Source organism: Cricetulus griseus, chromosome 9, assembly GCF_003668045.3.
Source record: "Cricetulus griseus strain 17A/GY chromosome 9, alternate assembly CriGri-PICRH-1.0, whole genome shotgun sequence".
Classification (NCBI taxonomy): Eukaryota; Metazoa; Chordata; class Mammalia; order Rodentia; family Cricetidae; genus Cricetulus; species Cricetulus griseus.
The window spans coordinates 5,321,353-5,389,094 of NC_048602.1; the positions used below are offsets into that span (position 1 = coordinate 5,321,353).

General features: G+C 51.6%; 4 protein-coding genes across 6 annotated transcripts in view; 2 read left to right on the top strand and 2 right to left on the bottom strand.

Moving 5' to 3' along the window:
* Positions 1–2,077: 2,077 nt before the first annotated feature.
* On the bottom strand, positions 2,078–13,563 carry Prodh2 (proline dehydrogenase 2). Its single transcript, XM_027431264.2, has 10 exons — positions 13,390–13,563; positions 13,119–13,315; positions 12,888–13,026; positions 12,712–12,798; positions 7,884–7,964; positions 7,652–7,807; positions 7,407–7,573; positions 4,923–5,033; positions 3,581–3,666; positions 2,078–2,250 (listed from the first exon to the last, which is right to left on the bottom strand). The coding sequence occupies exons 1-10, from the start codon at positions 13,561–13,563 to the stop codon at positions 2,078–2,080; spliced, it is 1,371 nt and encodes a 456-aa protein (XP_027287065.1).
* A 9,123-nt stretch (positions 13,564–22,686) lies between these two features.
* Nphs1 (NPHS1 adhesion molecule, nephrin) lies at positions 22,687–48,929 on the bottom strand. 2 transcript variants are annotated; one of them, XM_035449534.1, is made up of 29 exons: positions 48,830–48,929; positions 48,533–48,748; positions 48,333–48,455; positions 48,018–48,146; positions 47,548–47,629; positions 47,108–47,211; positions 46,255–46,382; positions 46,003–46,174; positions 45,682–45,839; positions 45,334–45,478; positions 45,106–45,230; positions 43,849–44,035; positions 43,618–43,747; positions 43,299–43,471; positions 42,225–42,365; positions 42,005–42,145; positions 41,327–41,448; positions 38,072–38,243; positions 37,832–37,988; positions 37,588–37,739; positions 36,684–36,795; positions 36,423–36,604; positions 32,125–32,181; positions 28,921–29,040; positions 28,757–28,781; positions 28,604–28,679; positions 26,909–27,002; positions 26,381–26,487; positions 22,687–22,818 (listed from the first exon to the last, which is right to left on the bottom strand). In XM_035449534.1, exons 1-29 carry the CDS (start codon positions 48,927–48,929, stop codon positions 22,687–22,689), a joined length of 3,762 nt encoding a protein of 1,253 aa, XP_035305425.1. The 2 variants fall into 2 exon arrangements, with proteins under 2 accessions (XP_035305425.1, XP_035305424.1); XM_035449533.1 differs by having other exon boundaries at positions 26,381–26,496.
* Positions 48,930–52,582: 3,653 nt separating this feature from the next.
* On the top strand, positions 52,583–60,573 carry Kirrel2 (kirre like nephrin family adhesion molecule 2). Its single transcript, XM_035449575.1, has 15 exons — positions 52,583–52,697; positions 53,515–53,664; positions 53,845–54,005; positions 54,480–54,630; positions 54,728–54,833; positions 54,916–55,064; positions 55,255–55,382; positions 55,475–55,607; positions 55,857–55,957; positions 56,103–56,322; positions 57,541–57,643; positions 57,897–58,005; positions 58,671–58,736; positions 60,224–60,262; positions 60,532–60,573. Exons 1-15 carry the CDS (start codon positions 52,583–52,585, stop codon positions 60,571–60,573), a joined length of 1,773 nt encoding a protein of 590 aa, XP_035305466.1.
* A 2,429-nt stretch (positions 60,574–63,002) lies between these two features.
* Aplp1 (amyloid beta precursor like protein 1) overlaps positions 63,003–67,742 on the top strand; it is a 12,184-nt gene continuing 7,444 nt past the window's right edge. For both annotated transcript variants that reach the window (XM_027431269.2, XM_027431270.2), the window contains exons 1-8: positions 63,003–63,271; positions 64,167–64,310; positions 65,368–65,500; positions 65,670–65,782; positions 65,966–66,099; positions 66,210–66,400; positions 66,731–66,861; positions 67,482–67,556. In XM_027431269.2, the coding sequence (XP_027287070.1) occupies positions 63,119–63,271; positions 64,167–64,310; positions 65,368–65,500; positions 65,670–65,782; positions 65,966–66,099; positions 66,210–66,400; positions 66,731–66,861; positions 67,482–67,556 (1,074 nt within the window). In that variant the 5' untranslated portion in view covers positions 63,003–63,118. The remainder of the gene's footprint in view (positions 63,272–64,166; positions 64,311–65,367; positions 65,501–65,669; positions 65,783–65,965; positions 66,100–66,209; positions 66,401–66,730; positions 66,862–67,481; positions 67,557–67,742) is intronic.

The following is a 67,742-nucleotide window of genomic DNA, read 5'->3' on the forward strand; positions in this document are numbered from 1 at the left end:
ACAGCTTCACAGAGTTAAACGCAACATAAAAGAATGCAACACATATCTTTACATCATTAAACAAATGTTCCACAGCATAAACAAACCACTACTGCCTAGCTCTTTTCTATCTTTGTAACTTTTATTATTATTTACAGTGCTGGAGATGGAATTCAAGTTTTTGTTAAGCATGTACTCTACCATTGAGTCATGCCCCAGTGCCTCAGTGGGAGATTCTTGACAAGTGCTCTACCAATGATCTATGTCCTCAGCTCTTGTTTTTGTTTTTGCGATAGAGTATCTCTGATGGGAGAGGTCCTTCTGTGTATGTTTATCTTATTGGTTGTTGAATAAAGCACTGTTCGGACAATGAGGCAGAAAGATAGGTGGGGCTAGGAGTTGAGGAGGGTTCTGGGAAATGTAGTAAAGAAGTCTTGTGATCCAGGCAGGAAGTGACATAGCAGGCAGACTCAGAATATAAGCAGGGACAAGCAGGAAATCATCCTCTTCCTCGTGCTATCTTCTCTGGAGCCGCCATGTGAGCCCAACAAGAGAGGATGCACGCTGCTGGCATCCTCGATTAGATAAGTCTTTATAAATACATAGATTATGGCTATGGTTGATACTTAAGACAGAGCGAGCATATAAGAAATGCTAATTGCGGGGCATTGGTGGCGCACGCCTTTAATCCCAGTACTCGGGAGGCAGAGACAAGCGGATCTCTGTGAGTTCGAGGCCAGCCTGGTCTCCAGAGTGAGTGCCAGAATAGACTCCAAAGCTACACAGAGAAACCCTGTCTCGAAAAACCAAAAAAAAAAAAAAAGAAAGAAAGAAAGAAATCCTAATCATTGGCCAGCAACATTGTAAAATATTAAGTCTCTGTGTGTTATTTTGGGGGTCCTATCATTGCGGCAGAACTCAGGCGGATGGCGTAAAGACTTATGGTTACGAAATGGAAAAGACTTATGGTTACATATCTCTATGTAATCCATTCTAGCTTTAAACCTGTCATACTGCTGCCTGTGCTTCTGTGGTAGTTTGAATGTCATTGGTCCCCGTAATCTCATAGGGAGTGGCACTAACAGGAACTGTGCCTTTATTGGAGTGGGTGTGGCCTTGTTGGAGGAAGTGTGTCACTGTAGGGGCGGGCTTTGAGGTTTCCTATGCTCAGGATACCACCCAGTGTCTCAGTCGACTTCCTGTTTCCTGGAAGATGCAGGACTCTCAGCCCCAGCACTGTACCTGCCTGCATGCCGCCATGTCCCCATCGTGATGACAATGAACGGAACCTCCGAAACTGTAAGTGAGCCTCCGCAATTAAACGTTTTATTTATGAGAATTGCTGTGGTCATGGTGTCTCTTCACAGCAATGGAAAACCCAAACTAAGACAGCTTCCTAGTGCCACTCTTATTTTGAGACAGCATCCCTCACTGGGACCTGTGACTCACTAATCGGGCCAGGCTGGCCAACCAGTATCTGCTTGCCTTAGCCTGTGCCACTGCACTATGATTTGGAGTTTTATATGGGTGCTGGAGAGTCAACTCAGGTCACCATGTTTTTGTGCATCAGACATTTTACTGGCAGAGACTTTTCTCCAGCCTGCTCATCGATGTTTATTAACTGAAGGGCTGGTCCACCCGTCCTGGGCACATGGCCTTGGCTCAGGCTTTAGTCTAGTCATCAGTGCGTGCTCTTCAGCTGTGTTATTTATTGAACATCCTCTGAGATGGAAAGAATTCTTGAATAGATCCCTGACCAATGATGGACAGATGACCTCAAGTCATTATTACCCTGGGTCGTCGAAAGACACAACATTCTCTCTCCTCCTCCTCCTTCTCCTCCTCTCACTGGCTTGGAACTCATGATCCTACTGATCCTACTGCCCCACCTTCCCAAATGCGGGGATGACAGGAATGTGCCACCGCATGGGACTAAAGATGTCTTGAGTTTCAAACATGTCCCACCTACCCAAGCTCTGTTGACCAAGGCCAAGATCAGCCCTTCCCCAAGTAGGCAGCTTCAGGGAGGTAGAGGCAGAGGCAGAGTCTTGGGACCTTTATTGAGCACGTGGCTCCTAACGGCGCTGGTGGACAGTCCTTAGACCTTCCTTCCCAGCAGCCTCCGCCACAATTCTTGGCTGAGCAGCGCTTGTTCTCTGCGGGCACCCTGCAGCACGCTCCGGTTCTCCTGGGCTCTCCGAATCAGGTAGGGGATCACCTCCTCCAGGCAGCCATAGGGGATAGACTTATATACCACATATCCAGCCTGTCCTGTTGGGAAAAGTTTTGACAGAGTGTGGACTCAGAGAGAGAGAGAGAGAGAGAGAGAGAGAGAGAGAGAGAGAGATGCTCCCAGGCATCAGCTAAGGCAAATGCTACTTCCCTTGCTCAGAACATGGCAGACTGGGAGAGTCTGCCATGCCATAATTCATTACTAAAAACACTTAAACATTTAGAAGAAACATTTTTTTCTCTTCTCCCTCTGTCCATCCCTCCCCTCTTTCTTTCTTTCTGATTGGTTGTCATGAGATTGGCTTTTATTGTGTAGCCCAGGCTCAATTCCAACTCCAAATCCTTCTGCGTCAGCCTCCTGAATGCTGGCTGGAATTACAGGCTTGCACCACTACACATGGCGACAAACAAACAAACAAACAAACAACCCCCCCAAAAAACCCTCACCTCAGTTTATTAAGATATTGCTAAGAGAGCAAGAACTTTACTGATTCAAGAATTAAGCAAGTAAAGGTTAGAGAAACTGGGATTCAGGGAGCCACTCCTCCTCTGAAGGAGAAATCCAATAAATGTTGGATAACGTAGCATGTTATGTGATTACGTAGGAGCCTGACTGGGCTGAGTGTTATAAGGACACCACCCCATATTAAGCTAGAACTCAGAAAAACTGTACCTTCTGAGGGAGATCCTGTCTCAAAAACAAAAACAGGTAAAAACAAAACAAACAAACAAACAAAACAACAGGAAACACTGGAAGTGTGGCTCGAGAACAAAGTCTCTGGGTTGTAGCGTGTGTGTTTGTGTGTCTGTGCGTGTGTATGGCCAGAGGACAACCTGTGGGGATTGCTCCTCTCTGTTTTACCTTTCTCGAGAAGGGACTCTTTACACTGCATAAAACCAGACTAGCCAGCCACAAACTTCTGGGGAGCTTCCTGCCTCTATCTACCTCCCATTCCCAGAGACATTCTAGGATGACAGACATTTGCACTACTGTCTGGCTTTGGCATGGGTTCTGGGGATTCGAACTCAGGTCTTCAGGCTTGTGCGCTAGGTGCTCTACCCACTGAGCCATCTTCCCAGTGGTAAAGTGCCTTTGTCACCCTCAATACTCCACGGAAGGAAAGGAGCAGCCAGGACCCCGAACAACAGGAAATATGGAACCATAAACAAGAACCAGCACAGGCCAGAAAAGGAGACACAGAGCACAGCCCACGAGGGCACCAAAGATGTCCAGAAGGAACCAGACGATGAACCAGCTGCAGCTTCCATGTGTGAGGGGCCAGATAATGGTTGCAAACAGCAGAAAGGATCTGGGTGAGAGAGAACGAGGGGGTGGGGGTGGGGATGCAGGGATGGGCCGTTCACATACCTAGTGCCAGGGAGACGTGGTCACACATGCCCAGAAGTTGTCCAAAACAGACTGGCCCGTCTGGAGGAATGCCCAGCTCCCACATGCTGCAGAAGGGGGGGTCACACTGTCAATCCAGACAGGCAGTGGCTAGATCTAGAGAGTGAGTCAGCCACCCCAGAGTTCAAACATGGGGGAAGAGCGGTTGGCCAGCTGGATCTACTGTTCCACACCCACAGATTGAGCCAGGGATCAAATACGAGGGTAAATCAGGCCGCTCTGTGCTAAACACCTGCACAGGTGTCCCCCTTAGACTGTGCTTGACAGTGCAGTTATCCATGTGCTTTTACATACATTAGTCTAGGTGTTATAAATAAGATCGACTTCAAGCGTAAAGGAAGGTGTTCACAGTCGTATGCGAATGTTCAAATAGTACGTCATCCCATAGGAGGGCTTTGAGCATCTGGAGATTTTGGTTTCCATGGAGATTGGTCCCAGAACACGTTTTCCACAGATTCTGAGGAACGACTCTATCCCCAAACTCAATGGTAAATAACCACTGCAGGGCTGGAGAGATGGTCCAGTTGTTCAAAGCACTGACTGCTCTCCCAGAGGACCTGAGTTGGACTCACAGCACCTATGTGGCAACTAAAAAAATACTGTATCTCCAGTTCCAGGGGCTCTAATGCCCTCTTCTGGCCTCTGCAGGCACGAGGCATACACATGGTGCACACATTATACATGCAGGCAAAATGGCCAAATGCTAACATTTTAAAAATAAAATAAAATTTAATAAAGAGCTCTTGTTTTTGCAGAGAACCCCAGTTCAGTTCCCAGTACCCAAATCAGGCTGCTCACAAATGCCTGCAACTCCAGTTCCAGGGAGTCTGATGCCCTCTTCTGGCCTCCTCTGGTACTTGCTTGCATTCATGGGTGCACACATACACACACATACGAAAATGAAATCGAAACAATCAATAAATAACAATTCTCATGAGCTCTCTTGAGACTTCCAACCATCGGACCTCAGATGCTCCCGGGAGTCCTCAGTCCTCCCTTGGTGTCAGTAAATACGGGACAATGCCCTGTCACATCTGAGCCGATGGGACATACATAAGCATAGAGGGGGTTGATTTTTTTAAGATTCTTATTATGCAACCCAGGGTGGCATCAGTTCTGATCCTCCTGCCTCAGTCTCCTGAGGACAACAGGTGTCTATCATCATGCCAGGTTGGAATTCAGTTTTTCTAATGTCCACTCGTCTCTGTCCCCACTCACCACCCCGCTCCCATCACTGTCCTGTAGGCACAGGAAGGGATGGGCTGCCTAGGGGACGCCGGTTCCCCGCCCCTCAACCTTATACCGCTTAGTTGCCTGGAGAACGGATTCTTCATTGTGGGAAGCCACCATGAGGTGGCACAGGGGACCATGACGGGACACTCGGCGCAGCATCAGCTCCAGGCAGCGGCTGTAACTGAAGGGAGAGGCTCTGCTCAGCCTCTCTGAGCAGAGGCCCAAGTCCACCGGACGGGACTCCGGGCCTCCTTTGTTCTTTGGGCATGAGCTCCTTGCAAGCTCCTTACAAGAGAAGCCGTTTCCTTCTCTTGTAACAGGTGAGTTCCCTTAACAGCAGTCAGGATGCAGGTGGGGTCAAAGCAGGGTTTTGATTCGTTCTGACACGGGGTCCTATAATTCATGGCCCTCCTGCCTCAGCCTCTCATGGACAAGGATGGCGAGCATGTGCATCTAAAAGCTTCTGACCCGATGATTTTCTCACAGCAAAACCATGTCCGGGATCAAGACGGCATTTATCCAGGATCCAGGATTAGTCACCGCAGCATGGATGCGGTTTTTAAAAATTACGTTTTATTCAGTGTGTGTGTGTGAGTGTGTGTGTGAGTGCATGTGTGTGAGTGAGTGTGAGTGAGTGTGTGAGTGTGTGAGTGAGTGTGTGTGTATGTGTGTGAGTGTGTGTGTGAGGTGTGTGTGAGTGTGTGTGTATGTGTGTGAGTGTGTGTGTGAGGTGTGTGTGAGTGTGTGTGTGTGAGAGGTGTGTGAGTGTGTGTGTGTGTGTGAGAGAGTATGTGTGTGAGAGTGTGTGTGTGAGTATGTGTGAGTGTGTGTGTGTGTGTGAGAGAGTATGTGTGTGAGAGTGTGTGTGTGAGTATGTGTGAGTGTGTGTGTGTGTGTGTGTGAGAGAGTATGTGTGTGAGAGTGTGTGTGTGAGTATGTGTGAGTGTGTGTGTGTGTGTGTGAGAGAGTATGTGTGTGAGAGTGTGTGTGTGAGTATGTGTGAGTGTGTGTGAGAGAGTATGTGTGTGAGAGTGTGTGTGTGAGTATGTGTGAGTGTGTGTGTGAGTGTGTGAGAGAGTATGTGTATGAGTGTGTGAGAGAGTATGTGTGTGAGTATGTGTGAGTGTGTAAGAGTGTGTGTGTGAGTGTGTGTGTGAGTGTGTGATAGTATGTGTGTGAGTGTGTGAGTGTGTTTGTGTGAGTGTGTCTCTGTGTGTGTGTCTGTGTGTCTGTGTGTGTGTGTGTCTGTGTGTCTGTGTGTCTGTGTGTGTGTCTGTGTGTTTGTGTCTCTGTGTGTGTCTGTGTGTGTGTGTGTGTCTGTGTGTGTGTGTGTGTCTGTGTGTGTGTGTCTGTGTGTTTGTGTCTGTGTGTCTGTGTGTGTGTCTGTGTTTCTGTGTGTGTGTGTGTCTCTGTGTGTGTGTATGTGTGTGTGTGTGTCTGTGTGTTTATGTGCACATGTGTCCATGTGTGGATTGTGGCCCAGGGTTGACACTGGGTGTCTTTCTCGATAGATCTCAACTTTATTCACTAAGACAGGGCCTCTCAACTGAACCCAAACTCACCGATTCTGGCTAGTCTGGCTCGCAGCCTGTCGTCCTCCCCACCCCCACGCCCTGTCTCTGCCTCTCAAGCCAAGGATGACAGGCAGCCACCACACCTGCTCAGTGTTTTATAAGGGTTCTGGGGATCTGACTTGCAGCCATTGTGTCTGTGAGAGAAGCTCTTTATCCCCCCCCAGCCCCCCAACCTTGTGTTTTGAGACAGGGTTTCTCACTGGGACCTGGGCTTGCTGATTAGGTTGGGCTTGTTGGCCAGTGAGCCCCAGAGGTGCTCCTGTCTGTCTTTCCAGCACTGGGGCTGCAGTAACACGCCACCACTTGCAGCTTCGTGTGTGTGTGTGTGTGTGTGTGTGTGTGTGTGTGTGTGTGTGTGTGTGTGCGCGCGAGTGTATTCCCTCACATACACGTGAGCTCCCTATGCGCACACAGGCAGAAGGCCGAGGTCCATGTTGGGTATCTTCCTCCAGCTCTGCACCTTACTGTTTGGAGTCAGGGTCTCTCACTGAACCTAGAGTCAATGCTTCGGCTGCATTGACCCACAGTGAGCCTGTCGGATCTGCTAGTCTCCATAACAGAGCGCTGGAGTCATAGGTGTGTCCCGTGACGCTCGGTCCCTGGGCAGCAAGCGCATTACCCATTGTGGTGGTTTAAAGGAACAATGGCCCCCAAAGGGAGTGGCACTAACGGGAGCTGCGGTCTTGTTGGAGGAAGCGTGTCACTGTGGGGGCGGGCTTTGAAGTCTCATATGCTCAAGCCAAGCCCAGTGAGCCATTCTACTTCCTGTTGGTGTATAGCAACACGGAGCAGCTACCTCTCTAGAATCCTGTCTTGCACGCCACCACGTCCTGCCATGGTGACAACAGTTGCTGTGGCTATGGTGTCTCTTCACAGCAATAGCAGCCCTAACTACCCCACTCACTCAGCTGCCCTCCCACCCTGGCAACGTATTGATATTATTTATTATTTCTCCTCTAGCCTCTCAGCCCTGTCCCTACCTTCGGCTAGTGGCCTCATAGTCAGGCTGGGTGCAATCTTCCTTCCCTTGGAGCTGTGTCATGGCTCTCTCCTTGTCCAGATAGGCGCCCCGTACCAGCTTCACCCCAAACGCCAGGCCAGCCTTGTGTGCGGCCTCAGCATCCCGCTCCAGTCGTTTGTGGGTTTCCTGCGGGGCGCACAGGCAGACTCAGGAGGATCAGGGTGCTGGGTCCCCACCCACCGCCCCTTAGAGCACACCACCCACCTTCAGATAGGCCTGGTAAGTGTTCCACACCCAGGGCCCGCCTTCCTCGGGTCTGTTCCAGCGCAGGGCCAGGGCAGCCACGAGCAGGGAGAGGGCAGGGTTGATGAACGTGTACTCAGCGTCCACCAAGAGCCTCACATGCTGGGCCCGGGCGTGCTGGGTTGCGGGGGAGAGAACCATGTCAGGGCCAGCAGGGTCCAGGGGGTGGGGAGTCAGGCCACCCACCTGTTACCTGGGCCACGCGGTGCAAGCGGCTGAGAGAGGCCTGCAGGTGCTGATTCTGATCGGCGCTGAGGCAGGAGAGCCGGAGGTTCTAAGGGGCACCAGGAATGGGAGACTGCTCAGGACTGCTGGCTCCTCCAGGAGCCGAGTCCTCTCTCCCACCAGTGAGGGGTGTGTGTGTGTGTGTGTGTGTGTGTGTGTGTGTGTGTGTCTGTGTCTGTGTGTCTGTGTGTGTGTGTGTGTGTGTGTAGTTTGTGGGAAATCAGAAAAGTGGCTCCCAGAATACACATGCCTGAATTCTTGCAATTTGGGAGGCTGAGGCAGCCTGGGTTAGTCTATCCAGTGAGAAAGGAAGGGGGCCAGTGAGACCCTTCGGTGGCTGAAGACGCCTGCTGCTAAGCCCGGTGACCCAAATTCAAGTCTCGGGACCCATGTGGTGGAAGCTGACAACTGACTCCTGGAAGTTGACTTCTGACCTCCACCCCATGCTTTGTCATTGGTACACACACACACAATAAACAAACAAACAAATGTAGTGGGATTTTAAAAGGTAGCAAAAAAAGAGAGAAGGAATATAGAGAGAAAGCCAGGGTGAGACCCAGTCTCAAAACAGAAATAAAACCACCTCAATAAAACAGGCGTGGCAGCGCACCTCAGGAGATGGAGGCAAGAAGATTGGGAACTAAAGGCTATCCTAGGCTACAAAGTGAGCAAGAGGCCAGCCTGGGCTGTATGAGACCCAACCTAAAAACAACAACAACAAAACATAACAACAACAAAAAAACCCAAATAAGTAAAAAACGAAAAGATCAAACAAAACAAAACTCACCCTCAGACTGATGGGAAATTCTGCAGTGGTGGGAAGTCTCCATGGATGGAAGGGGATTTGTGTGGTCCTACTGTGTGTATTTGTGTGGTCCTACTGTGTGTGTGTATTTGCTGAAGTTCATCAAGGGGTATCTTTAGTTCCCCACCCCCCACCCCAGGATCTCATGTATCCCAGGCTCACCCAGAGTTTCCTGTGTAGCCAAGAATGACCTCTAACTTCTGCTCCCTCTCCCTCTGCTTCCCAAGTGCTGGGTTTATAGGTGTTTGTAACCAAGCCTGCTTTGATTTGTAGTTTTCATTCACCATAAATTTATTAACTCAAAAGGCAAAACTAGTGCAAATAATTAAGAAGCTCTAACCTGAGCACTTCACAGCCCGAAGCCCTGATGCCAGCCCTGGAAACGCATCATAAAGTAAGATGGATTCATGGGTGGGTAGGTCGGATTGTCAGCCCTCCCTAACTATAGGCTCTGTTTCCATGGGTTCCGCCCATGGCAGGTCAAACATATTCATAAAAGCATTGCAGAGCTGGAGAGACCCTGTCCTGCTTTACCGGAATTCAATTCCCAGCACGCAGGCCAGGAGGCTAGCAAGGACAAGTAACTTTAGCTTCTGGAGATCTACTGCCCTCTTAGGGCCTCCGAGGGCACTGCACGAGTGTGGTGCACACACACACACACACACACACACACACGCACACACACACACACACACAGACACACACAGACACACACACACAGACACACAGACACACACAGACAGACACACAGACACACACACACACACACACACACAGACACACACACACACACACACACACACACACACACACACACACACACACACACACACACACCTAAAAATAAAACAATTTAAAAAGAAAAACCCTGTATCTGCATTGAGCATAGACAGCCATTGCTGTCATTATTGCCAGAGACGTTTAGCACCATCAACTTGACAGAATCTAGAGTCCTCTGGGAGACCAGGGCTCTGGGCATTCTGTGGAGGACTGTCTTGTGTTGGGGGGGGATCCACCCTCCAAAGCGGCACACTTTCCTTGGTGGGGATGATCCTGGTTGTACAGTGGAGACAAGGAGCCGAGCACCAGGAAGCTAGCTAGCGCTGTGGATCTCTGCTTTGGGATCCTAGATGCCACGTGACCAACTGCTTCAACCTTCTGCTGCCCTGTGGCCCTGATTTCCTCTGATGATGGACCGTACCCCATGTTATGAAGCCCAAATAAGCTCTCCCTTAGGCTGCTTTTGTCAGAGCATCTTATCACTGCACCAGGAAAAGACACTTAGACACATCCTTGCCAATGCTACAGAGAGACTGTTCATGCTGAATTCAGTACTACACCTAGAGGATTAAAGTTCACAGGGGAATGTGCATAGCTTATAGGCAAATACCAGAGCATTTTGAGTGTTGGACTTGAGGACCCTTGAATTTTGGTATTTGATTCACATTGGCAGGTATGTGGGTGATCACTGCACAATGAACTTTTTACTTTTTAAATGTTTTCCCTGCAGTGCTGAGGATAAACTCAGAACCTTGTATATACTAGGCAAGTTCTATATCACTCGACCACACCCCAGCCCCTCACTGGGGGATTCTAGACAGGGGCTCTGCCACTGAGCCACACCCCCAGCCCCTCACTGGGGGATTCTAGGCAGGGGCTCTACCATTGAGTCACATGCCAGCCTCTTGCTCATATATTCTAGGGAAATTCTACCCCCAAGCTCCATCTGTAGCTCTTAGTCTTCCTTATTTATTTATTTATTTATTTATTTATTTATTTATTTATTTATTGAGACAGGAGATCACTATGCAGCCCAGGCTGGCTTTACACTTGAGATCTTCTTAGATGTGCACAGCTATGCCTTGCTCCTTAACATTTTGTTATGGAAAAATTTCAAACACATAGAACAATAAAAAAGAAGCCCAGTACCTATAATCCCAGCATTGGAAAAGCTGAGGTGTCCCAAAGCTGGCTGAGCTACATAGTGAGATCCTATCTCAAGGAATAAGTTTGGAAAATATACCCCCCCAAAACAGTATGCACTTGTCATGCCAAAAATCTCAACAGGCCTCCTATCAGTGGGAGTGAGGGGTGTCTGACTCTCTTGCTTGCTCTTGGGACCCTTTTCCTCCTACTGTGTTTCCTTGTCCAGCCTTGATAGGAGAGTTTGTGCCTCGTCTTATTGTGACTTGTTATGTTGTGGTTGGCTGAGATTCCTGGGAGGCCTGCTGTTTTCTGAAGGGAAACGGAGGAGTAGATGTCGGGGAGAGGGTGTGTGTGTGTGTGGCAACTGGGAGGAGTGGCAGAGGGGACACTGTATGAGTGTCTCATTCACTGTCATGAATGAGAGAAGAACAAATACAAATCATTCAGGGCCATAGCTGCTTTACAAAGCTAAAAGAAAAACCTCAGCAGGAGCCAGGGAGATGGCTCAGTGCGTAAAGTTCTTCCTGGGTAGGAGTGAGGCTCTGAGTTCCGGTTCCCAGCACCCACATCAAAACTGTGGTGAAACAGCACATCTGTAACCCTAGGGCGGTTTCAGGGATGGAGGTACAGGGATCCTGGGTGGCTCCTGCCAGCCAATGTAGCCATCACAGTGAGCTCCAGGTTCAGTGAGAGACTGCCTGTTAAAAAAATAAAATGGGAGCCGGGCGTTGGTGGCGCATGCCTTTAATCCCAGCACTCGGGAGGCAGAGGCAGGTCGATCTCTGTGAGTTCAAGACCATCCTGGTCTACAAGAGCTAGTTCCAGGACGGCCTCCAAAACAATACAGAGAAACCCAGTCTCTAAACCGCCTCCCCCATAAATAAGTAAATATAAAATAAAATGGGAAAGCCAGGTGTGGTGGCGCACGCCTTTCATCCCAGTAATCGGAAGGCAGAGGCAGGCGGATCTCTGTGAGTTCAAGACTAGCCTGGTCTACAGAGTGACTTCTAGGACAGCCAGGACTATGTAGAGAGGCTCTGTCTCATCTCAAAACAAACCCAAAAGATTGAGAGTGATAGAGGAAAATACCTGTTTCTAGCCTCTGAACACACACACACACACACACACACACACACACACACACACACACGGAGAAATCAGATATTGGAATAATGCAAAGGAATGAATGAATGAAGAGTGAATAAAGCAAGAACCTCATCAGGGTCAGGCATGATGACAAACATCCATCCCAGGGCTGGAGAGGCTGAGAAGGAGGGTTCCAAGTTCTAGGCCATTCTGGGCTACATGCTGAGATCTTGCTTCGAAAAAACAAAACAAGACAAAAGGAAAATCTCACTGGTCTCCTCAGAGATCACATGCAGCAAGCACACACCAGTGTAGCTGCTGATTGACTAAAAAAAAAAATAAAGTTTTTAAACCAGACACAATGGCATACACCTGTATCTCTAGCAACTTGGGAAGTGGAGGCAGGAAGATCAGGAGTTCAAAGTCATCCTTGGCTACACAGAGAGTTCAAGACCAGCCTGGGATACATAAGACCCTGTCTTAAAGACAAAACCACCACCGCCAAACATAAACGTATAGTTCTTTTTAAGTTATGTGCATGGATGTTTTGCCTGCATGCTTGTATGTACATTACAGATATGCCTGGTGCCCACTGCAGTCAGGAGAGGGGGTTACATTCTCTGGAACTGGAGTTATGTATGACTGTGAGATCCACCCTGCAGGCTGGAAACCTTGGTCCTCTGCAAGAGCAACAAGCGTCCTTAACTGCTGAGCCATCTCTCCACCCTGCGTTCGCGAGACAAGTCTCACTGAAACTGACTTGATTCTCCTGCCTCAGCTTCCCAAGTGTCGGGATTACAGCATGCACCGCCATGCTCAGCAACCGACCAAATACTCATGTCCTGTCCTCCGTGGAGAAAGTGCTGCTGCCGCCCTGATCCCTCCTCTGGAACGCTCCTCACCCGAGCCCTGGGACCCCATGTGATCTGTCTCTATCCATGTCACCATATCCTCAGTGACAACCACCTCTGTTCCTTACCTGGCCTGAGTCCATGGCGTCTGCCAGCCTCTCGGGGCTCAGCTCCGAGGAGCCTGCTGGCCTTTGGATCCAAGCTGACAGCTCCTTCTGAAATGGGGTGGTGGCTGACGTGGCGAGGGTAGCCTGGTGGGCAGCCACACCCGTGTCCCCCCTCCCCAGTGTCACTTATCACTTACACAAAGCTGGGTGCTGGTTAGTGCTGTCATCTTCAGCTGCATGAGGCTGTTTCTGGCTGGGCCGCGGGTGTCCACGAGAGCTCGCGACAAGTCCACACAGCGCAGCATGGCGCTGAGGTTCCCCTCATACCAGGCCTCACTGCCCGGCCAGTGGAGGTCAGCTTCCAGAGCCTTCGAGCCCCCTTCCTGCCATCATCCCATCCTCCCTTGGACCCGCCTCTCTCTACATACCTGGTCTTGGCAGCGGAGTCGGGTTCCTCCTCCGTGGGCACTGCCAGCAGGTGCTGGAGTCCCAGGGCCTGCAGCTGCTGGACACAGTCCTTCACCTCCGCTGCTGTCTCCCCGGCCACAAACTGCCCATAGATGGATCCTCGGAGAAGTGTGCGGGAGAGCCGCGAGCCCAGGAGTCGCTGAGACCAGGCCTGAAACTGGGTGACCCGGAGTGAGGGCTCAGAGCCAAGTCTGGGCAATTTCCAGGCCAGTCCTTGTGCCTACTGCTCACCGCTAGTCCATGGGTGACCAAGGGGGGCCAGGCGCATAGGCGGAGCACCAGCAAAGCCCGTGCCAGCTCCGCTGTTCCCTTGAGATGGAAGGCACCACCATCAAAACGCAGGGGCTGCCAACCACCTGTAGAGGGTCTGGAGTGGCAGTAGAGAGGCAGAGGTGCCCAGAGCATTGTTAAGTCCCTGGTCACAACACACCAGGGGGCAGACGGCAACTCTATCAAATGCCCCTTGCCCAGCTCGGGGGCAGTGACTGATTAACTGGGCAAATCTTTAGGATAGCAGGCCCTTTTGCGCGGGGCGGGGGTTGGTGGTTAATAATTAATGGTTAAGGACAGAGGTCAGAATAACAGTAAGAGGACAGGTACCCCCCCCCACCCCAGAGACAGCCCCCAATAACCTTCAGCCTTAATCTTCTTCAGCCTGATGGAACAACAGATCTCAGGCGCCCAGCTTGCAGTGCTGAGCGAGCATCTGGACCTGAGAGGCGGAATTCAGGTTCAAGTCAGTTGGGCTTTGCAACCTCATCTCCTTTGCTGCAATTATTTTGACTTACAGGGAGCAGCGGTGTAGAGTTACTGCATGCACTTAAACTGCACATAGCCCCGCAGCCTGCCGTCCATGCTAAACATGTAGTCCATAGAACTTGAACACGAGCATTGGGGAAAAAATGTCCATCAGGACTCTAACTCCAAATGAAAGGAATCCAAATATCCACCGAATGGGATTGGATGACATCGAGGTGTACGAAGAGGGACTCGGGCAATGGATTACTATATAGCGATGAAAAGAATGAGCTACTCATATGCCGCCATGTCTTGTTTCTATTTTTAAATTTATTTGTATACACACACACACATACACACACACACACACAGTGTTTTGCCTGCACAGACTTCTGAGTACCACATGCATGCAGTGCCCTCAATGGCCATAAGAGGGCATCAGATCCCCTGGAACTGGGACTACATAAGGTTGTGAGCTGCTATGTAGGTGCTGAGAATCGACCTTCAGTGCTCTGCAAGAAGTGCTTTTAACGACGAAGCTTTTAACTATCGAGGCATCTCTCCAGCCCCTAGCCATCTGTTTTTAGATGTTTTTATCTACCACGTTGTTAGGTTTCCACTGCAAAGCCCTTTCATCCAGTGACATGCCTGCCCTTAATTACATGTGTCTGTCTGACTGCGTACATGAGTGCAGGTACCCACCGAGGTGCCTCAGATCCATCTGGAGCTCGAGTTACAGGCAATAGTGAGTCAACTGACATGGGAGCTGGGAACCGAACTCGGGTCCTCTGGAAAAGCAACCAGGGCTCACAATCCCTGAGCCATCTTTCCAGGCCCATTAGAGTATTCAAACAAACACACAAAAGACAGCCTCATGGGCTGGAGAGATGGCTCAGAGGTTAAGAGCACTGACTGCTCTTCCAGAGGTCCTGAGTTCAATTCCCAGCACCCACATGGTGGCTCACAGCCATCCGTTATGAGATCTGGTGCCCTCTTCTGGTGTGCAGATATACATGGAAGCAGAGTATTGTATACATAATAAATAAATAAAATCTTTAAAAAAAAAAAAAGACAGCCTCACTGCTGGTTTTGAACTTACAGCAATTCTCCTGTCTCAACTCAGCCTCCCAAGTGCTGGGATCACAGGCATGCAACACCATGCCCAAGATGTTTTTTTCTGCATGTTTATCCTGAGGATGACACAGAATAGAGACTCTTCAAATTCCACTGGGAGCAGCTCCTTGTGGGGGTCGCAGACACCTTTAAAAAAGGAGGTGGAAACAAATACCGCCCCGGAGGAAGGAAGTGCCCTGATACACTGGCAGCAGCGAGCTAGGGGTGGGGGAGCGTGAAATTGACAAGTGAACCAGGTGTGGTGGCTCCCGCCTGTAATCCCAGCACTGAGGAGGATGAAGCCGGAGTGTCACCTTGAGACCTTGCCTCAAAAAGGTAAATAAAAACAAAAGCAGAGAGAGAGAGAGAGAGAGAGAGAGAGAGAGAGAGAGAGAGAGAGAGAGGCTGGAGAGAGCTGGCTCAATGGTTAACTGCACAGGCTGCTATTCCAGAGGACGCGGGTTTGGTCCCCAGCCCCCACATGGCAGCTCACAAGCATCCATTCCAGGAGATCTGATGCCTTTGGGCGCACGCACAAGCCTGCAAGGAAAACACTCACCTATAGAGAATGTAAGCAAATGCCATAGAGCTGGTGAGATGCCTTAACTGCTGAAGATGCTTTGTTGACAAGCCGAGAGTTCAATCCTTGGGACCCATCCACCAGGGTGGACAGTGAGAACTGACTCCCGCAAGTTGTCCTCTGACTGACTCATGTCCTCGTGGCATGGGTATGCTGGCACACAGCCTCATTAAATAAATAAATAAGTCGACAATTTAAAATGCAGTTAAGATGAAGACAAGCAGCCGGGCGTTGGTGGCGCACGCCTTTAATCCCATCACTCAGGAGGCAGAGGCAGGTGGATCTCTGTGAGTTCGAGGCCAGCCTGGTCTACAAGAGCAAGTGCCAGGAAGCTACACAGAGAAACCCTGTCTCTGGAAAAACCAAAAAAAAAAAAAAAAAAAAAGATGAAGACAAGCGTGAGGAAGACAGAGAGAGGCTGGATGGGGCACGCTCAGTGCCTGCCTGCACACACATGACACAGTGGGCTGCTGCTCAGTGGAGGGAGAGGTTTTTTGGGTTGTTTTGTTTTGAGACCAGTCCGGCTGCAAGGCCTAAGCAGACCTATAACTTACTAGATAGTCCACCTTGTCTTGAACTCACGATCCTTCTGCCTCAGGCTCCCAAAGGTGGGCATTATGGGAGTGTACCACCATGTTAATCTCCTGGGAAATTCCTGAACAAAGGAGGAGGGAAGGTTTTTAGTAATAGCACAAAGCTGTTAAGTGGAGCCGGGCAGTGGCGGCGCATGCCTTTAATCCCAGCACTCCGAAGGCAGAGGCTGGCGGATCTCTGAGTTTGAGACCAGCCTGGTCTAGAAGAGCTAGTTCCTGGACAGCCTCCAAAGCCACAGAGAAACCCTGTCTCCAGCCCCCCCCCCCCCCCGCCAAAAAAGCTGTTAAGTGGGAGGCGCCAAAGGCCTCTCACTGGTGCTGACTGGGTTACTTGAGGCTTTTATGCCAGTCACTGGGGGTGAAGGAGATACCAGTCACCTTGGGTTGTTCACCTGCTCCTATACAGAGCTCTCGTGCCAAAGCAAGACCACGTCATCCCCTGCAAAGGCAAGGGAGGCTTGAACTATGAAAGCACTGGACAGCTAAGTGACTGATGGCTCTAGAGACACTATAAGAGAAGCCTGGAGGCTGGGGACATAGCTTTGTAGCTCTGTGGAGAGCTCTTGCCAAGCATACACAAGGCTCAGGGCTCTGTTGCCAGTTCTGCCCACAAACAAATACAGAATACAGCCCAGTGCTCTGAAATAACTTATAAATGCCACCTGTTATTGTTGCAAAACGGCTTTTTTTTCTTTTTCTTTTTTTGAGACAGGGTTTCTCTGTGTAACAATCCTGGCTGTCCTGGAACTCACTCTGTAGACAAGGTTGGCCTCAGTGTCACAGGGATCGCCTGCCTCTGCCTCCCGAGTGCTGGGATTAAAGGTGTGCACCACCACTATTCGGCTGCAAAACCGGTTTCATAACTGGCTAGCACATAAACCCTGGGATATGACAGGTCTTCTTGCTGTTTCTTCTGCCAGCTCACCAGCCTCAGCTCCTGCCAGCCTTACTCTTGTACTTGATTTTATACATTAGTTTCAAGAAGGTCCTTCTCACTTGGAACCCTGCCTCAATGCCAGCACAGCCTTTGAACCTTAATATTGGGGCTCAGGAACTGTTTACCTACAGAAGACACCCCCTGACCAGGTTTGCTCTCAGTCTAGATCTAACCCGAACTTCCATAACTCAATGTGCATCTATCTGCTGGAGCCACAAAGCCCAAGCTACATCAGGTCTTTTCAAACGCGCTAGTACTGTCCCCTGGTGGAGATTTAGGGAAATAGCACAAACTCTTTACTTGCTTCATTAATAGGCTGGTCTCCTGTCTTCACCAATCTCACGTATGCAAAACCCATTTGTTCTATTTAGTTACATGGCTGTCCCTCCTCTGAAATGTCATAATACCCAACACGGAGACACATGCCTATACCTCAGAACTGTGACTGGGAGGCTGCCACAGGAGGACTGAGAGTTCCAGCTCAGCCTGAGCTACAGAGTGAGGTCCTGTCTCAAACAGCAAGCGCAGGAGATGACGCTCAGTGGTAAAACTTTTACCAAACATGTGCGAGCCTCGGGCACCACCTAGCAACCCAAAATATATTTATTGTGGTAAAAGTACACATAAAATAAAAAAAGTCTATCTTAGCCACTCTAAAAAATATGTATGGACCAGGCATGGTGGCGCACGCCTTTAATCTTGGCGCACTCTGGAGGCAGAGGCAGGTGATCTCTGAGTTCGAGGCCAGCCTGGTCTCCAGATCGAGTTCCAGGATGCCTAGGAATACACAGAGAAACCCAATCTTGAAAAGAAAAAAAAAAAAAAACCAAACAAAAGAAAATGTGGAAAGTGGTGGCAGAAAGATCCCTGAAGTTGATCTCTGGCCTCCACGTGTACGTCATGTACACAGGCCCCACCCCCAGGTCTCATTACATTATTTACACCTCCTTTGCTTACCCATTTGCTGGCACACGGCTGTGCCTACACTTTGAGAAATACCGGGTTGAGCATAGCTCTCTAAGTCTTTAGTTTTGATTCTTTTGGGACTGAAAAAGCATTGCTAGATCACGGTGTTATGCTGAATTCACTTCTGAGAGACTTCCATACTGTTTCATGGCCCTCAAGCCATTTTCCATCTCTTCATTAATTTGCATTTTCTCTACCTTCTTGACAGCTATTTGTTATGATAAGTCTTTACTCCAAGCCGCCAGAGCCCTGCTGCCACATGGGCGCTATCTGCCAGGCCGCCCAAGTTCCACCTGCCGCTACGTTAAGGTGCCAAGTAACACACAGAAACTTATATTAGGTACAAATACTGCTTGGCCAATGACTAGGATTTCTCATCTGCTAGCTCAGTTTTAATTATAATAAATCTATATATTTTATAAGACTTATAGAGGACGCCTTCCACTGGCGCCCTCTCTTGCCAGCAGATCATACGGCAACTCCAGAGCAGAGAGCAGGGAGAAAAGGGAACGACTTCCTTCTTGCCCTTGCTTATATATGAGTCTGCCTGCTATATCACTTCCTGCCTGGATCTCTACTACATTTCCCAGAATCCTCCTTGAATCTTAGTCCCACCTAACTTGCTGCCTCATTGGCCAAACAGTACTTTATTTATCATCCAATAAGACAGACACATACACAGAAGCACTTCCACCATCAGCTATTCTTGCTGTTTTTTCTTTGCCCTTCTATTTTTATTTTTGGGGATTTATTTTATTTTAAGAAATCATTTATCTTTTGATACTATAATTACATCATTTGTGCATGTGTTTGTACGCAATGTGCACGCAGGTGCCTGCGGAGGCCAGCAGAGGGCGTCTCACTCCCTGGAGCTGTAGTTACAGGTGGTTTGTAAGACACCTAACAATGATTCTGGGAATCAAACTCCTGATTCTCTTACCTCGTCCTCCCAAGTGTGGTATTATAGGTGTGTTACACCAGGCCACCTTAGTTTTCCATTTTTATGAAGTTCAATTTTGTCCACTTTTTTTTTTTTCAAGACAGGGTTTCTCTGTGTAGTCCTGGCTGTCTTAGAACTCACTCTGTAGACCAGACTGGCCTCAAATTCATGGAGATCCATCTGCCTCTGCCTCCCCAGTGCTGGATTAATTTTAATTATTTATTTTGTGTGCAAAGAATGCCATGCCACAGTGTGTGAGTGGAGTTAAAAGAAAAACCTTTGGGAATGGGCTTTCTCCTTCCATTATGTGGGTCGGGGGGCTCAAACTCAGATTGTCAGCCTTGGTTTCTGGAATCTTACCCAGTCATCTTGCTGGGCCTATTTCTTTTATTACCCAATCTAAGAAGCCATAGCTAAATCAATAATTGTATCCTCTCTTTTCTTCTGTGGTCTTAAGTTTCGGCCTCTGATACATTGTAGCTTTGATTTCAAGTTCGTTTAGTATTTCCGGTGAAGTCCACTTTGATTCTTCCATGTGTGATATCTGGTTTCTCTGAGGTCAGCAGTCTGAGAGGGGCTCACCCAACATCAAGCAGTCTTTACTTCTTTATCAAAAAGCGTCTGGCCAGGTTGGAGAGACGCCTGGCACTTTGGAGACTTTGCTGCTCTTACGTAGGACCTTGATCTGGTTCTCAGTCACACATGGCAGCTGCAGTCCCCAGGGATCCAGCTCCCTCTTTGGCCTCTTCGGGCACCAAGTGTGCACACGGCACACATACATATGTGCAGGCTAAGCATTCATATACACAAAATAAAAGTAAATATTTTTAAAGGTCTGGCCATATGTAAGAGGACTTCTGTCTTGGATTTCTGTTCTAGCCCATAGAATATTCTGGAATAAACTAGAGGAAGGAAATATTGCCTATGTTTGCCTTGTGCCAGCACCCAATTGTTTTGATTTCTGTTGTTTTGTAATAGGTTTTGAAGACAGAGCATGAGTCCTGGGTCAGCTGCCAAGGCTGATGGCCTGAGGGGAAGAACCAACTCTCAAAAGTTGTCCTCTGAGGGCTGGAGAGATGGCTCGGGGGTTAAGAGCACTGGTTGCCCTTCCAGAGGTCCTGAGTTCAGTTCCCAGCACCCACATGGCGTCTTACCACTGTCTGTAACGCCAGTTCCAGGGGATCTCTTGCCCTCTTTTGAGGACAGGGTATACAGACACAGAGAAATACGGATACTACACAAACGGCTTCTCAGCCTTTTGGCTAAAATCAACTGCAGATACTACTCATAATTTAAAAATAAAAATAAATCCTAAAAAAGGAGTTGTCCTCTGACTATATCATTATCTATCTATCATGTATCTATCTAAACAATACTCTACCTACCTATCTATATTTATCGTCTGTCTGCCTGTCTGTCTGTCTGTCTGTCTGTCTGTCTGTCTAAGGAAAGCATGCCAGGCATGGTAGCATACGCCTTTAATTTCAGCACTGGGAAGGCAGAAGCAGATGGATCACTATGAGTACAAGGCCCGCAAGTTCTACAAAAAAATTATGTCTTCCACATATGTGCATGGTGTCATATACTCTTAAGCACATGCGCACATACACATTGTAGGGAGACACCATAACCACGCCTCCTAAGGGCTGGCTACAGGTGTGCCTGACCACGCCTGTCAGGGTGTGGTCAAGGTGATGTCAGGGTGACGTGGTAAAGGTTTAAAGGGACAGACAAGGCACATGGGAGTTCTCTTTTCCTTGCTGCTTTGGCACGCTCTGGCTTCCTATTGGTTGGCATTTATTTACCTATAAAAAGTTATCCTCACCTTATGGACTGCGTATTAGTTCTTCACTGCAATAACTGGCACGAGAAGTGAGGCTCTAACCCACGACCCTGAGATTAAGAGTCTCATGCTCTACCGACTGAGCTCTCCATACCCTCTAATCCTAAATATATATGAGTGCGTGGTTCTTAAGCTTTGCCCATGAATGAAACGATAAGTGTGCACTCTTTCCCGTCGGTATTCGTTTGCTGGAATCTGTTCCTGTTTGCATGTCAGTTTATGCACGTTTCCCAAACTGTGGGAAATAGAGCAAAAGAGCTAAGATCCGGCAATGGTCATTAATTATTATTATCTTTTGCAGATGTCACTGAACTCAAAATGAGTTTTTGTTTGGTTTTTGCTATACTGAGGATTGAATTCAGGACCCTCCCTGTGCATACCAGGCAAGAGCTGTATCCTTGAGCCATACCCCCAGCCCCTCACTGGGGGATTCCAGGCAGGGGCTCTACCACTGAGCCACGCCCCCCAGCCCCTCACTGGGGGATTCCAGGCAGGGGCTCTACCACTGAGCCACACCCACTGCCCCTCACTGGGGGCTCTACCACTGAGCCACCTCCATAGCACACCTCTTAATTTTGAAGCTTTAAAAGTATTGTTTGTTTTGAGACAAGGTTTTCCTATGTTGCTTGGAACTCACTAAGTAGTAAGCCTCAAACTTATAGAGATCCTCCCGCCTCTGCTTCTAAGTGCTAGAATTAAAGGTGTGGGCCACATAGCTTGGATTTAATACATACATACATACATACATACATACATACATAGTGTGTGTGTGTGTGTGTGTGTGTGTGTGCGCGTGCGTGTGTGTGTGTGGGTACGGTAGACATGAGTGCAGGTGTCCATGGAGAAGAAAACATTAGATTCCCTAGAGCTGGAGTTACGTGTGACTGTGAGCCACCTGATGTGGGTGCTGGGAACCAAACTCAGGTCCTCTGCAAGAGCGGTCGCTGCTGTTAGAGCTCTTAACCCCTGAGCCATCTTTCCAGTCCTTAAACTTTAGTGGCCCAGGCTGACTTTGCCCTTGTGCTTCTCCTGCCTTAGCCTCCTGTAGATCTGTGATGACAGGGATGGGCCCCCATGCCCAGCTGTGTGTGTGTGTGTGTGTGTGTGTGTGTGTGTGTGTGTGAGTGTGAGAGTGTGTGTGTGAGTGTGTGTGTGTGTGTGTGTGTGTGTGTGGTGTGTGTGTGTGGTGTGTGTGTGTGTGTGTGTGTGTGTGTGTGTGTTGTGTGTGTGTGTGTGTGTGTGTGTGTGTGTGTGTGTGTGTGTGTGTGTGTGTGGTGTGTGTGTGTGTGTGTGTGTGAGTGTGTGTGTGTGTGAGTGTGTGTGTGTGTGTGTGTGTGTGTGTGTGTGTGTGTGTGCGTGTGTGTGTGTGTGTGTGTGTGTGTGTGTGTGTGTGTGTGTGTGTGGTCAGGGTTGGCTGCAACCTGCAACCCAGAACCTCATCCATGCTAAAGCACACACTGAGCTTCTCCCTAGGCTCTGAACGGGATTTTAATATGTCTTTCCTACTTCTAAAAATGTTACTTGTGAAAAGTATAATGGTTCTTAAAATGGATTTCTCGTTGTTCAGGTGTCGTTTCCAAGCAGCTCTGTCCTTTTGGAGAAGTTTCATTCCTATAAAAGGAGCCTTGCTTATCCCTCATGTCAACTTGAATCTTCTTGTCACTGAATACATTCCTTCATGTCTCCTGAAAAAAAAAAAAAAAAACCATGTGTTATTGTCACACGGTGTTCACCGAATGAGCTCAGCAGGAAGGGAATGTGCAGAGACACCGGAGCAAGACATACCGTGACCGTAGGAAACGGGTGTCATGAAGGTTCTCAGACCAGATGTCCCCTCAGCTCGAAGGGTAGAGAATTCGGTTCCACAGCACCCAAGTCTGCTGCCACCTGGTCATAGATCCCCCTTGGATCTTCATACTTGACCTCAGGCCAGCGAAGGTCATAGGGGTCCTAACGGGCAAGAAGTGGTGTCAGGGCCACAGAGATGCCCTGTGGGACATCACTCCAGCTCTGTAGGACACACACCCCAGTTGAGCTCCCTTTTACACCTGATCATGGTTTAGCACACTGGCTCACCATGCACAAGGTCTTCTGTGCAACCTGCCCCCCTCCCCGTGCTGCTGCTGAGACCAAAATAGAACCAGAAGCCATTATAAACCAGTCATTTCGGTCATACTTGCAATTCTAGTGCCATTGAGGCTTTTGCTTTGAGTTTGGAGAAAGCCTGGGCTACATAGTGAGTTCTAGGCTAGCCAGGGCTACATAGCAAGGGCCCCCGACCCCACTTAAAAAAAAAAAAACTACCTGTTTATCTGTCTGAATATGGAATTCGAGAAAAGTCAAGGTGGGGTGAGAGTGGATTCTGTTGCAGTTAGGAGATAAGCAGGCAGGAGTTCATAAAAATGGCTCATTACAATCACTTCTCTGTCTGGGGGTGGGGTCTTCTGTATAATTTAGGTTTAAAGCTGGTGTGCTAGCATATCTTAGTACCCACGAGTCTGAGCAGAACGCTTTTGAGTTAAGAGCTACCCTGCCCTCTACATAGTGAGACCAAAGATAAACAGATAGATGGATAAAACACAGGCAAAACACCCGTTAATAATGATGAGGATGATGATGATAAAAGCTGAGATCCAGATGAGGTGTCTCAAGCTGTAATCCCAGTATCTTGAAAGCTAAGGCAGGAGAACTGCCATTAGTTCAAGGTCAACCTGGGCTACAGAGTGAGAAAGACCTTGCCTCATTTAACAAACAAACAAATTAATTAATTAATAAGAGCAACCCTCATGATGGCAGCTACGGCTTCTGTAGGATGTGAGTCTCAGTGAGTCTCGGTGTCTGTCTCATGGCTCCCAACACATTTCCCTATCAAAATGGAAGACAGTCTGGTGCTGTGACACACAACTGTGATCCCAGCACTCTCTGAAGCTGAGGCAGGGGGATTGCCAGTCCAAGGTCAGTCTTGGCTATATAGTGAGACTTTGGATTTTTAAAAAAGTGTGGAACTGTGGGATGGCTCAGAAAGTAAAGACACTTGTCACCAAGCCAGACAACCCCGTGCTCAACCCTCAGGGCTCACATGGTGGAGGGAGAGGACTAATCTTTACAAGCTGCTCTCTGGCCTCCTCACACTCTCACGCACGCATGCACACATACAATTAATTAACTTTAAATGGATGAGGGGGGGAGAGGTCATATAGGGGGCTCTTTTTGGAGATGTGATCTGTTCTAGAACTTGGGAAAAAAATGGATATTTAGTTGAACAAACCTTGAAGCATCAATGGCCCATGAAACAAATACAGCTGGCCTCATCTGCTTTTGTGTTACCCAAGAGCTACAAATGGGGCTGATAATTATAGATTGTCAGGGGAAAAATCAGAGAATATAGTATTTGTGCTGTATAAAAATTAACTAGAAGCCTTTAATCCCAGCACTCGGGAGGCAGAGGCAGGAGGATCTCTGTGAGTTCGAGGCCAGCCTGGTCTCCAGAGCGAGTGTCAGGACAGCCTCCAAAGCTACACAGAGAAACCCTGTCTGGAAACACACACACACACACACACACACACACACACACACGTATATATATATTCTCCTTGGAACATAGCCTGGCATGTTCATATACGCATGCGTGGTGACTGCTTCTACCCTAAGAAGACGAATAGCTTAGAGGAAGGCCAAAATATTCCTTCTCTGGTCTCTGTGCAGGCACCCTGCAGGGTCCACCAGCGTTTCCCAGGGAACATACGGTCCAGCACCACGGACAGCGCTCCAGCCGCCGCGGCATCCGAGCTGGGACAGTAGAATCTGAGACATTGGGAAATCCACAGTCCAGAGAGCATTCATTGGTCAGGCTCAGGAGAGAGTCAGGCTTTTTGTTTTGTGTTGATAGTTTTCGTTTTTGAGACAGAACCTCAATATGTAGCCCAGGCTGCCTTTGAAATCCTAGTCCTCCTCCTTAATGTTGGAAAACAAGCACGTACCACCGTATCCAGTTTGAACATTAGGCGTGTCTCTCATCTCCCTTGGCGTGATGCAGTGGGTGGGTGGGAGGCTGAAGTACCTGACTGACATTGGCGCTTGCCCAGCCACCATCCTCACTCCGTTCTGGCCTGCAATCTCTGGCCCCGTAAATGAACACCGACTCAGGCTTATCCAAATGGTATAATGTGCTAGATGTGGTGGCTCACACGGGTAATGCCAGCACGTGGGAGACGGAGACCGGGCAATCAGGAATTCAAAGTCATCTTCAGCTACGTAGTAAGCTAAAGTCCAGTCTGGGCTGCCCTGTCTCAAAACAAAATCTTCCAAGCCAAATGGTATATTCTATCATGTCTCAGTGCTTGGCTCAACCATGTGTGTGGCCAAAGGCAGACCCAATGTGTGCCTGCACTGTGCGTTGGGAACGACTTGGAAAAGAGACATTCTCTTTCTTGGGAGATTTCAAATCTAACAGGATGGAAAGCTGACTCTACCAGGAAAGGTTTAGGGAGAAATTCTGAGTCTATTTGTGCCCGAAGACAATTCTAGCGTGTGGCTTTTCAGCTATGTGGATCAAAGCACTTTCTTTCCCTGGCCAGCAAGATGCCGCAAGTCATGAAAGTCTGGTAGCAGGAATTTGCTTCCCCACAATCCACACAAAGGTTTCCAGAAAACTGCCCTCTGATATTTACATGTACACACTCACACACATTGTGCATGCACACAGGACAATAGATAAACTAGTTTTTTTGTTTGTTTTTGTTTTGTTTTTCGAGGCAGGGTTTCTCTGTGGCTTTGGAGGCTGTTCTGGAACTAGCTCTTGTAGACCAGGCTGGTCTCAAACTCACAGAGATCCACCTGCCTCTGCCTCCCGAGTGCTGGGATTAAAGGCGTGCGCCACCAATGCCCAGCGATAAACTAGTTTTTAAAAACTCTTTCTCTCTAGCAGTTTAACCAGTGTGGTGGAGACAGCTAATTATCCAAGGAATAATTGGATACCCCTTCCTTCTCCCACAGTGGCAGAACTGTAGACAACAGCTCCCAAATCTGGCTAGACACAGCCACGTGACTATGTTCCGGTCAATCAGAAGAGAGCAGAGGGGTGCATGACCATTTCTGGGTCTCTCTGGCCTCTTCTTTCTCTGTCCTCCTCTAGCCGATTGGTCCTCCCACCCCCTTGGTAAACTGACCTATGCCTGCAGACCCCGGCAATGGGTGTGCTAGACAGTGACAGAGGAAGAGAGGGAGAGAACTCTGGGTTGTAAAGCACTAGGTACAGCAAGACTCCACTTGGGCGATTATGTGAGAAAGAAGGATTTTGTCATTTGCTTGGAGGAGACAGAATCTCACTATGTAGTCAAGGCTGGCTTTGAACTCATTCCCCTGAATCTCTGGCATGCCCCACCATTCCTTTAGCTCTTCCTGACACTGCATTCAGGCTGGGTCTCTTTGCCACAGTGACATATCGTAACTGATACGCACAGTAGGAGGTGGGGTTCCGGCCTAGACAAACGGCCGCTAAGAATCTCCTCACCATTTGGACTTCATCATAGAGGGGTCCCCAGCCTGCAGGTGGGCCATAGGCTCTCTCCACCTCATCATACAGATGTCCAGGGAAGGCCATGTCTTCATCTTCAACTCCTGTGAAGGCTGGAGTTGGTAACGGTATGGTTGGGATGGGCTCACATGTTGGGGGTTCCAGACACTGCTGGTGGTGCTAGTCTGGGAGGTTCTGGAAACTTCAGGGGACAAAGTAGGTCATTGGGGCGTGCCTTGGGGGGGGGGGTCCCTTGCCTCTGGTCCCCTTCCTGTCTGGCTCACTCTCCATTTCCTTCCACCATGAAATGAGCAGGTCTCCTCTGCCCCACAAGCATGTAACCCAGCAGCCAAGGGCGGGGCCTTCTGACATGAGGCAATCGACTCTGGCCTCCTCAGGCTGCTCTCCGGGGTATTTGGGTCACAGTAATCCGGAGTATTTGGGAAGGAAAGGAAGGCTCTCAGGGGGCCCAATTCAGATGTGAGGGTGCCTGGAAACGGGCAGTAGTGGTGTGGTCTGACTCACCTTGGGGATAAGGCACCTCTTCCAGTGTGGGGGGAAGCCGGGGGCTGAAGTCCCTCATGGACTGGTAATGTGGTTCTACTTCTGCTGTGCTAACCTGTCACACAAGCACAGGGACACACACACGAGAACACACACGCACATGAACACACATGAACATACGCAAAACACACATGCACACGCACACATATGAACACATACATGAGGACACACGCACACCTATGAACACATACATGAATACACACGAATACACACACATGAACACACATGCACACACATGAACATACACAAAAACACATGCACACGCACACACCTACGAACACACACATGAATACACACGAATACACACACATGAACACACATGAACATACACAAAAACACATGCACACGCACACATATGAACACATACATGAGTACACATGCACACCTATGAACACACACATGAATACACACGAATACACACACATGAACACACATGAACACACACAAAAACACACATGCACATGCACACATATGAACACATACATGAGGACACACGCACACACCTACGAACACACACATGAATACACACGAATACACACACATGAACATACATGGACACACATGAACATACACAAAACACACATGCGCACGCACACCTATGAACACATACATGAATACACATGAATACACACACACACGAACACACATACATGAACACACATGCACACACATGGACACACATGAACATACACAAAACCACACATGCACACGCACATATATGAACACATACATGAGGACACACGAACACACATACATGAACACACATGCACACACATGCACACACATGAACATACACAAAAACATACATGCACACGCACACATATGAACACATACATGAGGACACACGCACACACCTACGAACACACACATGAATACACACGAATACACACACATGAACATACACAAAACACACATGCGCACGCACACATATGAGCACATACATGAGGACACATGCACACCTACGAACACACACATGAATACACACGAATACACAGACATGAACACATATGGACACACATGAACATACACAAAAACACACATGCACACGCACACATATGAACACATGCATGAGCACACACGCACACCTATGAACACACATGAATACACACACAAACACACATGAACACACATGAACACACACAAAAACACACATGCACATGCACACATATGAGCACATACATGAGGACACACGCACACCTGGGAACACACACATGAATACACACGAATACACACACATGAACACACATGGACACACATGAACATACACAAAAACACACATGCACACGCACACATATGAACACATACATGAGCACACATGCACACCTATGAACACACACATGAATACACACGAATACACAGACATGAACACACATGGACACACATGAACATACACAAAAACACACATGCACACGCACACATATGAACACATACATGAGCACACATGCACACCTATGAACACACATGAATACACACACGAACACACGTGAACACACATGAGCACACACATGAATTCACATGAACATACACGAGCACACACGAGCACACACAAAACCAGCAGACAAGGTCATTTCTCTTGACTAGCTGGCTCCAGCAGAGGACAATGATTAGCTTGAAGCGGAGGCTGGAGGCTGCTGGGCCACCCTGGAGCTCACTCACCACGGAGCTTCCTGTGTCCCGGTCCCCAGTCCACTGACTCTCCTCATACTCGTTCCTGACTCGGTCCTCCTCAGACCTTCCAGGGCGAAAGTGTAGATGAAAGTCCTGAGTCCCGAGTCCGCCACCCGTCGCTCCCGAGCCTCTCCCGCTTACCCTGCCTCTGTCTTCTCTGAGATCTCTGAGAGAAAGAGGAAAAGGGGGCTTCAGAGACTCTGCTCAGCCCCCCTGGATGTGGGCAGAGCCGCGCTGTGTGGCAGCCCCAGGGTCCCACCGTCGCTTCTCCAGCTTGAAAAGCAGTGAGGGAGACCTCTGCTCACCCTCTGCAAGGCGCCTCCGTCTTCTCCGCCACAGGAGCCCCCCAAAACAGCAGGCATTGGAGAGCAACAGAAGACCGCCAACGGCAAACAGCACCGGCAGCAGGGGCAGCCTCGGGGCTCCTGGAATGCAAGGGGTTCCTTGGTGAACCCCAGCACCTGGATGCAGGCCTGGGGTGCATCCCAGGTTGGTGACTGGTGGGTAATCCTCAGTGTTAACCTCACTGTGCCCACATCGCGGTGCACTCTGCACTTGGGGTGTGGTGACACCGCATAATACCTGGGCTAACTGGGAGCAGCGCGCCAGGCCTAAGTGTGGGTGGCACCACCCCCTGGGCTTCCACAGGGAAAAGGAGAGAGCTGGCCTGAGCGAGGACGGTCTCCCTTGGTTTTTTCTCTTTTTGGTCCACCATGGTGCCAACTGAGCTGCTTCCACCATGGTGGTCGGACACCTCCAAAACCATGAGCTGAAGAAAATCCTTCCTCCTTATAAGTCATTCTGTCGGGGAATTTGTCAGGTGCACACTGACACCAACAGAGTTCTCCTCCAGGGCCAAAGACGCAAACAGGCCCATGATTCCAGCTCCAGCCACCCTTAAAAACATTATTTATGGGTAATGTGTGCGAGCAGACACGTGAGTGTGTAAGTAAGGCTGCACATGTAGCGGTCGCTGTTGGGTGTCTTCCTCTAGTGCTCTCTGCCTTATTTTTAAAAAATACATCTATACACATATACATATAACATACGTGTATCATATACACGTGACATATAAACACATATACACACATATAGACATGCACACACACATATATATACATACTCTCATATATGTCTATATACACACACACACATACATGTGTACATATATTCGTTTATTCACTTCACGTATTTAAATGTTTGGCCTGCATGTATGCGCATAATGAGTGTGCCTTGTGCCTGAGGAGGTCAGAAGAAGGCATCAGATCCCCCAGAACTGGACTCACAGGTGAGTGTGAGCCACCACGTGGGGGCTGGGGGTCAGTCAAATCCAGGTCCACTGGAAGAGCAGTCAGTGATCTTAATTAACCACAGAGCCATCTCTTCAGCTCCCAGTTCAATTGGTGAAGGAAAAAGCTTGCATCTACGCCAGAGCATGCCCAGCTGCAGCAAGCAGGGAGGCCAGGGAGAAGGGGCAGCAGAAGAAGAAAGAGCGTTCCATGTGCTCAGGGTCGCTTAAGAGCCCATGGTGAGGTCATTCTGACCTCACCTTGACCAGGCCTTAGTAGGCAAGGTTATGGTGTCTCCCTACACATTTTTATAATTTATTTATTTATTTTTGTTTTATGGGGTTGAGTATTTTGCCTGTATGTAAGTATGCACACAATGTGTGTTCGGTGGCCCCCAGGAGGCCAGAAGAGGGCATCAGATCCCCTGGAACCGGGGATATGGATGGGTGCTGAGAACTGAACCTAGATCTGCTGAAAATACAGCAAGTGTTCTTTGTTGGTATTTAGGCAATTGCCAAGGCAGCAGCTGAGGGCATATCCCAACAGAACCCCAAAGGCAGGCCAGTACAAATGCCTAAATGCTAACACTCTTATTTGTTTGTTTGTTTATTTATTTATTATGTATACAACATTCTGCTTCCATGTCTATCTGCACACCAGAAGAGGGCACCAGATCTCATTACAGATGGTTGTGAGCTATATGTGGTTGCTGGGAATTGAACTCAGAACCTCTGGAAGAGTAGTCAATGATCTTAACCTCTCCAGCCCCCTACTAACACTCTTAACTGCTGAACAATCTCTAGAGATTTACTTAAATTTTAAAGTGTTAGTGCATGCATGTGTCTACAGGGGCCAGAAGAGAGCGCTGGATCCCCTGGAGCAGAAGATACAGGCAGTGGTGCTGGGAACTGAACTCAGGTCCTCCACTGTCTCCCTGGCTCCTCTGTCTTTCTTTTTTTTTTTTTTGTCCGGGGATGGGGGTGGGGGGAAAGCGTCTCACTGAGCTTGGAGCCACTGCTTCAGCTAGGCTGGCTAGCCGGCAAGCCTGTCTCTTCCCCCAGGCCCAGGTTACAGCTGTGCGGCTGGGAAGATGGTTCAGGAGTAACCAAACCGCACTTGCTGTACAAGCATGAAGACCTGAGTTTGGATCTCCAGCATCCGCACAAAAGCTGGCTATGGTGTGTGTGTGTGTGTGCGTGTGCGTGTGCGTGTGCGTGTGCGTGTGTGTGTGTGTGTGTGTGTGTGTGAGAAAGAGAGAGAGACAGAGAGAGAGAGAGAGAGAGAGAGAGAGAGAGAGAGAGAGAGAGTTGCAGGATGGGGAGAGGAGGCTCTCGGGTTTGCTAGCAGAGCAATCAAGCTAAGAAAAACTCAGACAGAGGGGTCTCGAGAGATGATGGCTCAGTGGACTTGAGTTTGATTTCAAAGCGCCCATATTTCATGGTTCACACCTGCCTGTAACACCAGCTCCAGGGGATCCAGTGCCCTCTTTTGACCTTTGTGGGCACCTACACTTACCTGTCATTTGCACACACATCTTAAAATAATAATGCAATAATAATGCAATAATAATAGTGATTATTGCATCTTAAGAGAATAAAACAGAGATCTCCAGATTCACAGACAGACCCTGTCTCAGGGGACCAAGGCAGAGAGTAACAGAGGACACCCGATGTCTTCCTCCCGCCTCTGCATTCATGCAAGAGGATGGACACACACACACACACACACAGAGAGAGAGAGAGAGAGAGAGAGAGAGAGAGAGAGCAGAGAGAGAGAGAGAGAGGGAGAGGGAGAGGGAGAGGGAGAGAGAGAGAGAGAGAGAGAGAGAGAGAGAGAGAGAACATCAAACTAAATTATGCCAGGCACAATGGCTCATACTTGTAAACCCAGCACTTGGAAGGCTGGGGTAAACCGAGTACTACAAATTCATAGCAAGACCCTGTCTGAAAGACAAAAAGACAAAAATGGGGCTGAGGACGTACCTCGGTAGCAGAGTGCCACTTGTGTGACAGGCACAGGCGTGGCCCTGGGTTTGATCCCGGAATTGCAAAAAGAGAGTTAAGCCATCTTAGGGAAGGAGGAAAGGTATTGCTTCCAGCCAGAACAGAAAGGGACCCATGGGGGTCTGCGGGGATCCAGCTAAGTCTTTGGCAGCGATGACCACAAGGTGGGTGGACTGAGAGAAAAAAATGGGAGGAGGCCCCAGGAAGGAGCACTTGCCTGGAGGCTGCTCTGTGGGCCGCGGGTGGTCTGTGTCTTCAGGAGCCTGGTCCAGGCCTGCGGGAGGAGAGAGATTAAGTTAATACCAGGAATCGGATAAGCCGGAAGGATCCCTCCACTTCTAAAGCTCTCTCTCAGCAGACTTAAAAGATCATGGAAATGGCAAGTGGCTTCTTAGGGACATTTTATTTTATTGCTTTTTTAAAAGGAGATTTTGTTTTTTTATGTGTATTAGTGTTGGGCCTACATGTATGTGTGTGTATCATGTGCGAACCTGGTGTTCAGATGGTTGTGAGTCACCCTGTGGATGCTGGGACCAAACTCAGACCCTCAGCAAGAGTAACAGGTGCTCTTAGCGACTGAGTCAACTCCCCGCCCCTCTTAGTGACATTTTAAAGGCAAAAATACATGACAGCAGTTCTGCGCCAATAAAAACAATGAGTTATTAATTGGTGTTTTATAGTGTGTATGTCCCTTTAATGTGAATTGCCAATTTGTTGAATTAATAAAAAGGATGTTGGCTGGGCATTGGTGCTACACGCCTTTAATCCCAGCACTCGGGAGGCAGAGGCAAGCAGATCTCTGTGATTTCCAGACCAGCCTTCATAGCAAGTTCCAGGACAGGCTCCAAAGTTATACAGAGAAACCCTGTCTTACCCACAGCTAAGCACTGAACCATACTACTGGAATTCAGTTGTGGAGAAGGAGGAGGGATGAGCAAAGGAGCCAAGGCGGGGCTGGAGAGACCTGCAGAAACAGTGGACCTGACCTAGTGAGAGCATGGAGACCCCAGTCATAAAGCTGGGGAAACAGCCTTGGACCAAACCAAACCCTCTGAATGTGGGTGCCAGCTAGGATCCCAAGACAGTCTATGGGACCTCTAACAGTGGAGCCAGTCTTTATCCCTAGAGCACAAATGGACTTTGGGAGCCCATTCCCTGTGGAAGGATACTATTGCAGCCCAGATACAGCAAGGAGGGCCTAGACCCTCCCACAAACAATATGACAGACTTTGAAGGTCCCTGGTGGAGGGCCTCACTATCCCTGGGGATGGGTGGGTTGGGGGGGTTGGGTGGGGAACATGGGTGGATGGGAGGGCAAGGGAATGGGGGAGATGGATATGTAAATGAGTAGTAGTTAAAGAATTTAAATTAAAAAAACATAAAAAAGAAACCCTGCCTTGAAAAAAAAGGCAATTGGAGCAAGGGAGTGGAAGATAGTTTGTGTTTCTGTATTCAAGGGTAAAGACTGGAATGCAAGGAGCGCATAGTGGGGACAGGGGTGAAAGGTTCAGGCTTTGACTCTGATCGGCTCTACTTCTTTAAGAGACAGACCCTGCCCCCTGACAAGTCAGGGCCCACACAAGAAAACATGCTACGTCATCATCACGTCACCCACCACGCGTGAGGACGCTGGGCATGCGTGATACCTCAGTGCACATGCCCAGTCTTCCCTTTAAAAGCTCCAACTTTCCTGCTTTACTCCCTCTCTGCTTCCTCTCTCTGTGCTCTCTCCTTCTCTGCTCTTCTCTTCTCCCACCTATGCTCTCTCTCTCTCTCTCTCTCTCTCTCTCTCTCTGGTGGTCAGCCATCACCCCTGTTCCTCTTCTCTCTTAGTCTCCCTACTCTGCCGGGCCTTTAATACACTAGTTAACATGTCTCATCTTGCAGTTTTCTCTTTTTAAATAAAAACATAACGGGGGGAGGCACAGAACGAATGCTGTCCCATTAGAGAAAGACAAAACTGGCAGTGTTGATGAGCAAAACAAGCTGAAGCGAGGAGGAGGCATTTTCCTTACTTGTAGGTCATAACTTGGCACTGTCCAAAGAGCACATAAGATATGCCCCTTCCTTTAATCCTCACAACCGTGAGAGGGACCTGCTTTCAGAAACCGAGGCGGAGAGCTCTGGGAGACAAGTCTGTTTCTAGCTGGGATGGTGGCGCACACCCGCAGTCCCAGCACTCACAAGTGGAAAGCCAGCCTGGACCACACAGGCATTTCCAGGCCAGTGCGCATTGCACACAGATCCCGCCTCAGTGATCAGAGAACAAAAGGACAAATAAATAAAAAACTACTTTTAGAAGCAGATATCTGCTTTAGGCTACAAAACTAAGAAGTGGTAAGCTTCAGGCTTCTGTAAACCAAGCCATGTAAAGTTAACGCGTGTGCGGCCGGCCGTGCCTATCGGATCTCCGTGTACTCACTGGTCGTTTTCTTGTGGTGCTGCGGATTGACAGAGGGTCTCTTGCATTTGAGACAAGAGCTCTACTGTGCAGCCACGCCCCCAGCCCCTCACTGGGGGATTCTAGGCAGGGGCTCTACCACTGAGCCACACCCCAGCCCCTCACTGGGGGATTCTAGGCAGGGGCTCCACCACTGAGCCACACCCCAGCCCCTCACTGGGGGATTCTAGGCAGGGGCTCTATCACTGAGACACACCCCCAGCCCCCCACTGGGGGATTCTAGGCAGGGGCTCTACCACTGAGCAACACCCCCAGCCCCCCACTGGGGGATTCTAGGCAGGGGCTCTACCCCTGAGCCACGCCCCCCTCCCCAGCCCCTCACTGGGGGGAATTCTAGGCAGGGGCTCTACCGCTGAGCCACGCCCCCCCTCCCCAGCCCCTCACTGGGGGGACTCTAGGCAGGGGCTCTACCGCTGAGCCACGCCCCCCCTCCCCAGCCCCTCACTGGGGGGACTCTAGGCAGGGGCTCTACCTCTGAGCTATATCCCTAACCTCATGGCTCACTTTCAAAGACTTTGTGTTTTCAAAGTTACTGTGTGTAGTGACCTAGATTAACCCCATTGTTTCCTTAGAATCTTCTTTGTGTCTGTGAAGCCAGAGGTCAAGGTACCTCTTCATTTCTAGAAAGTTCACTCTCTGTTTCTGTCTCTGTGTGCCCCCCCTGCCCCCGGAGGATCTCTCTTTCTTAAAGTTCATTTCTATTTTATGCATATGAGTGTTTTGTCTGCATGCATGTGTGTTCACCACATACATGTCTGGTGCCCTCCAAGCCAGAACAGGACATTGGGTCTCTTCCAACTGGAGTTACAGATGTTTGTGAACCATCATCTGGGTTCTGGGACTTGAACCCAGTCCTCTGGAAGAGCAACCGGTACTCTTAACTTTCTTAACTATCTCTCCAGCCCTCTTAATCTTCCTTCTCCTTCTCCTTCTTCTTCTTTTGGCTTTCCTGGAACACTGTTATGCCACTACAGAACACCTCTGTAGACCAGGCTGGCCTTGAACTCACAGAGATCTACCTGCCTCTACCTCCTGGGTGCTGGGATTAAAGGCGTTCACCACCACTGCCCAGTTAATCTTTCTCCTCTTAATCAGTTTTTATTTTGGGGGGGGTTGTTTGTTTGTTTTTTATTTTTTGAGACAGGTCTCACTGTGTACTCTGGATAATCTAGACATTGCTATGTAGCCCTCGAATGCACAGAGATCCACCTGGCCCTGAGTCCTGAGTGCTGAAATGTAAGGTGTGTGACACCATGCATTAATTGCCTTGATAAATTCTCCAGATCTCCAAAAGGAATCAGCTCTTGGTTTCCCTGGTTTTTCTGGCTGTTTCTGCTCACTCCCCACTTATTTCTTCTCTTATTTCTGTCTTCTTCCTTTCTGTTTGCTGCATTGTCTGTTTGCCTCTCACGTTTACTTACTTACTGGATTTGTGGGGGTGGGAGCACACTTGGAGGAGAGAGGACCACTTGTGGGAGTCAGTTCTCTCCTTTCATTCTGTGAACCCTGGGAATCGAACTCAAGCCATCAGGTTTGGCTTCAAGCACCTTCAACTACTGAGCCATCTCACTGCTCTACCTTTCTGGCTTTTTTTTTTTTCAACTCTAATATGACCTATTTATGCGATAGTATTCTATGCTATTTATTCTACACACTGACTCAGCCCTATCCTTTTCTTTTTCACTCAGTTAAAACTATTTTCTGCTGAGTGTGCTTTTGTGCCAGCACTCAAGAGGCAATGGCAGGCCAGCCTGGTTTGCACAGTGAGTTCTGAGTTATCCAGAGGTACACAATTAAACAAAAGAAAAATCCCTTATTTTCTCATTCTCCAATCATTACAGATCAGAGGCCAAAAGTTGGTCCCTACAGCCCATCAGCCCGAGTTCGAGGCTTATCTCTAGCTCCTCCTAGCTGTGTGACCTTGGCCAATTTGCTTAACTGCTCTGGGCCTCAGTTCTTCCATCTGTGAGTAGAAGAAATAACAGTATCTACTTTGCTATAAATTGTTCAACCCCCTCCAAAACTCTCTCCTGCCCAGGACTGCCTCTTCCCACCTGGGGTAGTGATGGAGACCTGGATCCCTTTGTGAGCCAATCCACTGTCCCCCAGGGCATTGCTGGCCAGCAGCCAGATCCTGTATCTTGTGGAAGGCTTCAGTCCAGTCAGTGTGAAGGTGGTGGCCTGGGGTGGCAGGACATCAGCGTAGAGAAATCCCGGAGCCTCGAGTGTCTCATACCTGTGTGTGGAGAGCAGTCAGTTCAGCCAGTCTCTCTCCACTGTCTGGCCCGTTTCCCCTGCCTTGGTGGAGGCCCCACCTGATTTGGAAGCGCTGAGGCAGACCCCCGTCAAAGCCAGGCTTCCACTCCAGCCCTACCGAGTTGGGGGTCACGCTCACGACCTTCAGTCCCAAAGGAGGGTCAGGGCGGCCTAGGGAGAGAAGGGAGGGGATTGTTAATAGATACAAAAGGAGCCTAGAAGTTCCCTTCTAGATTCTCCTAGAATCTAGATGCATACCAGATGGTTGGTTCTTGTTCACGGTTGCTACTCTTAGTAAGTTCACCTCAGGGGGTGGAGAGATGCCTCAGTGGTTAACAGCACTGGCTACTCTTTCAGAGGATTGTGGTTTAATTCCCAGCACCCACGTGCAGCTCACAGCCACCGGTAACTCCACAGGCACCCGGCACACAAGTAATTCACAGATATACATGCTTCTGGTGGAAACTACCTCCCTCCTAGCAGGAGGGACATGTGACTAGGCTTGTCAGTCAGTATGATGTTGAAGTGAAGCCAATGAGGTCCAAATCTAATATCTCAGAGTCATTAGAAGAGAAAGAGCTGTATTCCCAGGTTAAGGTGTAACTCAGTGATAAGGGACTCACCCAACATACTCAAGGCCCTAGATCTGACATCCTGCAACCCCCTGCCCCCCTCCCCAATAAAACAAACCAGCTAGGCCTGTTGACTCTCAACTGCAATCCTTTGGAAGTTAAGGCAGAAGGATTGCCATTTTGAGGCAGGTTTGGCTACATAGCAAGCCTGAGGTTAGCCCAGGCTACATAGCAAATTGGAGGTTATCCTGGGTTATAGAGCAAGATCTTGTTTCAACAAAACAAAACCCCATTCTCATGCATAAACAGCTCTCAGAGATCAGAAACACTTCCTGGCCCTGGTCAAGCAGGAATTTGGCAAAGCTCAGCTCCCAAGCCACTCCCACCATACCGATGCTGACGAGCTGGATGTCGGTATGGTCCGAACCGAGGGCATTGGTGGCCGTGCATGTGAAGAGGGCATAGTCTTGGGCTGCAGACACATTGGCAATGGTCAAGAGGCTACTGTGGACAACACCCTGGTGGTACCTGTGCTCTGTGTACCTGAAGAGAGGGCACGGTCAGACTCAGAAAGGAAAACCAGGCAGGGCTGGACGGCCAGAGCTGGGGCACGACCTGGCTATACCCAGGTTCACCTGGGATCCTGGAGATCCAGAGGGACCCCATTTTTGGTCCAAGTGAAGTCGATGTTGGGGACACCCCGGGCCCGGCAGTGGAGGGTTGCTGAACTGGTGCTGTCCCCAGCTGCAGCCACTTTCGTTAAGGGGGTTGGATGATCCACCTGGGGGGCAACTGGAACAGATCGGAAGGATCCATACGGGGGACGGGGAGGTATGTGAGAGCTGCGGGTGGCGGCAGATGTTGAAGTTACCCACATCTGACAACAAGACGGACCAGCCCTCTTGCTGCCGGCTCCACCCCATTGTCCACAATGCACTGGTAAGCACCAGCCTGGGAGAGCTTGGCCTGATGGATCCGCAGACGCCCGGTGGATCCCTTTGATATCTTCTCCATGTCATCCAGGTTCAGATCATCCTCGTCTTCCCCCTAGCACCCCGAGATACAGGAGCTTGTTTCCGGGTCTGTCCTCAGACCACCCCCCAAACTGTATCTACCCCACCTGTAGCTTTGTTCTCCAAGCCACAAGCTCCTTCCACAAATTCAACGAACTATGGATGCTTCTTGTCATCCACACAACCACTAATCTAGTCCATCCATTCATCCACCAACTCGGCCAACCGTACACCTGTCTACGTGCTCATCATGCTTAGAACTGTCTGTAGACTCAGGGTGCAGCTTAGCCGGAAAGCATTTGCTTAGCATGCTCAATACCCTGGGTTGTCTCAAGCACTAACAAATAAATTGACTGGGCTGCAGGTAGTGGTTCACTTGCCCTTGGGAGGAAGAAGCAAGAGAATCCCAAGGTCAGAGTCAACCTGGGCTACGTGGCAAGTTCCAGCCTGGACTACATATCGAGACCCTCTCTCAAATATATATGTCCTAGAATGGTAGTACATGCCTGTCACCCTAGCACTTGAAGGTTGGGGGAAGGAAGGTCAGGAATAATTCAATTCTTTGAGGGTAGCCTCAGCCACATAGTGGGCTTGAGGCCAACATGGGTTACATCGCCAGTGGTTCTCCTTTTCTTTTCTTTCTTTTTTTTTAAGCAGGCGAGTTTTGTTACTGAATGTAACAATTCTACAAAGGCTAAGTAAGTAGTACTGTGTAGCCTCTCTGCCTTCTTAGTCCCTCAGAGCTTCAGGCAGGACTGGCTTAAGGCATTAAGTATGAACTTTTTTTTTCCCCTTGTTTTATTTTGTGCCAGATCTCACCAATTTTCACACAAAATGCTTTCTTTTTTCTTCTTTCTTCCCACTGCGGCTGAAGGGCTAGTGTTGGTTAAGTAAGAGGGTAGTGTCTGACTCCCAGTCAAGGTGTTAATGCAAAGAAACTAAAGATAGCAGCCACAAAATCTGCATGGTATTGCATGCAAGCAAAGGACAACACGAGTAACAAAGGAATTTGTTAAAGCATTTAATCAAATCGCTTTTTTAACAATCTATTTCTTTGTATGTGCACTGGGGTTTTGCCTGCATTTATGTCTGTGTGAGGGTGTTAGGTCCCCTGAACTGGAGTTACAGACAGTTGTGAGCTGCCATGTGGGTGCTGGGAATTGAACCCAGGTCCCCTGGAAGAGCAGTCAATGCTCCTAACCTCTGAGCCATCTCTCCAGGCCCCACCAGTGGTTCTCAATCTTGCATATCATCCTGCATATCAGATACTTATACTAAGAATCCTAACAGTAGCAAAAGTACTGTTACGAAGTAGCAAAGAAATAGTGTTATGGTTGGGGTCACCACACAGTGAGGAACTGCACTAAAGGGTCGCAGCGTTAGGAAGGCTGAGAGGACCAGGGCATCAAACCCCATCTCAAAAAACAACAATGGGCCTTCAAGATGACCCCCGGGGTGCAGACACCTGCAGCCCGAGCCTAATAGTGGGGATTTGCTTCCTGGGAGCCAGTTGCTAGGAAACAATTGATTTTCACATTTATCTTTTGACGGTCACAAGCATACTATGGTACGTCTGTGATATACGCTGTTTTAAGTTAAATAAACTTAAAACAGCAACAGCAAAATGAACAAAACAACGAAACCTGCCCTACCCACTCATTTGTCTTTCCAGCCACTCACCCACCATTCAACAAACAAATCCTTTGTTTTCTTCCTTTACGATTTTAAACATTCTTTATTGTCAATTGTGGGTGTGCATGTTTGTTGTATGTGGATGAGTGCAGGCACGTGTGTGCAGCGATTTTAAACGTTATTATCAAACATGGGTGTGTGATAGGGGACGTCCTTCTGTGTACATGCTTCTCTTATTGGTTGATGACTAAAACACTGATTGGCCAGTAGCCAGGCAGGAAGTATAGGCGGGGCTACCAGACAAGGAGAAGACTGGGGAGAGGAAGGCAGAGAGGAGTCGCCAGGGGAGATGCCATGCTGCCGAAGGAGTAACATGCCAGATTACATACAGGTAAGCCACAGCCTCGTGGCAATCCATAGTTTAATAGAAATGGGTGGATAATTAAGAGAGAGCTAGCCGGTAAGAAGCCTAAGCCATTGGCCAAACATCTTATAATTACTATGTTTTAGCCCGGCGTTGGTGGCACACGCCTTTAATCCCAGCACTTGGGAGGCAGAGGCAGGCGGATCTCTGTGAGTTTGAGGCCAGCCTGGTCTCCAGAGCGAGTGCCAGGACAGGCTCCAAAGCTACACGGAGAAACCCTGTCTCGAAAAACCAAAAAAAAAAATAAATAAATAAATAAAAAATACTATGTCTCTGTGTGTTTATTTGGGGGGCTAAACGGCTAGGGGACCAGCGGAACAGAAACTCCATCTTCAGGTGTGTATGCGTGGCGTGTGTGGGTGAGCGCAGGCACGTGTGTGTGACGGCATACAAGGGGATTACTTTTGACAGTCAGATTGCTCTGCCCACCTTGGGTGGTGTGTATGCGTGGCGTGTGTGGGTGAGCGCAGGCACGTGTGTGTGACGGCATACAAGGGGATTACTTTTGACAGTCAGATTGCTCTGCCCACCCTGGGTTCTGGGGATCGAACTCAAGACATCGTGCTTGTACAGAGCCACTGCCCCACCTCACCAGCCCTGTTTGTCGTCCTTCCAGGAAGCTCTCTACTCCTTCATGGTATTTTTCTCTCTTCTGTGTTCACGTTCACAAATACTCGCACCTGCTTCTTCCCCACCAATGTATCTACAGTGTGGTCATCATTCTTCCAGTTCTTTCCACCGCCTCCTCTCTAATTCTGTGAATCCATTCTTTTGTCTCAATCAAGAGTGGAGCCACTCATCCTCCTATCTATCCATTCTTTCGCTCTCCCACCCATTTTGTGTTCATCTATGCATGTTCGAGCACACACACACACACACACACACACACACTCCATTCTCTCATTCACCCATTCACCTGCCATTAACAAAACCAGTTTCTGGAAGATACCCTGACCATCAGAGTCACATACAACTTCACACTCGTAGCATCCCAAGGCACGCACAGCCAAGAGACTACACCTCCTAGCTCTACCTCCCTTCACCAAAGGCAAGGTGCTTACCAGTCTCTCCCAGCTGAACATTTCTGGGAGGATGGGATTGGCATCAACGGTGCAGACTAGGTCCACAGAACCCCCGACATTGACCTCAGTAGGGTCCCTGAGGGCACGGATGATGGGAGCATCTAGTGGAAGACAGGGGCTTGGAGACGGCACTTAGGCCCTGACAGGCCCAGGTTGGGGGATGGGGGGCCCCAGGAGAAGGGCTATCTTAGTGGTGTCTGGAATGGTATGGAGGCTGACGGGTACAATTTGCCCTTTATGGAGGGGGGATTCTCAGGGTGATGAGGCTATCCTCACCCTCGTTGTATCTCTTGTATCTCTGTGATTATTAGAGTCTGGTGTGTGTGTGTGTGTGTGTGTGTGTGTGTGTGTGTGTGTATTGGGGGAGGGGGTGTACCCGAATAGGGTTGGGGTGGGGTTCAAGAGAACTTGGTTTCCTGGATGGAGGAGCTCTCAAGTAAACGACCCCCCCTCTATGCAGATTCCACTTGGGGTCTCCTTAGCCGGCAAAGCAAGAGCTTTCCAAAGGGGAGGGCCCTAGGTTGGGTAGTTATCCCTGGTTGGGCGGGCCTTTCACAAGGATGGGCAAGATCCCTTGAGTGGGTGTGATTTCCATGGTAAGACCAACTCCTGGAAACCCTCATATCCTAGGTTTCTGCAGGGGAGAGAGGTCCTCACAATGCACGTCCAGCTTTAACAGCGCCTCAGCGGTGCCCTCTGAATTCTGGCAGTGCAGCTGATAGATGCCATCGTCAGCTCGGGTCACATTCCACAACTGCAGAGCTCCGCCAGACAGGATGCGGTGCCGAGGACCGCCAGCTGGGGAAGGCCAGGGTAAAGAGCCTGGAAGGCTCGCCCATCCTCCTGAATCGCACCCTTCTCCAGGCCCACATCCCACCTGGGCTGAGGCGGTAGCCTCGGAAGGTCCAGTTGAAAGCCTCCGGGGCGGGGTTGGCGGACACCGACACCGGCAGCAGCGCCTGGCCTTGCTCCACGGCGGTCACTGCCAGCACTTGCTCCCCAAGAAACTCTGGAGGATCTTCAGAGGGGGCGCCCCAGAAGTCAAGATTGTTGGTAAAGTTGGGGTTCCAGAGAGAGTTAAGGCACGAGTTCAGGGGTTAAAGATAGGGTGGTGGCTAGGACTAAGGTAGTGGTCAGGGCGCCATGCACACACAACAATCAAATGTAATTAAAAAAAAAAAATCTAAGTCTGGTGGGGCGGTACACGCCTTTAGTCCCAGCACGCGAGAAGCAGAGGCAGGCGAATCTCTGCGAGTCCAAGACCAGCCAGAGCTATACAGTGAGACGCGTCTTAAAAAACAAAACAAAACAAAACAACAACAACAACAGCAAAAATTGTGCAGAGCCAGACAATGGTAGTTCCAGTCGGCAACCCCAGCGTTCCTGAGGCAGAGGCAGGAGGATTGCTGCAAGTTCATGGCCTTCCTACTCTACATATTGAGTTCCAGGTCAGACAGGACAACGCAGTAAGAAATTTTAGCATTTAAAAATTCCCTATGGAGGGATACTATTGAAGCCCAGATACAGCAAGGAGAGCCTAGGCCCTCCCCCAAAACGATACGAAAGACTTTGAAGGTCTCTGGTGGAGGACCTCACTATCCCTGGGGGGACAGTTTGGGGATGGGTTGGGGGGTTGGTGGGGAACAAGGGAGGATGGGAGGGCGAGGGAATGTGGGGGATGGATATGTAAATATGAGTAGTAATTAAAGAATTTAAATTTAAAAAATTATAAAAATAAAAAAAATTGACAAGTGAAGAACCGGCTTTGCAAAAAGATAGCAGCTAGGGTAAAGCTGAGGAGGGAGACCGTGGATTGGAGCTGGTGCCAGCCTGAGGTCAGGACAAGGCTGGGAAAGTTGCAAACTCTGGATAGGATGAAGACTCCTTTAGCTGGGGCCTGCAGGGGACTGGGTTGGGAGGGGCCGGGGCCGGGCCGGGCCTGGGCGCTTACACAGCACGTTGAGGCGGTAGAAGGAGCTCACGGTTTCACGGAGCGCGGCGCTGTGGGCCCGGCAGGTGACCCGGTGGCCGTGGTCTCGGGATGACACCCGAAGGAAAACACTCCTGGATGCGGCGGAGCCTTTGAACGGGGCGCTCTGGGGCGGTGCCGCCACGTCTTCCAGCCTGTGCAAGTTTTGAAAGTTGGGTGAGGACCGCACTGGCTCACATGTGGGGACAAGGCCCTTGGCCAATGGCTTAGGGCACAGAGGGGCCAGGCTGGGAGGGGGACAGGACGGAACCGGATGGGGTGGGGCCTCCTGGAAGCTCACCTCTCCCCCTCCTTGTCCCAAGACAAGTTGACCGGGGGGTTGCTACTGATGCTGACGCAGGTCAAGTTCAAGGCGTCGCCGGGGCGCAGGGCGGATGAGTTGGCCAGGATAGTCAGGTTGGTTGGGGGGACTTAGTGGATTAGAGAGTCAGCTGTTGGCGAGCCTGGGCTGCTAGGTTCTAGGTTCTAAGGAGTCTATACCACTCCCCACCGGCCCGTCCTGTGCGCTCACACTGCACCAGCAGCTGCGTGGACGCGCTGAGCTGACCCGCCTTGCACGAGAACTTGGCTCGGTTGTCCGAAGGCCCTATGACCAACACCAGCTCGCGGGAGAAAGTGCTGCCCGACTTCTCCAGGCTGCCCAGCTGCACACGCCGCGGCTCCTGGGGCTGCCGAGGCTCGCTCACGGTTCGTGAGTCCTGAGGACCCAAACAGGGTGGGTGGCCACCAGCCCAGACAGGGCCCTCGTGTGATAAAGGCGCCCTCAAGAGCCGGCACCCCACTACCTTAAAGGAATGGGGACTGGAAGTGAGTACTCCCAGTCCTGGTCTTCCCGCCTGCCTTGATGGTCTGGGGGCCCTGATGCCTGTGGTGCACCCCCCCCCCCGACCTCACCAGCCCTCTGCCTGCTGCAGGCTCCACACCCCCAAACTGCCATGTTTACAGAACACTGCCTGTCAGGAAACTCCCTTGAAATTCCCAGACCCGGAACAGGAGTCTCGCTTTTCTTTGTCTTTGTTGTTTTTGCCTTGTTTTACTCGAGACAGCATCTCATGTAGCCAAGAATGACCCCAAAGGCAAGCCTCTAGGTAACTGAGGATGATCTTGAACTTCTGATTTTCCTGCCTTCCCCTCCCAAGCGCTAAGATTTCCGGCGAGCCATCTCACCCTGTCAGCTGTCTTTCTTAAAATGTCCACTCTTGGGCTGCAGAGATGGCTCAGTAGTTAAGAGCACTGGCTGCTCTTCCAGAGGACCCAGGTTCAATTCCCAGCACCCACATGGCGGCTCACAGCTGTCTGCAACTCCAGTTCCAGGGAAACTGACACCCTCTTCTCAAGGCACTAGGCACAAATGTTCGCAGACATTTATGCAGGTAAAATAACCATAAAAAGTAATAAATAAACCTTTAAATTTTTTTTCTGGGTGGTGATGGCTCATGCCTTTAATCCTGGCACTCGGGAGGCAGAGGCAGGCGGATCTCTGTGAGTTCCAGGCCAGCCTGGTCTACATAGGGAGCTCTAGGCCAGCCAGGGCTACAAAGAGAAACCCTGTTTCAAACAAACAAAACAAACAAACAAAAAAGTTCTAGGCCAGCCTGGACTACGTAATATCTTTTCTTAGGAAAGAAAAGGGCTAAGAATATAGTTCAGTCAGTAAAGTACATGTGCTTGCCCCTACATACACTTGTATACATGAGAGCACGAGCGCGTGCACACACACACACACACACACACACACACACACACACACACAGACACTGGCACCTACCTTAAGCCAGGTGAGGGAGGGGTCTGGATTGCCTCCAATGGCCAAACACACCAGCCTTACTCTCGTCCCAGTCCGAATGAACTGCCCCTCTTGGGGTCCCTCAATCCACAGCTTCTGGGCGGGGTCTAGTGAGAGATGAGGAAAGAAAAGACATTTTTGTCTGGACTGGAGCCTCAGGGTGAGGTCTGTGAAGCCCGGGGACTCTCTGGGCTCTAGGCTAGGGCTCACATTTCACATTCAAGGTCAGTGATTTCTTGAAGGTCTCCTTGCTAAAGGCATCGCTGAAGGCTTCGCAGGTAAGGGACAAGCCATTGTCTTCCCTCCGCACCAAGAGTGTCAGATTGGACATGGAGATGTGGCCACCATGCAGGCCCTAGCAGGAGTGAACTTCAGATTTAGGGACTGAGGAGCTTCCGCCCACAGTAGCAGAGGCCTGGGGCCACCAGACCCCAGCAGGGACATCTGGAGCATTGCCACCACCCTCTTGTGTCAGCCCCAGGAGTTGGGGCCTCAGTCTGGGCTCCTCAGGGTCCAGGGCCTCAGGGGATGCCAAACCATCATCCCCCACATCCTCACATCCATGACTGTCTCATCTGTGGGCTGCAGCTGTCGTCCACCCAGCCACCATCGCAGCAGGACCCGTGGGCGACTGGACTTCGTAAGGCAGCAAAGGGTCACATTCTTGTTCTCAGACTGTGTTGCAGATCCCAGGATGGTGATGGCGCTGGGAGGGACTGAATGACAGGCACACCAAGGAGAGATTGGAGTCCCGGCTGGGGTCTTCGCAGACCAGCCCAGCCAGCTGGGGGCAGGGGACAGGCAATGACATCAGGTAGGCCTGACATGAAGGCACACGGGGCTCTCTGGTTATGGACTGGAGCAGCAAGCAGGACTCACAGGTAACCTGCAGTGTGACGCTTTGCTCCTGGGTCTCTACAGATACGCTGTTGTAGGACAGACAGCTGAGCTGAGCTCCCTGGTCTTCAGGTCGCACCGTCATCACCAGCACACTACGGGCCACTGACTGGACATGCTCTGTGCCCCAAGCTATGGCCACTGGCTTACCGTTCTGAACACAGAAGCAAGCCCAGTTATCTCAGCACCAGCTCCTGGTCCCTGTCCTCTCCCCCAGTCAGCCTCCACCCTCACCTTCAGCCACTGCAGGGTAGCGGGTGGATTTCCGCCTCGGGCCACGCAGGGCAGCTCCAGGTTCTGCCCTGCCCGTACATGGCCCTCATCCAAGCCTGGCCAGTCAATGACAGGAGGTCCTGGGGGAACTGGAGAGCAGAGACCACTCAGTGGGCCTGGGAAGCCATCTATTCTCCCTGGGCCCCCTAACCTGCTTTTAATTTCCTCCTGTGGGCGAGGGAGATGGCTCAGGAGGTCACTTGTCAATGAACCCAACAGCCTGACTTCAATTCCTGTAGCCTGCACGGTAGAGGGAGAGAACTAACTCCTGAAAGATGTTCTCTGACTTCTCTGCATGGCTGGCACACTCCCACCCAGTCTCTAGCTATTTGGCCACGTAACTGGGACACAAGACCTGTTTTATAGAAGAGCAAAGGGCGTGACAAGAAGTGGTGTTTCCAACAGCTGAGGAGGATGTTCAAACACGTTAACTGCCCCAGCAAGACAGTCACTCCCAATTTCCATGAATGTCGGAGGAAGAGACAGCAAACACACACACACACACACACACACACACACACACACACACACACACACACGTAATCACCACCACCACCACAAACAACAATAATAATAAATCTTAAATTTCTCTTGCATGCCTGCCTTTTTTTTCCCAATGCTGGATGTTAAATCCGGGTCCTTGCATGTCCAGGGCTGGGTTCCCCCCCTGGGCTGCAATGCCCAGCCCTCAGCAGCCCAGGCTGGCCTTACGTTCCTTCTGCTTCCACCTCTCAGAAACTGAGATTGTCCCTTACCTCTGCTATGCTCCCAAATCCTACCGGGATGTGCCCACGCTCCCCCACCCTTCACTTACACAGAACATTCATGGTGAAGGAAGCCTTGATGGGCGTGTCCAAGGCTGGACTGGACCCCGCACAGACCAGTAACTGCCCATTATCTGAGCTTCGGGGTGTCACCCTGGCTTGGAAAAATAGAGGTTTCTGGAGTCAGAGTCATCATCTGAAATTCTGGGAGCCAGGATAAAGAGGAGGGCAACCCAAATTCCTACATTTGGCCAAGCCTCCATACTGATTTATTCTAAGGTCTGGACTCCCTGGGAGAGATTTGGAGTTGAACACTGAGAACAAGGGTGCCCCAGGTCTTCACCTGGCCTGATAGTTTTACTCAATACCTACAGACTGGAGTCAGGGTGAAGCATTGGGTCCCAGGTATTCCTACAACTCAAGTTGCCATACTGGCATCATTGGGGACAACCTGGAGATGGGGACAGGGAGAAAACCCCAGCTTGCACACCTAGCTTCAGCTTCTGCAATGAAGAGCTTCTCCTCAGACCCGTCGTTCACGTTATAGGAGACGCCCAGGATGGTGTCTCCACCTTGGGAGAACAAGAAAGCTGGGTAGAGGGATGCTGGACTTTTCTCCAAGGTGCAGTATCGTGACCTGGAAATCCTCAGGGTGGATATGGAGGACAAGAAGCTGGGGTACCAGTTCTGTCCTCCCACACACTCAGGACCCCCTGAGTTGAGTGCTAGGGTTCTCAGGGCTGCATCATGGGCCTCTCTTTCCCCTGACTCCACTGCATCAGGTGCTTTTTATCCCTGTCAGGCCATTGTTACTCAAATCCCTGAGAGCTGACACCCTCTCCCTACCTCGGATCAGCGTCTGTGTGGTCTCCTGGGTGTGTCTTTCCACAGTTCCCTTTTCTTACCCAGCACACTCATGTTGGCCTCATTCCCTGGGTGGTACTCAGGGATAACACTCACCCTGGATGAAGGTGATGTCAGGTGCTGGCTTCGCGTCCCCAGACACACAGGTGACCACATACTCCTGACCAGCTACCCAGGTAACTGTGCTTCCTTCCTCGGGGGTCAACTGAAGCACCTTGGGGGGAACTGTCGAGAAAGGGCTTGGGATTAGCCACTGCCGAGAGGCAATGTGACGGTTTTGGCCAAGAGTTCAGGAAATGGGACCCAGAGCTCCAGGTGGAGGAGCTTGGGAGCTTGGACTTGTGGGTCTGAGGGAAGAAGAGGCCTGGGGCCCAGGTTGGTGGGTCCTGGAGGGGAGCCTCTCACCCATACCTAAGATGGAGAGGATTACTTTGGGAGACAGGAGCTCAGGACCAGTCTCTGAGCGGCCCACTTGACATTCATACTCCGCGTCATCACTGAGGTCACAGGCTTCTATACGCAGGTGGAATTCACCTGCAGACAGAGCCCCCACGGTCAGGGCCATAGCCTCTGCTGCTAGTGGCTCAAGATCTCAGGTTCTGGTCACTCACCTTTGGCAGGATCTCCTTCTAGGCTGTACCTTGGGAAGCCTGGGATCCTGGGGTTTGGACCCAGGAGTAACCCATCCTTAGCCCACTGTACAATACTGCCAGGGGCACTGACCCCACACCGCAGCTTAACTGTTGTCCCTTCCACTGCAGTCAGGTTGTCAGAGACAGTCCAAAAGCCCCGAGGAACAGAGGTAGGGATTGATGACAGGGTCAGTCCTGGGGACACAATGGGATCCACAATAAGAGACAAAGGTGGCACTTGAGGGCCACAAGGCACAAGGCCAGCGTTCTACTCACCCGTGGTCAACATTCCCATGAGCAGCCAGGGAGTCAAGCTGGAAGTCCTGGGTATTGGGGTCACCCCAGGGCCTCTGATGGAGACTTCCTTAGTGCCCATCGCCAGCCTCTTGGTTTGTTGTTGTCTGAGCCTCACTCTCTGCTCCCTGTTTTCTTTCTTTTTCTCTTTTTCAGACTCTCTCTCTTCTTAGACTGCTCTAGTATTTGTGTCTTGGAGTCTTTCTGCCCTTAGCTTGCCCTGTCAAAGGTTCTTTCTCTGAGTTCCAACCCCAAGCAGTCAAAAACGCATACTCTCTCTCTTTCCTTTTCTCCTCTGACAGTCTGTTCCTACCTATTGCTATCTCCCTCTCACCCACTCACAGGAACTCAAAGAGGATCGGCTGCTCAACTGTTTGCTGCTGCCTGGGGGTCCAGCAAGCTCACGAACCCAGAAAGCCAAAGCAGGCAGTCACAGTGTGGAGCTGTTTCTTGGGCCCAGTGTGAGCGCACCCTGTTGCTTCTCCTGAGTCCTTCCGAGTCTGCCCAGCAGAGCAGTGAAATCCCCTGTCAGCACATGCCAGGAACATTCTTTGGTGCCTCCCCAGCCCCAGTGACCCCTGCCTGGGAGAGCAGGGTCATCTCCCGGCTCAGGACGTGGTGCAGAGCTGGGTCTGTGTGGGTGGGAAGGACACCCCCACCCCACCCCACCCCATTCCAGCCCGCCACCCCCACCACTGCCGAAGACACCCTTGCTCTTTGCAGTCCACACTTCGGCAGTCCCTTTTTTCCCTCGGTGGCATCAGACACTTCTGCTGGTGAATTTGTCAGAGTGTTGTTTGAAACCATGAGACTGTGGGAGAGAGAGAAGCCAATTGTGTGTGTGGGTGGGCGTGAGAGTGTGGTTGTTCCGGGGGAGGCAAGAGTGGATTTTCATCTGTGAACATTTTTGGAGTGTCTTACACGGGTGTGCAGAGAGCCAGTAGGACCATGCCCGAAGACCTCAGTGTGTGTCCACCCCGAGATCTCCCACAGTTAAACACAGAGTGGAGGTCTCTGGGAGCTGGGACATCTGAGTCTCGAGGCCATGGGAGAGTCCTTCTGTTCTCATTTCCTCCATCTCTCCTTTCTCTCTGCGTGTGTCTCTCTAGCCGGGGTGATTTATCTTCTTATTCTTCTCCATCTCTCTGATTCCCTCTCCTCCTCCTCCTCCTCCTCCTCCTCCTCCTCCTCCTCCTCCTCCTCTCTCCTCCCCCTCCCCTTCTCCTTGCTGTGACTCTTACTGCCCTCCCCCACTGTCACTCAGTAACGGGAACTCAATATATACTGTTCGCAGTCAGCCTGTCTCTGTGCCTTTTTCATGCAGGTCCCTGGCTCTAGGCCTGATTGTGACCCTTGAATTTTAGAACCATATGTTGGCTGGCCTGCCTTCCCAACAACCCCGGGGGCACAGCTGCATTGGTCTGGGATAAGCCCCTTCTGCCTGCTTATCTCCTGCAGGAATTGCAACTGTTCCTACCCCCCATATGCCCTACAAATCCCCAACCCCACCGAGGTCCTTCCTCCAGGAGGCAGTCCAGGCATCTGGCCAGAGCCCCCCCCCCCCCAGCTTTCTACCAAGCCCGAGCCCTCTGGTCTTTCTCTCCCACCCACGCCCATTATCGATTCATTGCCCTCCTTCAACATACCGTTCTCTAAACCCCTCATCACCTCCTGGGAAATGGATTGCATACAGACCTAACGGATGGAGGGTCTGCCATGGGGCCTTTACCAGATGGTACCCTTGGAGGCCAAGGTGTAGAGCTGTCGGTTGCTGGAACCCTTAATTAGTACAAACCTTTTACAATCAACCTTGGCTGTTTTCCTGCTCCGAATGCTCTGGGGGACTCTGGGCTCTCCATTTTTCCATGCCGGTGGCCCCAGAGTGCCAGGAAGGGAAGCTATGTCAGGTGTCTTTGGAAAAACACCTTATCACCTGACTTCCTCCCCAAGACTGAGAAGTCCTGGGCTCAAGCCTGTCCTATTTCAAAACACAGAAGCAGGGCGTTCAGATTTCCCAGAGCCAGGCGTGGGGTCTCCCAGGGCCTTCATCCCCAGCTCCCCCGCCCCCACCTCTCCTGTAGGACTCAGCACAGCTGTTGGTATGCCAATCCTCCTGGGCCAGTGGGGGGTGAGTGAGAATGAGATTGGCTGTTAAATCCAGTGGCTCTAAGACTTAAGACCAGATATTCCGAACCTGGCCCAACTGCACCACCCTGCAGGCTGCAAGCGCCACCGGCTTCTCAGCCAGCAGAGATCTGAACCGCCCCCTCCTCCTCCCTGGAAATCCAGCCCTCTGACATTTAGACACTCCACTCTGAGCCCTGAATGTCGTTTAATTCCGATAGGTCCAGAAATGTAAAGCCCGGGGTCCCAGCCACTCTCCCCCCCACCCCGCCAGCCCCTTCAGTGCACTGCTCAGGGTCCCTCCCACCTGCCCTGCCAGCTGCGCAGCGTGGGAACGCCCCAGCTGAGCTGCGCGGGAGCTGTCAGGACAAGCTGTGCGGTTCCCAGCCTCCCTGCCTGCCGGAGTCAGGGTACTGCCGCCGCCGCCCAGCCGTCGCCTGGCAACCACGCGGAGGGGCCCGGGACCGCTAGGAGGAGAGAGGGGCCGGGTGGGTACTGCCCAGCTCTGGGAAAGGAGGAACTCAGGAGGCGGGGCTGGATTCCTACATCTCAGGGTGTCCTGGGGTAACAAGGCAGCAGGGGGCATATCTGGAAAGTAAGGAGCTGAATCCCTCTTTTCTCATGGCTCCCCAATAGTCCTTCAGCACCTGGGTGCCCTCTCCCCGACCCGCAGGCCCAAGGGGGCCTGGGCCCCGCCTCCCCAGGGCTCGGAAACTGGCGAAGTCCCAGGGGTTCCCATTTATAGCTCGGTTTCCACTCAGCTCAGTCCCTCCTGGGTCCAGGCTGAGCAAGTTTCTTCCACTCTCTTTCCTCCTCCTCCTCCTCCTCCTCCTCCTCCTCCTCCTCCTCCTCCTCCTCCTCCTCCCTCCTCCCATTCAACCTCAGCAGGGCGCAGGTGTCCACCTCGAGCAGGGTCCCCTCCTTAGACCCAAGTGTTCCAGCTCTCAGACCCCCTGATTACCCAGGGGCGCCCCCCTGCTGCGCGACCCAGGACCCGGAGTGCCCATACTCTAGGCACGCTAGCCGCGGGAGTTTCTCAATGGGAAGAGGGCGGGTACCCAGGGGGCGGGGCGAGTAGGGTCCCGCCCTCCCGCGGGTCTCTAGCAGATCCAGGGCTTGCAACGGGTGTGCGCGGTACAGAGAGCATTGGAGGCTGTGGGTGAGCCAGAATTCAGGGACTCCGGGCGAGACTCAGAATCTTCCATCCTGGCGGGGAAGAGTGAGGTGCAGAAGGAGGTCCCAGTCCAGTGTGGTGAGAGGCGTGTTGGCGAGGAAGACGTTGTAAGGCAGCCAGCGCAACAACCCTAAATCTGCGGCATCTTGGGGTACACACACTCGGGATGCTGGGCCCCGCCCTCCTCGTCCTCCTCTGCTGCTTCAGAGGACTTGCAGGTACCCCTCCGCTCCCTCCTTGTTTGGGAGCAGCGGACTAAAGGCTTCTAGTCCTGGGCGTGAGAGAACTCTGGAAGCCTCGGCTTCTGACCTGAGCAAGGAAGGAGAAAGAGCTTTGGAGACTGGAACCCCTGGGTCTTGCGTAAGGGGATTCTTAATCTAAGCTCAGCTGTTCTGTCCCTAGGCCCGTTGCCACACTTTCTGCAACAGCCAGAGGACATGGTGGTGCTGCTGGGGGAGGAAGCTCGGCTGCCCTGCGCCCTGGGCGCATACCGGGGGCTCGTGCAGTGGACTAAAGATGGGCTGGCTCTAGGGGGCGAAAGAGACCTTCCAGGTGAGTCTGGTCTGTACTCCGGGAAGGGCTGGCAACTTCGCGGAGGGGGTGGGCGTGGGCTGCATCTCATCTAACGGTTTCAACTTTGGAAGTTGCTGGGCTCCCTCTGAATATTTGGTAATGCCGAGGTTTAAAACGATCGGGTTTGGGGGGTGATTCCTTCTGTTTGGGGACTAGCATTTTTATTCAAAAAACATCATATAAATGCATAGGCAGTTTACTAATAATGCACAGGCTATTGTGAGCTCCTCGGAAGCCCCGCCCCCTTTAACTTTCCTCTATGGTGGGCGAAAGGTAGTGTTTTATCTACTATTTTCGGTGATTTGTTTTGTTTTGTTGTTTGAATTGGGGTCTCCCTCTGCAGCCCAGGCTGGCCTCAAACCCGAAATCCTCCTGCCTCAGCCGTTTGAGCGCTGGAATTACAAGCAGACACCACCCACATTGGGCTTAACCTAACTTTGATGGGAACTTGACTTTCCAAATTTGTGGCTACTATAAATTGGCAGGAGGCTTAGAATCTCTCTGGACCGAGCATGCACCTTTTTTTTTTTCTTTTCTTTTCTTTTCTTTTGAGACAGTGTCTCACTATGAGTTCTGGCCAGCCTGAATTCCCTGTATAGATCAGGATGACCTCGAACTCCCGGGTGCTGGGATTTAAACATGTGCACCACCACACCTGGTCCCAGCACCTACGTTTTAATATAAGTGTTTTAGCATGGGATGCGTGGTTCTTACTCTGCTCTCTGGGGCGGGATTCCTGGCGATGAAGATTTGAGGCCAGGAATTCAGAATTCTGTACGGTCTCTTCCATCTTCAGGGTGGTCCCGGTACTGGATATCAGGCAATGCAGCCAGTGGCCAGCATGACCTCCACATTAAGCCTGTGGAATTGGAAGATGAAGCATTATATGAGTGCCAGGCTTCACAAGCGGGCCTCCGATCACGCCCTGCCCAACTGCACGTGATGGGTGAGGATGGGTGAGGGCCCAGCCCATTTGTGCTTTGGGAGCTGCGGATGGCAAGTAGGGACCGCTAGGACTACTGCGGAGTGTCGGAGTCTAGAATCTCTAGGGGAGTGGTGGGTGGAGCTGAGAGGATCAGGGGCTCTGCTTCCAGAAAGCTATTCTGACTCTCGACCTGCCACGCAGTCCCCCCAGAACCCCCCCAGGTACTAGGCGGCCCCTCCGTGTCTCTGGTTGCTGGAGTTCCTGGGAATCTGACGTGTCGGAGTCGAGGGGATGCCCAACCCGCCCCTGAACTGCTGTGGTTCCGAGATGGGATCCGGCTGGATGGCACCACCTTCCACCAGGTTAGTCTGAATCTCTTTGCCATTCTTTGGTCATTCATAAGACTCAGGGTCCACTTTGATCACAGACTGGAGGGAATGGCAGCCATTCAGGGTTGAAATATGATTCAGGTCAAGAGCCAGACTTCCTGGTTCAGTCATTTGCTAATTACTCGCTCTTGTATATAGTGTTTAACCTCTCTGTCCCTCGGTTTCCTTATGTAATGGGGGGAAAAAGGAGTAGCATTACCTCATAGGATAATATGGAGAATTAAATTAAACATGCGAGTGTCTAAAAGTATCCAATACATTGTAAGCACTGCCTATGTAAGCTATAGATGAAATCATTGTTAACATGGGGTGTGGTAATAGACTCCTATAACCGCAGCACTCGGGAGACTGAGGGGCATGAGTTCAAGGCCAGCCTTGACTTCATAGTGAGACCCTGCCCAAAAACGAAAAGAAAAGAAATAACCATTGTCTTTCTATCACCTCCAGACCACGCTGAAGGACAAGACCACTGGGACAGTGGAAAACACTTTATTCCTGACCCCTTCCAGTGATGATGATGGAGCCACCTTGATCTGCAGAGCCCGGAGCCAGGCCCTGCCCACAGGGAAGGACACAGCTGTTACACTGATCCTGCAGTGTGAGTGCAGCTGGTCCTGGAAAGACCGGGGTGGGCCTGGACACAACAGGAGGGGGCAGGAGGAGGACACACTGGGATACCCGCCTTACTCTCACAGATCCCCCCGTGGTGACTCTGTCTGCTGAGCCCCAGACTGCGCAGGAGGGAGAGAAGGTGACTTTCCTGTGTCGAGCCACTGCCCAGCCTCCTGTCACGGGCTACAGGTGACAAGAAACGCCACTTGTCTCTAGCAGGGTAGCTCGAGGAAGGGACGGGGCGACATTAATATCGCCGCTGCCTCCGCAGGTGGGCGAAGGGGGGATCCCCGGTGCTGGGGGCACGTGGGCCGAGGTTGGAGATCGTAGCGGACGCCACGTTCCTGACTGAGCCGGTGTCCTGCGAGGTCAGCAACGCGGTGGGAAGCGCCAACCGAAGCACGGCTCTGGAAGTGCTGTGTGAGCAGGGGCGGGGCCGTGGGTGTGGCCGAGGTGGGCGTGGTTGTGCCGGCAGGCCAGGCTCGCACAGGTGGGCAGGGCGGGGTTTGGCTGGGTAGCCTGGAGACCTACCCTTGGACCTAGCAGCGTTTTTGGGGTAGCCGATCCTGTGTCAGGGGCTCGTTCCAAGCCGCTCCTCTCTCTCCTCCAGATGGACCCATTCTGCCGGCGAAACCAAAGCCCGTGTCGGTGGACGTGGGGAGAGACGCCTCCTTCAGCTGTGCCTGGCGAGGGAACCCACTCCCACGGATTACCTGGACCCGCCTCGGTGGCTCTCAGGTGAAGTCCGACCTGGGGGCCTGTGACGGTAGCTGGAAGTGGACTGGGCTGCCTCCCAGGGTCGTGTCTCTGATGTCCCTTCCCTGTGCCAGGTGCTGAGCTCGGGGCCCACGCTGCGTCTCCCATCCGTGGCGCTGGAGGATGCCGGTGACTATGTGTGCAGGGCTGAGCCCAGGCGCTCCGGTCTGGGAGGTGGCACGGCCCATGCGAGGTTGACAGTGAATGGTGAGAGACCCCGAGGGCCTTGGGGCAGGAGGTGGGCCGAGAGGGAGTGGCCCTGAAAGGAAGTTATAGGCTTTGGGACTGAGGATTGGAGCTGGACCTGTTGGGGAGGACGCAGGCCTAGCCTAGTCTGTAAAGTGGGCTGGTTTGTTTGTGTTTTTAAAGGTTGAAACCACAGTGACCTGGCCTCATTCAGAAATGGTTTCAGAGAGGTTGAGACCTCTGTCTCATGGTTCATGGTTTTTATTCCAGCTCCCCCGAGAGTGACGGGCCTGCACCCTGCGCCAGCCTTTCTCAGGGGCCCCGCTCGCCTGCAGTGTGTGGTGTTTGCTTCCCCTGCCCCAGACTCCGTGGTAAGGAAAAGAACCCTCTCCCCTCTGACACACCAGCCGCGATCCCCGCCCTCCCACAGCTGACACTGACATCCTCTCCACGTCCCACCCGCCCCTCTAGGCTTCCTCAGGCTCCTAATTGATCGCCTCTGCTTCTGGCTCCTAGGTTTGGTCTTGGGACGAGGGCTTCCTGGAGGCAGGTTCACTAGGCAGGTTCCTGGTGGAGACCTTCCCAGCCCCGGAGGTGGAGGGAGAACGCGGCACAGGCCTCATTTCTGTGCTACACATTTCTGGGACCCAGGAGTCCGACTTTACCAGGGGCTTCAACTGCAGTGCCAGGAACCGGCTGGGCGAGGGACGAATCCAGATCCACCTGGGCCGCAGAGGTAAGTTACTGACCCAAGGACACTGAAACCTGGAGAGTCCAAACCCCCCAGACGCAGTGATTCCCACGATCGAAGCCACCAAAGCTATAAGGGTCCCAAGTGCAAAGACTCCCCAAACCTAGTGAATCTCAGAACTATGTCAGTGAGGTGGCTCATCAGGTAAAGGCACTTGCCACCCGCCGAGCCTGATGACCCCAGCCAGGTCAGTCCTCAGAACCCTTATGGTGGAGAGAACCAAGGCCCAAAAGTTATTCTCTGGCCTCCATTCCTACACCATAGTGTGCACCCACACACAAATGTAAGCATGTAGCGAGCGAGCCGGCTTGCCTGTAACGGTGGCCACACCCCTTTGGGCGTGGCTTCAGGAGGACCAAAGTGGGTAAAGGAAGCCATGCCTCAAGCTTCCCTCTTTCTGCTTCCCTGTGCCTGAAGCCACGCCCAAAGGGGTGCGGCCACCGTCACAGGCAAGACCACTACATATGTACACACAATAACATTTGGAATGTATTTAAAAGAAAAGTAGGGGCTGGAGGGATGGCTCAGTGGTTAAGGACACTGGCTCCTCTCCCAGAGGACCTGGGTTCAATCCCCAGCACCCACATGGCAGCTCACAGCTGTCTGTAACTCTAGTTCTAGGAGATCTGACACCCTCACACCACACTAGGAATCCACAAATCTGGGAAACGATGAAACAGAAGACTCTCAAGTTCTGAGCAATCCTAACGTTAGGGCGCTTGTTTACATGTATTTATTTATTTATTTGTGAAGGGGCATGCTTCTGACAACTCTGTAGGAGTCTGTTCTCTCCTTCCATCATGTGAGTCCCCGGGATCGAACTCGGGCCTTTAGGCTTGGTAGTAAGCACCTTTACCCACCCACTGGGTCATCTTGCCATCCCTGTTTGTTTATTTTTGGTGTTTTGTTTTTGCTTTTTGAGACAGGGTCTCAGATAGACCAGGCTGGCCTTGAACTTACTGGCAGTCCTCCTGCATTGTCCCCAGTGCTGTGATTACAGGTGTGACTTGCCAAGGGACTTTAAATTCACATACTCTTAAACTCCGAATCCCTGAATCCATGGGTCCTCAGACACCAAACCTAAGCACACTGCAAACCTGGGGAAATCCCAAACTTGGCAGTCTTTTGAACCCAGGGGTCCCAAACCCTGAGCCCGTTTCCCTGAGACCAGCCTTCTCAGGACACCCCATCCTCTCCTTACAGACTTGCTACCCACTGTACGGATTGTGGCTGGAGCAGTCTCTGCGGCCACCACCCTCTTCATGGTCATCACTGGAGTGGTCCTCTGCTGCTGTCGTCATGGCAAGTATCAGCCTTGGGACTTGGCTCCATTCCTAGCTCTCTAAGCTTGCACAGGGCTCATCTTATCCCAGGTTCAAGTTCCCTCTCCAGCCCTGAATCTGTTTCCTCCAGGTCCCCCAGCTCCCTTCCATCTGTCCCAGGGCAGGGTTCTCCTTTGTTCCCAGCCTTCCTAGCCTGTTTTGCCCAGACAGCTCTGTTCCCAAGTATCGGTCTTCACAAAATATAACCTCACTTTCCTCTCCTCTCTCACCGTCCCTGGCCTCAGGCTGTTTCTCTAAGCAAAAGAACCTGGTTCGGATCCCAGGAAGCAGTGATGGCTCCAGTTCACGAGGCCCTGAGGAGGAGACGGGCATCAGTGAGGACAGGGTAAGATACTGGGTGTCCATATTTGACTGTGTTTCCAGACCAAAATGATAACCTAGTCTAACCCATCCTCAAACTCAAGTATAGTCCTAGCTTTTTTGTTGTTGTTTGAGCCAAGGTTTCTTTATGTAGCCCTGGCTGCCCCAGAACTTGCTATGTAGACCAGGCTGACTTCCTAGAACAAGCAATGTCGGCTGAGTTGGGAAGGGAGGGAGGGAGGCAATGAAGGGGAGTGGGTTTCAGCTCAAGAGAAAAGCATGATGAAATGTAAACAAGAGCTTTAACTGGGGGTAGGGATGTAGTTCAACCAACAGAATGCTGGTCTAGCATGCTCAAGACCCTCGGTTTGATTCCCAGGGCTACATAAACTCCAAATCAGAGATCCTCCAGCCACTGCCTCCTGAGTGCTGAGATTAAAGCATGTGCCATTATACCCAGCTTGGTTCCAGTCTTAAACATGACCTTAGCCGCATAGCATCCTCACGATGGCAAATATGTTTTATCCCCCAGTTATCCTTTTGGCTCAGTGTGTCCGGCTAGCCTCTTTATTGTCTTGAGTCCAGCCTCCAGGTCTCTCCTCCAGCCTGGCCTCCGGAGGAAGGCCTGTGGGATCTGGTGGGACAGGATGGACTTCTGAGCATGGCCTCTCGTTATTTTTCCTACCTCAGGGTCCCGTTGTGCACACTGACCACAGTGACCTGATTCTGGATGAAAAGGAGGCTCTGGAGACAGCGGTGAGTATGGGGGGAGGAGATCGCTATCCATCACCGAGTCTCCACCTCTCCCCACTTGCTCTTTTTTTAAGCTTGATGGAGTCAGGGTTCCACACTTGTACAGCCAGATTTGGTCTTTCTCCTGCCACCCCTGCAGCGCTGGGAATTACAAATTAGGACTTCAGACCTCAGCACCATACCTGGCTGCTTCCCTGCTTCCATCTGCTTTTGATTCTGTTGCCTTAAGACCTACCTTTGCCAGGTGGTGGCGCACGCCTTTAGTCCCAGCAGAGACAGAGGCAGGAGGATCTCTATGAGTTTGAGGCCAGCCTGGTCTACAGAGCGAGTGCCAGGAAAGCCATTACACAGAGAAATCCTGTCTTGCAAAGAAAAACAAAACAAAACAAAAACTACCTTTAACTCCTCCTGGGCCAGCTCACAGATCACAGCTCACAGGCTCCAGAGTTCAAGTTATCCACTACTAGCTCTTGTAGACCAGGCTGGTCTCAAACTCACAGAGATCCGCCTGCCTTTGCCTCCTGAGTGCTGGGATTAAAGGCGTGCGCCACCAACGCCCTGCAAGTTATCCACTGTTGTTTTGGTCTCTAGCCCCGTTCTTTGTTCTTTCCCCATCAGCCCCGTTTCGTGCTTCTAGGTGCCTCTTTGACTGCTCTCTACCAGCTGGTAGCCTTCCTCCCACTTGGTCCCACCCTAACATCTCATGTTTCCCAAAGACAGTTCTGCTTTGAAATCCTATCTTAGGATACACGCATTGATTCCGACCCTGGCTCCCATTCTAAAGCCCCCTCTCTGACTTTTCTTTGAGACAGAGCCTCATGTATCTCAGGCTAGCCTTGAACTGACTGTGTAACCAGAATGATCTAGAAGCTGGGTCGACGGTGGCGCACACCTTTAATCCCAGCACTCGGGAGGCAGAGGCAGGTGGATCTCTGTGAGTTCCAGGCCAGCCTGGTCTCCAGAACGAGTGCCAGGACAGGCTCCAAAACAATACAGAGAAACCTGTCTTGAAAAACAAACAACAAAAAAAACCCAAACAAACAAAAAAGAATGATCTAGAACTCCTGATTATGCTCCCGAGTACTGGGATTAAAACCATATGCCACCACACTGAGTTTCTGTAGCGCTGTGAATCAAACCAAGACAAGCACCCTACCGACTGAACTACATCCCTCTTGTCTGTATTTGATCGTACTTTTCTCTTGACCTGAAGCCAGCCAGCCCTCCTGCCCTCTCTCCCCCCTCCCTCCCTTCCCAGTCTCCCTCCCTGCCCCTCCTTAACTTCAGCCAGACCTTGCTTGTTCTAGGAAGCCAGCGCTTCCCCTGTCTCTGCCCAGCGATTCCTGTCTAGGATTTGCTGCTCCTGCTGTCTCTGGTTTCTGCCACCACACCTCTCTCTAGGTCTGGCTGTAGCTCCGTGTGTCTCTGCATCCATGATCCTTACCTTCCTACACCCTCACATTCCATACCAAGTCTCACTTTGTCCCCAGGATCCAACCAATGGTTACTACAAGGTCCGAGGAGTCAGTGTGAGCCTTAGCCTCGGGGAAGCCCCGGGAGGAGGCCTCTTCTTGCCACCCCCCTCTCCGATTGGACTTCCAGGGACTCCTACTTACTATGACTTCAAGCCACACCTGGACTTAGTACCCCCCTGCAGACTGTACAGAGCACGGGCCGGTTACCTCACCACCCCCCATCCCCGAGCTTTCGCCAGCTACATGAAGCCTACATCCTTTGGACCCCCGGATTTGAGCTCTGGGACTCCCCCCTTCCCCTACGCTACCTTGTCTCCACCCAGCCACCAGCGTCTCCAGACTCATGTGTGAAGACATCTCTCTAACTGAAGAGTCTTGAGATCGCCAACTTGCCATTGTGTGCTGTCCAGCATTCTCAGGAAATCAGAGCAAGTTGATGACCTACTCCTCCAAAACTGGACGCCAAAGGAGGGAAACAGCCGTCAGGATCATTGATGCCTAATAGGCTCAGCCAAAGGGGATGCTCCAAGTACGAGCAATGTGACCATGTGCCTGTTTAATCTCCTGGGAGAGAGACATTCAAAATGGTGACTAAACTCTTCGCAGGGGGACAAAGGCAGGAAGTGTAGGGAGTTGGGGACACGGATGGAAGGCATCTGTAGCCAGTAGAAAAGGTATTTGAAAATAACCATCTGCACCAAGAACAATGATAGCATAAGACAAATTAAGGTAAGAGAAATAATTCCCCCCACCCAGTCCTGACTTTCCCAGGAGGGGAACTTTGGTCAATAAAAGTATAGCCAATATGGCTGTTCATTCTATGAGAACTCAAAATGACGGCTGTCTTGATTCCTTCCTTAAAGACACAGAAAGAACTGAATCCAAGAAGATAAAGGGGGAGAGGGCCGGAGAGACTGCTCAGAGGTTAAGAGCGTTGGCTGCTCTTCCAGAAGACCTGAGTTCGGTTTCCAGCAACCACATGGTGGCTCACAGGCATTCGTTATGAGATCTGGTGCCCTCTGCTGGCCTGCAGGCAGACATGCAGACAGAACACTGTATACATAATAAATAAATCTTAAAGTAAATAGATAAATAAGGTAAAGGGCTAATATTTATGTTTAACTAGGGGAAAAGGGGGCAGAGAGGCAAATGTGCTTGCAAGAGTCTCCTTGTGTTTTCTGTGAAGAGGTCCTTGACAATTGTCCTATAGTACTTCCTCTACCCCCGTCACAAGATGTCACTAGGAGTAAATCCTAAGTCCTTTCTAGGTCCCTTGCTAGATGCTTACTACTGTAGGCACTTTTATTTCCTTTTGTTTTTAAAGATTTATTATCTCTGTTTTGCATGCGTGGGTATTTTGCCTGCATGTATTTCTTTGTATCACATATGTTCCTGGTCCCTGGGCCAGAGGAAGGCAATGGATTCCCTAAAACTGGCGTTACATACAGTGTGGGTACTGGGACTTGAATCCAGGTCTTCTAGAAGAGCAGCCAAAGTTCTTAGCCAACGAGTCTTCTCTCAACAGAGTTCAGCCTGGGGCTCTTGCTCTCCCATCCTCAGCCTCCCCTGAGATTATAGGTGTACATCACCGTCTGCTTCAGGCTCGTTTAATAACACACCCCTACCTCACCACACCCACACCAGTGCACACACAGTTGAAAACAAAGCGTCAGGCATATGTGGGCAGGTTCCCACAAGACACACATCTAGAAGTCCACACAGAGCTCAGTCTGTCAGGGAAAGAGAATAGTCTACACTCACTTGAGAGAGGAAACAGTAAGCCCTTTAGGGAGAAGACTTGAGTTGGCCCTGTGAGTGGGGCTCCACACCGTGGTCCTAAGGTGTTGGGTCTTTGAAGGTGACAGCACCCAGCTCCTGACCCAAGTCTTTTTTTTTTTTTTTTTTTTTTTTTTTTTTTTTTTTTTTTGGTTTTTCGAGACAGGGTTTCTCTGTGGCTTTGGAGGCTGTCCTGGCACTCGCTCTTGTAGACCAGGCTGGTCTCGAGCTCACAGAGATCCACCTGCCTCTGCTTCCCGGGTGCTGGGATTAAAGGCGTGCGCCACCAACGCCCGGCTGACCCAAGTCATCTTTAAAGAAAGGATTTTTGGATGGAGAATTTGAAGGTCCAGACACTTGGCAACCAGGGCAGGAAGACTGAGTTCCTAGGTCCGAGGATGAAAGGGCCGTGGACTTGGTCTTCTAAGACAGAAGAGGCCTAGAGGGGACCAGGCCTGATGTACTGTTTTATCTTTTGAAACTGGGTCTCAGGCTGGCAGGCTAGCCCCAAACTCTTATCCACCTCTCAAGGGCTGGCATTACAGGCATGCTTTCACACTCTACTTCTATGTTTTTGACCGGGGAAAATTTGGAGGTGTGTATTCCTGGGACCTCAAGAGAGGAGTGTATGGAAGAGTTCCCCACCCCCCACCCCCACATCCGATGGATTCTGGCTTCCTTGGAGTAGTACAAAGCTGATTAGAGGGTGTCTGGGTTGGCCAGAAGAGAAGGCTAAGGGTGAAAGTCTCAAGAGAGAGAGAGAGAGAGAGAGAGAGAGAGAGAGAGATCTCACAGTCCAAAACGGCTGAGGCCAAGGACTGAGCCTGGTGCCTGGGCCTTAACGTGGGGTGTGACACCTGGCATCTCGAGGGGCTGGGGCTTGGCGCAGGCTCCCTCCCGGGGCTCCCGAGCCGCTCAGTGCGCAGAGCCGCCACGCTATTGTCCTGGCCGGGAAGGCGGGGCCGGCGCGGGGCGGGGCTGGCGGCGCCGGCGCAGCCCGGGGGCGGCGGGAGGAGGAGGCGGCGGCGGCGGCGGCGGCGGCGGCGGTGGCGCTGGGAGCTCCTGTCACCGCTGGGGCCGGGCCGGGCTGGGCCGGGCGGGAGCGCAGGGGACTTGAGGGCGCGAGGCCCGAACATGGGGCCCGCCAGCCCCGCCGCTCGCGGCCAGGGCCGCCGCCCGGGCCCGCCACCGCTGCCACGGTTGCTGCCACTGTCGCTGCTGCTGCTGCTTCTGCGCGCGCAGCTCGCCGTCGGGAGCCTGGCCGGTGGGAGCCCCAGCGCGGCCGAGGTGAGGCCCGGCCGGGGATGCAGGGGATGGGGATGGGGATGGGGGAAGGGGCGGGACCGGGCCTGGGGACCTGGACGCGGCAGGGCCACCGCTTTTGCAGAAAGCGCTGTCCTTTTAGCCAGGTGGCCTCCCCGATGCGCTCCGAACTCTGGGTTTTCTTGGGCTGCTCCATCGCCCGACTCCCCTGCCCCCTCCCACCCGCATCGTCGTCGTCGGACCCGTCTTTCCGAGAGCCCGGGGTCCTAGAAAGCCAACTCCATCCCAGCCCACAAAGCCCCAAGCCCTGCCCACCCGAGCGTAGGACCCACCAGGCAGCAGGCGCTGGGATCTAAGAACCCAGGTCCCTCGTACCCTCTGGACCCGCACGAGCCCCCTGCCCCCCCCAAACCTCCAGGAGTCCAGGAGGCCTCCACCCACCACTCAATCCGGATATAGCTCCCTGGTCCTCACGGGCCTGATGCGCAGGCCTTCAGGGAAGCCAGGCCCTGTCCTCTTTGCGCCCCCTCAATGGGAACCCGAACTGGAGATGGGGGGGGAGGAGGGGCCAGGAGGCCTGGATTGCACACCCCCCCACCCCCATTCAAGTTTAACCCCTTCAGGCTCCAGAACCCAGACGCTGGGGCGGGGGCGGAGCCTGTCTTCTCAGCCACAAGGCCGCGAGAAACTCGGGGGGAGGGGGGAGTGGGATCCGGGTTCACCATAGCAACGGGAGAGCTGGGGCGCTCCCGCCCCATGGGACCCGTTTCCCGGGGAACGGTCCCTGTGCCCGGGAGAGCTTCGAAGGATCCGATCCTGGGGGGCAGGTGTCCATCTGGGTTGTGGGGAGCCAGGGACCAGATCACCCCGATGCTAACGTCGCCCGGCCCCTCACTGCCCCATCTGCCTCCACCCCCAGGCTCCGGGGGCAGCCCAGGTGGCTGGACTATGTGGGCGTCTAACCCTCCACCGGGACCTGCGCACCGGCCGCTGGGAGCCAGACCCCCAGCGATCGCGACGCTGTCTCCTGGACCCGCAGCGAGTGCTGGAGTACTGCAGACAGGTGGGCGGGGCCCGCGGGCAGAGGTCCAGGCTGGGGCGGGGTCGCCCTTGGGGGAAGCTAGGCTTGAGAAAGGCCGAGTCCAGGGAGGTGAGATCTGGAAAGCCTGGGCAAGTCCGGGGTCTGTGGCCTGCGAGGAAGCGAGGCGGGGCTAGGGCAGAACCTATTTTGAGATGTTGGGAGGGGGGAAAAAAGGAAAAAAGAAAAAAAAAAAAAACCTGCAAAAACCGTCGACTAATCAAGATCGCCTGAAGGGTAGTAGCCCGGCAGAGGAACCCGTGGAGGTGTTTAGAAGAAGGGGGAGTGTGAGTGGGCGTGGCCGGACGAGAGGCTGGGCCTAGATAAGAAGACCTTTAAACCAACAAGATGCGGAAGGGAAGCTGTGGAGCCCAATGAGAGGGGGTTCCAAGGAGGCGTGAAATGAGAAGGCGGGGCCAATACGAAGAGAAAAGTTACTTAGGAGCCAAACAGAGAAAGGCAAGAGAACCAGAGAGGGCGAGCCAAACAGAAAAAGGCAAGAGAACCAGAGAGGGAGAGGTATTTTAAGAAAGAACCCTGACTGAAGGGCAGGGTTGCCCTGAGAAACGTGCTTGGAGAAGTTGAGCTTCACGATCAGGCCTGGGGACTCCCACCAAGCCCCCCTGGGAAGGGCGAACTTAAGGGAGAGCACTAGGGACATGACCAATGGGCACCCGAGGCTTAGCTACCTATAGTGCTATAGACGTGATAGGAAGACCGGGGGACGTGAGAAGGGAATGACCAAGCTGAGCCCAGCAGTCCCAGCTGTTGGAGAGGCTAAAGCAGAAGGATGGCAAACTCAAGGCCTATTTAGGCTACAGGATGTTCAAGGCCAGTTCAGGAAGGCCATCGACCCCTGGCTTCAAACTAAAGACTAAAAAGAGGGCTGGACAAGGAGCTCAGTGATAGAGCCACTTGCTTCGGCGTTCACGAACGAGGCCCTGCGTTCAATCCCCAGCACTGCAGCTCGAGAGAGCTGGGGTAGCCTGTACGGCTGGGCTAGCCGGTAGATAGGTTGATCTCCGCTTCTGGGTTCCCACAGATGTACCCAGAGCTACACATTGCGCGCGTGGAGCAGGCTGCGCAGGCCATCCCGATGGAGCGCTGGTGTGGGGGCGCCCGGAGCGGCAGATGTGCCCACCCCCGCCATGAAGTTGTGCCCTTCCACTGCCTGCGTGAGTCACCTGTTGGGGGATGGGAACCGAGGTGACCGAGGGAGTCTCTCAGAGATGAGGTTTTCCATGAGCTTGACTCAGGCCTACGTGAGGAGTCTGGGTGACGGACAGAGATGCCTCTGAGGAGGGCAGGGCTGGGTTATTGATTCTGGCGTCTCCCATTCCCCAGCTGGTGAATTCGTGAGTGAAGCCCTGCTGGTGCCTGAAGGCTGTCGGTTCTTGCACCAGGAGCGTATGGACCAGTGCGAGAGTTCTGGCAGGAGGCATCAGGAGGCTCAGGAGGTGAGGACCTGCTTCTACCTGTCGCCTAACCCCGGGGCCTAGATCTAGGCCCTTCCTTCCAGAACCCAAGAGTTCCAACTGGCATGTAGGAATTCCTTCCCTCAGCCCTTCCCCTGGAACCCGGCATCCAGGCCTCCTGTCCACACCCTCCAACCAGGTCATTCTGGCCTTGTCTTCCCGCAGGCCTGCAGCTCCCAGGGCCTCATCCTCCATGGCTCTGGCATGCTTTTGCCCTGTGGCTCTGACCGGTTCCGAGGTGTGGAGTATGTGTGCTGCCCGCCCCCAGCAACTCCCAACCCTTCCCAGATGGCAGTTGGGTGAGTGACAGAGACTCTCTACGCTCTCCCCAAGGCTCCCGAGGCAGGACATGGAAGCCCGGAAGCCTATATGGAGATCTTACTGCCGAGTCTTCCTTCTGCTCCTTCAGGGATCCCTCTACCCGGTCCTGGCCCCTGGGGGGCAGAGCAGAGGAAGGCGAGGATGAGGAAGAGGTGGGATCCTTCCCTCAGCCGGTCGATGATTACTTCGTGGAGCCCCCTCAGGCTGAAGAAGAGGAGGAGGAGGAGGAGAAAAGGGTCCCACCCCCCAGTTCCCACACTCCTGTCATGATCAGCAAAGGTGAGGCAGTCTCCCTGGCGATTTGGGGGCAGTTTGGAGTTGCTCCTGGGAGTGACCTGGTGTGAGGGACCCAACTGGGGAAACGGGAGCAACGCCAACGGCTTTGGGTACGGTAGAAGTAGATTAGCCTCTGACAAAGGGGTGATTGGAGGGGGAGGGGTCATTCTGTGGGCCCCCGGGGTCAATGCTTTGAAGATAGCGCAATAGGTCCCAGAATGTTGCCAGGCAACGACTATCTCTAAACTGGATGCCCTGGTCTCTGGTGCATCCTGGGAAATGTACTTCCCAGAGAGGAAAACTGACCTGCCTGCCCGATCCTTTGTCTTGCAGTCACTCCCACCCCAAGGCCCACTGACGGTGTGGATGTTTACTTTGGCATGCCTGGGGAAATCAGCGAGCATGAGGGTTTCCTGAGGGCCAAGATGGACCTGGAGGAGCGGAGGATGCGCCAGATTAATGAGGTGACCATACCAGGAAACCCGACATCACCACATGACTCCAAAAATACAGGGGACTGGAACTCACTCTGTAGACCAGGCTGGCCTCGAACTCACAGAGATCTGACTGCCTCTGCCTCCAAAGTGCTGAAATTAAAGGAATGGGGAATTCTTTATTGACACTACCTTTAAAGAGCACCTAATCATCTGTCTACCTGAACCCTCAACACCACCCTCTAAGATGACGTTGGACTACTGATCTGCCTATCTGATCATTGAAATGCCACCAGATGCTATAGACACTCTGGTCTATGGCACAATCCACTTTAAATTCCCTGGGAGTTGGTTGGGAATAATTGCACATGCCTTAATCTTGACTCTTGAGAGGCTGAGGTATGAGAGGTCCAAGGCCAGCCTCAAATGCATAAGGAGTTTGAGACCTGCCTGGGCTACATGAGAACCTGTCTCAAAATCAAAAAACAAAACAAAACCCTCAAAATCCTCTGGCTATTCCTTCTTGGGAATCCAAAGTCCAGTGGCTCTAGGTGATCTCCATCCTCTTGAGCCTTGGATATGGGAGAGGCACTCCCTTCGTGGACCAGGGTGGCTCCTGGGATCCTGAAGGCCCCCCTACTCACCCCCAGGTGATGCGTGAGTGGGCCATGGCTGACAACCAGTCCAAGAACCTACCGAAAGCGGACAGGCAGGCCCTGAACGAGGTAGGACGCCCTCGGCTGGGTCTCACTGATGCTTCTGTCCACCTCTGGGGGGTCACTCCATCCATTTCAATCTCTTCCTACTCACCTTGGCCCCTCCCGGCCCCTCCCGGCCCTGCCCCGCCCCCACATTTGCCTCTGCAGGGGTTGGAGCCCAGGGCCTGGTGCATGCCGCTGAGCAAGCACTGC

Coding starts and splice junctions, on each gene's coding strand:
- Nphs1 (XM_035449533.1), bottom strand. CDS start 48,929: ATGGGCACTAAGGAAGTCTCCATCAGAGGCCCTGGGGTGACCCCAATA. Junction 48,456..48,532: donor AGAAGGAGATCCTGCCAAAG/GTGAGTGACCAG, acceptor CTCTGTCTGCAG/GTGAATTCCACCTGCGTATA. Junction 32,182..36,422: donor GGTCTCCATCACTACCCCAG/GTGGGAAGAGGC, acceptor CTCCTCCCGCAG/GCCTGGACCAGGCTCCTGAA.
- Kirrel2 (XM_035449575.1), top strand. CDS start 52,583: ATGGTGGTGCTGCTGGGGGAGGAAGCTCGGCTGCCCTGCGCCCTGGGC. Junction 55,958..56,102: donor CCCCTGCCCCAGACTCCGTG/GTAAGGAAAAGA, acceptor TCTGGCTCCTAG/GTTTGGTCTTGGGACGAGGG. Junction 58,737..60,223: donor AGGAGGCTCTGGAGACAGCG/GTGAGTATGGGG, acceptor CTTTGTCCCCAG/GATCCAACCAATGGTTACTA.
- Prodh2 (XM_027431264.2), bottom strand. CDS start 13,563: ATGCTCTGGGCACCTCTGCCTCTCTACTGCCACTCCAGACCCTCTACA. Junction 5,034..7,406: donor TATGAGGCCACTAGCCGAAG/GTAGGGACAGGG, acceptor CTCTCCCTTCAG/TTACAGCCGCTGCCTGGAGC. Junction 3,667..4,922: donor GTTCTCCAGGCAACTAAGCG/GTATAAGGTTGA, acceptor CCCCTTCTGCAG/CATGTGGGAGCTGGGCATTC.